Consider the following 72089-nt stretch of genomic DNA (forward strand, 5'->3'; position numbering starts at 1 on the left):
TGTACAGCATAGTTTTTGCAACAAAAAAACCTTGTGGGCCCCCGAGGCCCAATCACTGCATCCATGGGTTAATAAATAGCACCGCAAAGTGGGTGTAACCCCTCAGCCCATGCATGGTGAAAGGAAGCATTGATGATAATTTGTTATTTGAAGCGAAGTTGTATACCGAGTAGGAACTGCAAGTAATGAAATTTTCGTCCATGAACCCATTAACCCATTTCGTGCCCATGAACCTTCCTCTACTCAACCCCAACACACACTGCAAAAATGGATTTAATCGGACAAGTCGTTCTGCTCGAAATTGACGAAAACCAATTTCAAGATGGCTACCGTGGCGGCCATATTGAAAATCGCAGCACGCCCATTTTCGAAAGGCACCTTCCTCTACTCAACCCCAACACCCACTGCAAAAATGGATTTAATTGGACAAGCCGTTCTGCTTGAAATTGACGGAAACCAATTTCAAGATGGCTGCCGTGGCGGCCATATTGAAAATCGCAGCGCGCCCATGAACCTTCCGCTACTCAACCCCAACGCACACTGCAAAAATGGATTTAATCGGACAAGCCGTTCTGCTCGAAATTGACGGAAACCAAAAGTTGACGGACGCCCGCCCGCCCGGACGACGCCCGTGACGACAATACCCCTTAGCCCATTGGGCTGAGGGGTGAAAACGGTAAATTTCCTGTTTGGAATGATGTTCAATTTTGTTTGTCTGCCAGCCAGGCAGACAGAATAAACAATTGTCTCACTCCTCTGTGCATATGTGTGTTGGGACGAATTCAGAGCCAACATACTGCTAAACAGCAGGTTAGTTTTCCTGTTCATGCTCAAACTATAACATTCAATTCAAATAAAGTTGTTCCTCTGTCATAAACTGACATTTGTAGACAGATAGACAAAGTGAACCAATTGCTTAACCTCGCTTTTTCACTTCGCTTGTGACGTAATAATGGTATTTGACAGGCATTTCTTTGTTTTGGCATTTCTTCCATATTCCCGATTTGTTATACCCAAGTGAAATTTCCTTATTTGCCATCTGATCGATTGAGGTTTGTATGAAATAACCGTTTTGATAACATGAATGAAAGAAGGTGATTTTGCTTTTACCTTGACAGGCATTCTGGAACCAGCGGGAGCTCGATCGCGATGGTTGAGAAGGAGAATGAAGCTAACCTGCTAAGAACTGCAAGTTTGATTTGGGACCATCCGCTTGTTACATTTGCAAAGCTTTTTAGAAACTTTCCATTGGGTAATTGAGAGCTTGCACTTAGCACAGCATCGTTAATAGATTTGGGGAGAAATGCCATGCAAGCCTGTAGCAGAACCAGTCACAAGGTGAGACGTAAACTCTTCTTCGCATTCTTTATGGGAAGGTTCACAACCTTGGTCGCAGGGTGGGTGTGGGTGAGGAGGTTAGTGCCAGGTTAAGGAGGTTTGTTAGAGGGTGTAAGTGAGGTGGTTTGGGGTGTGGGTAAGAATGTTTGTTTGGGGAGGTGTATGGGTGATGAGGTTTGGGGTGTCATTGAGGAGTTGAAGGTTGCCCGATTGCTCCCTCTGGCAGGTCAGACGCATGTGAAACTTCCGCTTTCATATACACTATAGGTACTCTGCAGAACCCTCCACTGCTGCATACTTCAGAAGCCTTTGTGGTGACAATCTTGCACCTCTTCCCCAAGCTTCCCACTTTAGTAAGAGAATCAATCTGTGGATGTGTTTCCTCACTGGCCATCATCTCTGCTTGAAAATGCCTTTTCATAGAGAAAATGTATAAGCCTGATGTTGGCTTAACAGGTAAGATAGCTGGCTTAAGATCTTAGGGTCTTGAGTTTGAGCCCCAGTCGTGCCGTTAAATAACGCCAGGGTGGAATGACTAAACCTATCATCCTTCTGAGCGAGGTCGGTAAAATGAATACGAGCTTACTGGAAACAGAGGGTACTGCATCAGCAGCACCGCGTGTAGGTCAAATGGCAGTCTAAACCTGATATGGCATCATTAGATCGTGGGCCAAGGGTAAGTCACGGCTGTTCACCGGGGTAGGGTTACCCTTAGCGATAGCTTTGTGAGCACAGATGTCTTGGTCATCTTTGAATTTCTTATTGTCCTCTTATTACTTGAGAAAATCGAAGATTTTTCAAGTATATTTGTTGGTCTTGTGCATTATTCTGTCTGCCTGTCTGCCTGTCTGTCAGTCGCCTACAGGTCACAATTTTCATCCGATCTTCACCAAACGGTAGAGTTGGTCATAGGGCCGAGAAAAATATATTTCCAGTCTCTGGTCAGCGCGCGCATCGATTTTTACCCTTACAAAAGTTCGTTTAGTTTGTCCAAACTCAACCAGCCGTCCCAAAGATATGAGTAGTGTTGTGTGTCGTGCCGTCATGAATCCAATCGGCTGGATATTGTCATTTATTGAAACGAAGACGTTCCTTGTCGGGTTTGTGTGAAGCAACCAGAAGGCCTAGAGAGCTGCGGGTGGTCTTGTTAGTTAGCACTGGATCATATCTCGTTTGTCATGAAGTTGTAGGTGTCTGTGATAATCTGGTGGACTGTGAGAAGAGATCGTGGGAGACCATCGGCCTGTTAGACCACTTGCGCATGCGCAGTGTTGACGCGATCGACGCATTGGAATGTTTGACGGTACGGCGAGGCGATCTCGAGAACGAAATGGCAGTCTATAATATGCTTGAAGAACTTAATGATTTTCAGAATAAATACATTTTAAAATAACTTAAGCTTGTGTTCATGATTTACAAAAAGGCCTACCTATCCCATTGGACTGGAAGGCCTTTTGAATCTTTACACTGGCTGCCTGTCTCTACTAGTGTGAAATACAAAATTTGCACACTATGTTATAAATCATTGTGTGGAGCGGGACCTCACTATCTCTCCGATTTGCTCACTCTCTATGAACCTCGGCGACGGCTTCGTTCAAGCGACGACTCTATGACCTTAGAGCCGCCGCGCACCAGCACCAAGTCGTTTGGCGAGAAATCCTTTTCTTTTGCTGCACCTCTGCTCTGGAATGACTTGCCTTCCTCTGTTCGACATGTTGACTCTTTTCCTGCCTTTAAAACCTCCCTCAAAACCTATCTGTTTCACAAGTCCTAGTCCTGTTTTCCCTTTGGTTTGAGGTGGGACGGAGATCGAGAGTATGTCTGTGTGCGGGGGAGGGAGGGGGAGGAGGAGGGGAGAGTACATATCTGTGGGTTTTGAATGGGGAGGGAGAGGAATAGGGCAAGAGTGAAGGTGTGTCTGTGTTTGTGTATGTGTGTGCGGTGTGTGTGCGTTCGCATGATAATGTAAAGCGCCACGAGGGTCGTTAACTCTGCTTGATGGGGCTATATAAGACTCCTTTATTATTATTATTATTATTATTGGCTGTCTTTAATTTCTCTCTGGACGGCGCCACGGCACATGAGGAGGACCGCAAGGCATGAGGACACAAAAAACAACACCTTTATATGTGCAATCCATGCTTTTCAAAAAAAAGAAAGAAAAAAAAACCGCATCGCCGCATCAATTCTGGAACTTTGGTCTGACCAGAGACCAGCAATATATTTTTTTCGGCCTAAGCAAGAAGCCTATTGTTTTTTGGGTCAAAAGGTCAACATAGGCCGAATTTATAAAATCCTCAATTTTCATCTGATTGACTTGAAATTTTAAGAGTATTTGTATACCAGGTCACTGAATTCAACCACCAATTATTCTTGAGGTCATCATCAGCCAACAACTTATTTTAGGGATTTCGCAAGTATAGTGCTATGTACGACATATTTCTTGTTTATTTATTTTTTCTTTCTCTGATGTCCTGTTTACAATGCCATGTATATATTTTATTATGTACTAAAGTTATGTCATCATCGTTTTCTTTTTCACAGGGCAACACAAGATGTTTTGCAGGGAAAGATAACATGTTGTGCAGCACACAGCAAATGAGGGTTCATGATGTTCTGGAGGAATCGAAATCTGGCGATTTGGTGGTTGTACAGCTTCAAATCACCAACTCTGCTCGTGGGTGGAAGATGGATATGAGTTTTTGTTACTGATAAATATTATGTATTCCAATTGATTCAAACGTGCAGTGAATTGGAACTTTTGTCTATATGCAAATGGTATTTCAATAGTACTGCTTTTACATTTCTATTTGTGAAAAAATCTTTTGAATTGAATGAGGCGGCCATTCAACATATGCCTTTCTAGAGTCTATTCGATCACTGAATTTCTGTTGTAGCTGCTGCGTCGATCTGTTGGAAGTGTGAGGAGTAGCCGCATCTGGCTAAAACCATTGCACACCCCTGTTGATGTGGTGCTTCCTCGCTAATGCCACCCAGAACTTCTGGATAGCTTTCAAGTACCGTTCAGTGATTATAGTTACCGATTTACCTTCTTCATCTTGAAACCAGAAAGGCCCAATGATGCCAGATTTGCTTCTGGCAGCCTATGTAGTACAATTTTTGCCCATGCAACGGCCTTTCAATAACCTCATCAGGAGAACTAGAACCCCAAAACATGTTTGTTTGTTTTTTTTAGAGTTAATATGACAAATTTAAAGCAAGTGTGCCTCGTCAGAAAACCACACAATGCTCAGAAAACCTGGATCCCTACACATTTTCCCTCAAATAAATCACACAAGGTTGTTTATCATTGTCCGTTAGTTTCTGCTTGAGTTGTATGCGATACGGGTGCTTTTCTTAGTTTGTGCTTCAGTATTATTTGTGTACACGATAAAGATAAGTTCAATGCTTGAGATCGATGGCACAGCGATTTCTTGGGGCCCCTAAAATATGCTTCTTGGACCGCTTCAATGTTTTCTCCTGATCTTGCAGTCCTCTGGCAACCAGACTTTGTGCAATTAGGATTTTGTAATGTTCAGTGGGACTTAAACCTCTGTCATTCGAAAAATAGCCGACTTATCTGGGGCTAATTTGGTCTCAAACGTATTTCTGAATCGTGTTTGAGTCCGTTTAAATGACTTTGTGGTAAAGTAAGACTCCACAATAAAGATCCTTTATTCAATTGTCCATGCGATCTTCGAAATGGACAGGATGACTCTGATGTTTGCAGTTTTTCCTCCAAACGATGCTTCGTACAAACCTGCAATTGAAAAAAAATGTATTAAAAATAAAAATCTCACATAACTTTAATAGGGTTGCGTTTTTATGAAACGCCCTGTATTTGGTCTTCTTCTAAAGCATCATGTCGTTGGTCTTCTGCAAGGCCAGTGGTTCCACAAAGTTGGTCTTCTGCAGCATCCTGCACTTTATTTGTTTTGTAAAAATAATTCTTTCATCCACAGCTGGCTGGAATGCTGCTCCCTCATTTGGGCTGGCACCCCTGCATCACATCCTCACACCTTTAACTTCCTGATGCTGTGGAGTCCAAGGCCCTCAAAATCATTGGAATCACCTTTGATAAAGCTGAATCTCTTCCTGTTGCTTCTACATGGCAGACATAGTTTGTGGTCTCTGCCATCCGTCACTTCCTTTGTGGCCTTGCTCCTTCTGTCCTTGCAGTGCCATTAAGATTTCTGTTCTCTGCCACCCCCTTTCCCCGCTCCCCCTGCTCCCAGGATTATCTGGGGTGCACATGTAGCCCACCTCTGATAAAGCTGCCAAATTCCAGACTCGCTGCTCACATTCATTCGTTCCTCTTCTCTCACCTGTGGAACATACTTGTACAATCTGTTCAAGAGCATTCTTTCCTGTAGGGCTTCAAGATTTCAAGTTCACCACCATCCCCCATCAATACTCATGATCATTTCCTTGTTATTGTCCCTTTCTACTAAGCCCATGTCTTCCTTTCCAGGTTGTTTCCTCCACTCTTTTTCCACCTCCCTTTCCAGGTTGTAAACAAAACTAACATTTCTTTGTCTTTGGCCCATTTTTATTTTGTTGATGTTGCTGTTTCATTATTCTCCATTTGATTGCAGAAATGTCCGATATTTTCATTTTGTAAACATTTTAAGATACTTTTATTTAAAATGTGGGTTTATTACAATTTGCTTTATTTATCTTGATATGAACATGCATGATGTATACATAAATAACATGATAAACATCTTTTTAATTTTCTCCTTTTTTTACCCCCTCCACCTGGTGAGTTTTTATTTATGCCACCATTGACACTTGTGAACCTCCTTATCTTTGTGAACTGTGCTAACTTGTGAACCAGTGATGGTATTTTGACCAAACTTGGTGTAAGTATATATTATGATTAAAAGATGAACTGATTAGATTTTGGCTTCAAAGGTCAGAGGTCATGTCAGGTAAAAAATAAGTATGATACTTGAGAACATCTAAAGAGATTTAAATCAAACTTGGTTCAAGTATGTATAATGATATAGTAATGTGGATGGAGACATATCGGTGAACGTCGCGACTTTGAAGAGTGTTGTTCCATTTTAAATTGTATTCATTTCTTCAACAGTGAGCTTGGTCTCCTCGACGTGTGTGCATGTATAGATGTAGGCCAATGACTTTAGGATATTATGGACAGATTGACAAAGGACAGCAAGTAGTCTCATTATAACTTGCAGATGTAGTCCTTCAACTGGTAGTGGGATTGAAAATTCGTTATGAAGGTCCTTGTCGCGTTGAATGCTCTTGGATGGCATTACGCCTTGGAATGGTACAAGTGAAAACAAAACAAATTCTACATTCCTCCTCGAAATTGACCTGCAGTTGCCGTTTAGCCAAAAGAGTGCTTGATTAATTGGCTCTAATGCAGAATTTAATTGATTTCTCTATGTTCAGAGGAACGCAGCACATTTTGATTGGTTGCTGTGCCAGTATCATGAGCTAAATGCGCTCCCATTGGCATCTCAACATCTTTGAGCATTTAAAAATTTTGAAGCTGAAACTGCACCCTTGAGATGTCTATGCATCCAATCCATAGGCTTAGTTTGACCTCTCTACTTGGGAGGGAGGGGGGGGGGGGGGCGGCAAGGACTTAATATTAATAATGGGTATCTAGGCCTGACGTCCAAAATTACCGTTTGATAGTGTAGTTGGTGTACGTGAAATCACAAATACAGTTTACGTTCATTATTGTAGTAATATTAAGCGTCTTTGGGCTTCCTGAAAAGCGCTATATAAAATAAATGCATTATTATTATTATTATTGTTACTCACGTTTAAATACGGGATGTTTTATCTTGATTGTAAACTACTGAAAAAAACGAAGGTGGGGGCATTCCCCCCACGCCCCCCCTCCCCCAAACTCTGCCTGTGATCCAAACTAGAAACTCGTTCGGGACCGGTGCATCATCCGGCCTTCTCAAATTTGCTTTTTCGTTGGACCGTGGCTTTGGGGAATTTGTTTAATGGCCTGAAAGATTATCTTGTTGGTACCATCATGTATGGTTGATAAATGTACTGCTCGTTTTGATATTTTAATCTGCATTTATATATAGACTTTCTTTTCATTGTCTTTCAGCAAATTCATGTTTGGCTTCTCCCCACAAGGCCACCACAAGGTGAGTTATTGTGACATCTGTTTGAAGTGTAAACTTTGCAATGGCCTTTGGTGACTTGATCTTTTAAAAATCTTTTATTTCTAAGAAGCGTAATTAATGTTTGTATATTTATTTGTTAGGAGAGGTGCGTTCTCACAAAAGTGAAGATTTCATAGCTCTGCAATACGAGACTTTCAAAATGATGTAATGCACCCAGAATGCTTGGTGAGCATGCATAGAAACCCCAGGAAATAGCCGTGTCTGGGGCCTCAAAGTACATTGTGTGTGAAAGATAAGGATTGTTCCCTAAAATGGCTCATAAAGCTTCTGAAAGAAGCCGAAAATACTTGGAAAAGTACCTGAGAGAAAAAGGGCCTTGCCTCTGCACAACAATAGACTTGGGGCACTTTCTCAGCTTGCTGAATGGCCAAGTCCTCGTATTGTAAACACCCGCCCATGTGGGCCAGTGCAAGGCCCGAGTGGACGAGCGTGTGCTACCCAAACCCCCCGACTGATCGCTACCAGTGAATGGACTTTGAACCTTGTGGGAGTGCCTCCTGTGAGCATGGCAGGCTTGGTGATTTATTTAATGAACGTCTGCAATTGGAAATACTAGGGCATGCCCGTACGTGGGTGCAATGCCCGTACGTGGGTACGTGGGTACGTGGGTGCGAGTACGGTGACAATCCCCCCCCCTCTATTTACATGAAATGGTTTGGTCCATTCGCAACGCCAAAGCGAACGGCGAACGGCTTGCGAGTACGGTGACAATCCCCCCCCTCTATTTACATGAAATGGTTTGGTCCATTCGCAACGACCACAGAACCCCCCCCTCTATTTACATGAAATGGTTTGGTCCATTCGCAACGCCAAAGCGAACGGCGAACGGCTAAATCGCCATAGCTCGGTAACTACTTGTCCGATTAATTTCAAACCTTGAAAAGGCACATCCTCGGGTCCCCAGCAATATACCTGGCAAGTTTCAAGTATATCGGACCGGTAGTTGTCGAGAAACAGCGGTCGCATACAAACATACAAACATACACACACACAGAGATTAGTGGAATTATAGATAGATGATGCTGTGCATCATTACCAATTAACAGTGACCACCAACTCTTCGGCAAATGACATCTTCGTGACATGAAAATACACAAATCTTGTGCTACCTTTATTTACATGGAAGCTGGATGCATCAGGTAGACTTCTCTGAGGGAGACACCATATGTGGTTTGGGTGCTTCTGAACACCAATGAGAAGGACCTATCTGGGGCTTGTGTATGTGCAGGGTAAGTTTAAAATGATCATATTGTTGTGTTCAGGCCTGATTAACATCGGCCACTGAACGGATGGACCAAATTGCTTTTACTCCTTTGGGCACGTCAATTGCAGATTTACATGCGTGTGTGCATCACAGGAAGCAAACGAGAACCTTGGCTTCTTTTAAATGAAGCTCTTACAACTTTAAGCTCTTTTACTTTTAGCTCTTACACAAGCCTCGATCTTTTATACAAATACATTTTGGGAAAAAAAAATGCTTTATTTCCCAACAAAACCATGGGAAGATTGACCCAACAGAGGTATGATGGTGGCTGGTGGGTTTAAAGAAGGGAATAAAATGGGTTGCAATGAAGAAATAAATAATTATACAAAGATGTAAAAATCTAATGAAACCTAAGGTGCTTCAGGTCAGACTCGATCACAGACTGGGGAGGGAAAACGAGCAACAAGCCTTAGCTCTGCTGTGGTGATGGGGGTGGTGCTGAAGCAGGGAGATGACAAAACAGGCAATGAAGTAGGTGAGGCAGGATGACAAACAGACAGCAGGCAGACGAAACGGGGAGCAGACGATCGAGCAGGAACACGAACAGGGTGACAAGCAGGCAACAAAAAGAGGGCATTTCTCAGGCGTGGCAAAAACCTTCCTTCTCTCCTTTCCAATCCCTCCTCTCATGAGGCTAAACCCGAGAGCCTCAAGCTCCCCTTGCTTTCCAGACAACACCGCCTTTCGTGAGGCAATCCAAGCCACTTCCCCCCCGCCCACCCTCCAAGGGCGACAAAACTCCTCACTTCACTTTCTAAGGCCAGCCGGTCCCCACCCAGTGACTTGACAGGAGGCTTTACGTATGATTGCCTTAACTTTAAACCCTTTAACTATTTATTACAATGTACCAACTTCTGTATGGTGCACATTTAAACAGACAGTTCTTCAGCTATATTTCCCTTCTTATTACATCGAGATTGGTTAACTACCTGAAAATGGACCATACTACTCTAAACATTTCCAACTGTTCTGAGCTAATCTCTATCCCCTCTACAAACGTAACAATATTTACTATTAATCATGTTGGGACGTGGGAGCTGTGGGAGCTGCGAGGGCTGCTATAAATATAGTTATGTTTATGGGGGTAGGTAAAAGAATAGATTAGGGGAGGTAGAATTGTATAGGAAATAGTATGGACCATGTGACGTGTAGGAGCATTCCGATGTACATAAGCGGGGAAAATGTAGCTTAAGGTTGTTTAAATGTGCATCATATTGGGGGGGTGGGGGGGGGGGGGTGATGCTGTGTTAACCAGTAGTAGGGGTTAAGGTTAGTTTCCCTTTTGTGCGTCAAACCCTCTGTAGTCTTCCCTAACGTTTTTGCAGATATGGCTGGCCAAATTACGCTCCATGAACTGCCAGCTAGGCTAAGCCCACCCCTATGGATATATAGGGAAAAAGGGACCCGCCCAGAAGAGGCAGAGGGACCGTGCTAGGAGGGTGGGGAACAGGACCAGCGGGCCACGCCTCCCGAGTGATGCGATTGGTCCGGTGAGACAGAGCACAGGGGCAGCAAGAAGCTTTGCCATGGGCTCTCAGAGCTGAAAAGGGAGAGCGAGTGGCAGTGAAGCGGGCGGCCATTATTTTGTTTCTGAAGAGAAGCGTTTTTGTTGCTTGGACTGCTGGGCTCTGAGGGTGCTGTTTAGCCGCGCTGACCTTCCCGGGGACGAGAAAGAGAGGAAACGTTGAGAGACAAAAAGAGAGGGCCATCTTCAAGACTCGCCCCAAGGCTCTGGTCGCCTTTGGCGTGGGCCTTTCGTCGGCCGTCACCATCTTGCCAAGTTCCCGCCTGTGTGGCATCGAGCACCAACCTCCTAAAAGGACCCATTGGGGCCAGCTAAGTGCCGAAAGGGAACATTTTAATTTTATTACTTTGTCTCCCCTGTGTTGTATTCAAAACTGTATGGAGGTACCTCAACATAGAATTTAGCTTTACCTCAGCATTTATTTTCGTCCGCACCGTATTCGTCTTTAAATCATAATTGTTGCATTTTATTTGTCGTGTTTGTATGTGTCGTGGTTTCGGAAATAAACCTGTGTGTTTTGTTAAACGCCTCGCATCTCTTCCATCCTGCAAGCGCAAAAATTAACCGCCGTAATCGGGAGGTCACCTCGGGAGTAAGACTAGTTAGACCATCCGTCCTGGCTGATATTAATCGGCAGGTTCGGATTCAGATCCTGCCTATCAGTGGAATACAAAACGTAAACTGTCCAGCCTGACGGAAGTGTGCGTTCTACCAAGTACAGTTCTAGTTTTACTCTGTTTTGCATTAATTAAACTGATTGATTTTCACTTTGGAAGTCTGGTAGTTGTGTTAAGGTTCATCATTTCCTGTTGATGGAGGAACTTGTGTATTGCATAAGGAGATTCTGAACAAATGTATGAAATAACAATGGATTGCCTTCACAAGAGTTTTATTTCATTTCCTAATCCAAGTGTCCATACTCTAATTACATGGGTGGGGGAGGGGGACGGGGTGATGCATGTTGAGTTAAAATTTTCAATTATTTCCACAAGGAAACCCTGGTCGTTGGATTGCATTGATATCGGACGACCTTTGGGCAAAGGCCAGTTTGGCAATGTGTACCTGGCACGAGAGAAGCAAACTCATTTCATCATCGCTCTCAAGGTGCTCTTCAAATCAAAGTTGGAGAAGGCCTGTGCGGAGCATCAGTTGCGTCGTGAAATTGAGATCCAGTCCCATCTCAGGTAACTGCTGACCCGGCATTGTATTAATAATGAGATATTGTTTGAAGCAGTTTTTTGAAGTGCTTTATTTACATATTTTTATATGTTGATTTTCTTTTCAGTAATCAGTAAAAGGTAGAAGCCTTGAAATACGTTTTTAATTCACATTTAGTGAGTAATATAATTAATGTACCAGACTCTTTACCTTGCCTTTAAAACTATTAATATAATTAATGTACCAGACTTTAAAAAAAATACACGTTATCGCTGCAGGAAAAACGCCTTGGGGGAAGTGGGACATTATTAGTATTAATATTGTTTTGTAATAACATTAACAATGTGCAATTATCATTAATTTTGTTATTAAAAGCGTCTTTGGAAAAACGCCATGATAAATCTTCTTCTTTGGAAAAACGCCACGATAAAGCTAACTTAATATGGCTATACACCTCAATACGCAACTGTTACGTGCTCCTCCCCAAACCCCGGTCCCAGTGTACCTCCGAGCCCCGAGAGGAGTCACGGCAGAAAGATGTGTTATTCTGGATGTCAAAGATCAATGGTGAAACCACACCAATTGTTACCAACAAACAAGTATCGTATTAAGATCACACAAGAATAACAGTACAACAATAGTAATCAATTGTACAACCAATATATATTTCCTACGATGGTACCATCAGGTTCGTACAATATAACTCACTGTGCTCCAAGTGAGCGAAAAAGAAGAACATTCCCCAATGTCTCTATTCCGGCATCAAGCCAATGTCGATCCGCTCCAGTGATCGTCAGAACGATGTCCAATCGAGACCAGAATCCCGTTCGGATGACAGTCACAGTCCCGCTGCCAAAGCTGCGCAAAGGTGCCCTCAAGGCGACTGGGAAATCACACCCTCGGGTATGGACATTCCACGGCTCCAAATCGGCGAACCGCAGATTTCCCACTCAAAAGCCACGTTACACACACACACCAGATTAACGTCTGAATGCTGTGGAAATGGTTGAAGCGAAGTGAAAAACCTTGAGCGATGCGCAAAGCATGTGAGGCAAAATGGCCGACGGCCCGTTCTCGAGGCGTAACGGCACTACGATGATTCTCCTCAGAATCAACCGCAAAACCTGACACGCAGGTTGATCTGTCACAGCGATAACAACTCTGTCGCAGGAATCCCTTTCCTGGGAAACCCAAAGTTCACTCGTGACTCTCGTTCGCCAATCGTTCGCTCCAGACCTCGAAGCAGCTCGGCTTCTTGTCCGACTCCCTCGCTCCGCCTTTCCTTCCTCCCCCTCCTCTTCGTCGTCGTCCGGTTCCGGTTTCATTTAAAACATTAACTTTTTTATCTTTTGAAAATAGTAATCTCTATCTCCCTTAAACGACAACAATAATAGTACATGGAATCAAAAATGTTTACAGTGGATGAAAACCACAACAACGGAAGTGACGAATCCGTAACACAACCCATTGACGGCAATGGCAGGGAAAACCCGCTTGGGGGAGAAAACCCCCTTGGGGAGGGGGGGGGGGCAAATTAATGTGCTACAACCTTCATTATGTAACCCTTGGTCATCCTGTCAAGTTTGGTTGAGATTGGATAAGTAAGGACAGAATGTATTGGCGTCAAACATTCATCACACAGACGGACAGACACAAATGGTGTATTTTAGTATGGTGATGTAATGTCATGGCCGGAAAATGTAATTTGTTCAGGCCACCAGTGATAACTCATCAACTCTTCCTGAAGGACACTGAGGGGATCTTTAACATCCACCAATGATCAGTGTTGGCAGATGGGACATCCAGTTTCGTGCACTCATTGATGCCTTGCCCTACCTGTGAAACACCAGGATGGCAGTTTATACCTGGGTTGGGATTTGAACCCAGTATAGACAGCTCAGAGGGAAGTATGCTTACCCCTTGGCTATCATGCCAGCACTTGCTGAGGATAAGATATATGGAATTCGATAACTTTATCATGAATTTCATCACAGATGCAATTTCAGTTACGAGTATTTTGTTTCAAAATAATTGGCTGATTGGTCTTAAGAAAATTAAAAAAAGAAGTTTGATCTTTTGCCCTCTTATTTCGTTATTAAAGATTCCTTATTTTGGTAATTTAATGTAAAATGTAACCAGTTTCCTTTTACTTCAAATAAGGCAATGTGAACCATGTGTTGTCTCCAATAGTAAACTTTTAAATGCTTCATGGAGTAAGAAGTATTGAACCTATGGAGCAAAAGGGAATGAATGTAACTTTGTACTCTCGGAACAGTTGCTTGTAGCAGAGACTTTCATGCAGGTACTCAGTTTTATCTGGTACCTCAAGTACCCCTCTTTATTGTTCCTGATTGCATGATGATAGATTTGCAATCTCCACAACAAAGTGTCTGATCTTTGTTCATATGATAACAAAAAAAAACATAGGGTCAATACCCCTGGTGCTCACCTGGTAGAATAAACAGTATACTGCACCGACTAAAGGTATTTTCAACCAATTTCAATGGTTGCTAGAAGACAGGGCAGCATGTGGAATCATACTAACATAATCATGACTTTAAACAAACAATAAAAATACCTATTTTGAAGGGCAACCCCCTCCCCCAACCCCATATACCTCCGAAGACTCTCCTTCCCCCTATAGACCCTCAAAGGGGCAGATTTTTTTTTAATGCCGTGAACAAACTTTGGTACATCATGGTTGGTGAAGGTTTTGGTCAAGTTTCATCGAAATTGTGTGTCGTTTCAGAAAAGAAAGCAAATACCTATTTTGGGGGGTCAAACCTGGACCCAATTTGAACCCTCCCCCATCGACCCTCTTAGACTGAGATTTTTTTTAAATGTCATGAACAAACTTTAGTCACAGCACACCACATATCATTTGTGCCAAATTTGGTCACAATCCCTTCAGTTGTTTCAGAGAAGAGGTTGCAAGTACTGATGGACGGACTGACTGACTGACGGACTGACGACGCGCCATCGCATAAGCTCCCCTAACTTTGTTCCAGGTGAGCTAACTAGAACAGTACTCGGTAGAGCACATACTTCTGCCAGGCTGAACAGTTTGCATTTTGTATCCCACTGATGGCCCGGATCTGCATCTGGATCTGAACCAAAATCGAATTGGCTTGTTCTTGTCATCTAACCAACTCGTACACCAAGTTTTGTTATCCTTCCAAAACGTTTTGAAATATCATGCTTTCTACAGGTGTCATGCTAAATTATACTTTTTTGTGGTCCGCCGGATCACAAATTTTTTTTTTTTTGTGGCCTGACCATAGATTAGCCCCCGTTAGACTTCGTCCGAAACGAGGGCTTGTGGATTGGGTCTCATCTGTTCGTCTGTCCGTCTGCCCGTAGCCATATATCGGAGATGTATGGACCGATTTTGTTCATACTTGTTACAAAGACAACACATGATGGTGTAGATATGCACATCAATTTGGTTCGCTTTGCGATTAAAGATACCCGACTGGCGGCAATTTTAGTTGTAAAAAAAACAACCTGATGTTGAACACACCCTCAATGGAATGCGAGGCGTTTACCTGAACCTGAACGGAACACACGGGTTTATTCCTAAACCACAAAATAAGCAAACACAACCAATAAAATGCAACAACAACAACAACAACAACATGCATTTTAAGGCCATTTTCCCTGCTAGAGCGGGGGTTAGCCTTGCGGTCCCCATGACAATCTTCTCCATTTTGCCCTATTTTCTGCATCTCCCCTTGTTAACCCCCTTGCCCGCATTTCTTCTTCCACCATCTTTAGCCAAGTCTTTCTCGGTCTTCCCCGTCCTCTACTTCCTTCTATATTCATTTCCATCACTCTTCTCAACCAGTCACTTTCATCCTTCCTCAACACATGACCAAACCATCTCAACCTGTTCCTCTTCACAACATCAATCACAGGCTCTTTTCCCATCATTTTTCGCAATTCATCATTTGTCTTCCTCTCTCTCACCAATACTCCACACATCCACCTTCGTTGCTGCTCTACGTTCATTACCCATGTCTCGCTCCCATAAATCATAACACTTCTCACACATGCAGCATACACCTTTCCCTTCAGCTTCAACGACACTCCCCTCATCATCAGCACGCCACTCAGTTCCCAAAACTTCTTCCATGCACATCTCACTCGAGCAACCGTTGCCGAGTCTGATCCACCTTCTCCATTCAGCATGTCTCCGAGGTAGCAAAATGTTTTCACACCTTCCAGCTTCATGCCGTCTCCAAGATCCAACTTAACATTTCCTCCATCTGCAGCTCCCTCTGTGCACACCTTACATTTGAATGTAGCTGCCACACTGGTTAATGACCCTCTCAGACCACTACATTTTTGATGAACCCACTCAGCGCACATTGTACATTGAATGGAGTTCACTCCGACACCCTTCCTACACACAGCACATGGCCACTTCCCAGTTCTTTCCACCTCACCACATGCTTTCCTTTCCACACTTAACGACTACATCCATTGTTGAATTGTCCCATTAACGACTACATCCATTGTTGAATTTTCCCCTTAACGACTACATCCATTGTTGAATTGTCCCATTAACGACTACATCCATTGTTGAATTGTCCCATTAACGACTACATCCATTGTTGAATTTTCCCCTTAACAACTACATCGTTAAGTTAAATGCAACAATAATGGATATAATAAAAATAAACCAAAGAATGCCCCCCCCCCCGCTCCCCCCACCCCCGTTAGTGAGGGACAGCGTGGCCTCCAGCTCCTCTTTAACGGCCGCAACAGCCTCCTCCTCCTCCAAAGCGCCAAAAGTCCACACAGCACAAGCACAGAAATCACACCGACACCAATAAAAGGCCAGCCTTCCTGCCCGAGACGAGATCGAGAGACAGGCACTCTCTGCTTCACTCACGGCCGCCAATTGGGACGTGGCCTGACGGCTTTCTCCCCACCCCTCCCCCCCACCCCAATTGACACCATCCGGGGGCGTGGCCTTTTTCTTTATTAGGTACATTGGGGGCGGGGCTTAGTCCGATCGGCTCTGCTTGGCTTTTGTCGGCGGTGGTTGTTGTTTAAAGGAGAGTTTTCATGGCCGGCCTTGTCAGTGAAAACGTAAAGGGAAAACTACAGAGGGGGAAATAACGTACGGGGGAAAAATTAGCCTTAATCCCTACACGAATTAGCACTGCTTCACCTCTCGTGTGAAGACGCTTAAACAATCTTAAGCTACAGTCTCCTTACTTAATTACACTGAGATTTCTCCTACGCATCCACGGTCCATGCTATAAATTATATAATCCTACCTTCCCCATGGGATCCTTTTACCTACCACCTATAAACGTAACAATATTTAATAAAGTTATGGGTGAGTTATGACTAAACGTGGTGGATGAGTTGGGTAGGTGACAAGAACAAGCCGATTACATTTTGGTGCAGGTCCCAATCCAGATCCAGCCTATCGGTGGGATACAAAACATGTACTGCTCAGCCTGGCGGAGGTATGCCCTCTACCGAGTGCCGTTCTTGTTATTTTTCTGTAATAGCCCATTTCCTTCATCATGGTACATAAGAACCAACCCTCCTCCCCTGCCAACACAATCATCATCGTTATCAGCTTCATCATCAACATTCATTGTAAAAAGATTTTACACAGTACTACTCTCTCAATTTTGGGGCCAGCCCCACCAAATTTTCTGTGCAGCTTTTGGGGTCCTAAAGTGGGTGGGGGGCACAGTACTACTCTCTCAATTTTGGGGCCAGCCCCACCAAATTTTCTGTGCAGCTTTTGGGGTCCTAAAGTGGGTGGGGGTTTTCATACAATTTTGCAACACGTTTTTTTTCGAGATATGGCCTCCCACTCATGCTTCGCAGGAGTACCTCACTGGTATTGCATAAAACCCAGCTCAGTTGAATGACTACAGTTCCTTGCCATAAATATGTTATGGCATTGATAGGGCTGGGGATCGTTCTCATGTTAAATTATAGATTTAATTTTTGATGTAGCATTTGGCTGTGATACATGCAGTCGAAGGTAGAGTGATTACCTTTCCTCAGGCATCCCAACATCCTGCGGCTATACGGCTATTTTCACGATGAGAAGCGAGTGTTCCTTGTACTCGAGTATGCGGCCAAGGGGGAACTTTACAAGGAGCTGAAAAAGCACGTCTCCTTTGATGATGTTCGCACCACCACGGTATGTAGTGTACATTTCCTTGTAATGATGGTGTTCATTTCTTGAAGTGTTTATTCTAATCTGTAGTATAATCAGTGTGAGTGCGTGCACGAGTTTTTTTTTGTTTTTTTTCCCATTTGAGCTTTTGTCATAAAATTTAGTTGGAGAATATGGAGAACATGGAGAATATGGAGAAGACAAAATAATAATTTGGTCAAAATGTCAAGGTTGCATAAAATCAATATTCATCCAATTGACTTGAAATTTGAGTAGGGTTACCCAGGGAGCAAGAGTGGTCAACCAGACACGGTCTGCTATAAAAGGTTTTCGTATATGGTTGGATTCCTTAGACCCCCAGCAACAACTTCCAGGTGGACAACCTTTCCAACAGGCTACTGTAACTGTGCAATTCAAGATGGCGTCCAAGATGTTCGCCATATTTTTAAATCTCCATATTGTCGTCAATTGTTATCTTATTTTCATGTGTAATACTTTTTCTCTGGTTTTCAAGGTCAGGGAATCTATTTATGATGGTTTCAGAGTGATATGATGTGTTTTATGCCATTTGTCTCATAAAAATCATGTGGGCAGAAATGGCCAAAACTGTGTGATGTGTAGTGGTGTGGCCATTGTGTAGTGTGCATGTAGTCTAGCATATCAGAAATTTGCATGTAGTGTAGCATATCAATAGCTTGCATGTAGGCCTACTCTAGTTGCTAGTATGCATAACATGGTGGTGGTTTTGCTGTTGCAGGTGATTGCATGAGAGGTATGATGATGACCCAGGCAGAGAAACGGGTGGTGGAAGGAAGCTTGTCACTGAAAAAGGAACCCAAGAGGAGACGCCAGGACACTGACATTGACTACACAAAGTGCATAATATGTCAAGGACTTGGTGCAAAGGGACTATATAATATTACAACAACAGACAAACTAGTTTTGGCCATGAAGGCTCGACAAGATCAGACATTTGAGAGACTCAAATATGATTTGGCTACTGGTACATGGCTGACAGACAAAATGCCCAAATGGCACAGTAAATGTAGAAACTGGTACACGAATGAAAAGTTACAAACTTGCTGAAAAGAAGAACATTGGAAGCAGTGATGCTGAAGACTTGAACCAGCCTGGGTGCAGTACCTCTTCCCAGCATTCAAGGTTAACCAAAATTCAAGGTTAATGCCAGTGGTGGAGACGTCGATGTCGTCAACTTTATTGGCAAACACGAGTGCAGTAAAGTACCCCCATATTTATTCAATGAAGATGGAACCATGAGGGCTGCAGGTACAAAGGCTAGTCTAGTGAAAACACTGAAGGAGGAGACTCAAGTGACCAGTGCTGATATTCTGCCACAAGGAGACTGGAAGACGACAGTAGTGGTTGATGCAATGCATGCCATACGCCATTGGTCCTTCAAGAAAAATGAGACATTTGGAAACATTGCTGATCGCTACAAGGAGCAGCTGCTGAAAGATGTGCCTGCTGGCACAGAGATCATACATTTCTGCTGCGACCGATACAGTGAACAAAGCCTCAAATCAGCAGAACAGCAACACAGGTATGGCCAATCCAGGCAAGCAAAGGTGTTTGCGGTCAGTGAGCAGTACAAAGCCCCTGACCCACAGGAATTCTTCTCTGTGTCAGCTAACAAAGCAGCCCTTCTGAGTTTCTTGTGTGAGACATGGAGCAAGAGTGAACAGCTAAATCCAGCACTGGGCTCAACTCGCCTTTACTTAGGTGGAGGCTTCAATGAAGAAACCAAGAGCATGCTGGTCACTGAGGGGTCAGCCACCGACATCACTGCCTTGGAGTCTACACAGCAGGAGGCTGATACCAGAGTAATGCTTCATGCTATTTATAGTGTCCAGAATGAAGGTGTTGATAGGGTGGTCATTCATGGCAATGACACAGATATAATCATCATTTGTATCTACTATGCTGCCAGCATTCTGGAAGATCTTCCTGAACTGTGGGTAAGAACTGCTGCAGAGACATATCTGCCCATACACCAAATGGCTACGAAATGTCGTGCACTTCCCTTCATCCACAGCCTGAGTGGAAGGGATACGACCAGCTACCCATTCTTCACTGGCAAAAAGACCTGGTTGAACCGTAGCTATACCACAGACATAACTGAGCTCGAACACTTTGGTGAGCAAGGTCAGAACCGCAACCAGATCACATCAGACCTCATCAACCAGGCACGCAAACTTGTCATTGCTGTGTACACTAACATATCTGATGACTGAGGACTGCGATCTTGGAAAGCTTAGAGCCTATAAATTCCTGATCAACAGGTCAACCATGCTGAAACTACTCCCACCAACAGAACATACATTCCTTCTACATCTACAGCGTGCAGCTCTTGCAACTATTATAGATAAGACTGCACATGTGGCCAAGCCTCAGCTTCCCCCATTTGTGGATTATGGTTGGGCTCTGGAGGATGGGAAACTAGTTCCAGTCCTGTCAACTCAATCAGCCTGGCCACAGACAAAGGCTGTTGCATGTGGCTGCACCAAAGGCTGCAACAGGAACTGTTCCTGTGCCAGGAAGAACGTGGCCTGTTACATTGTATGTCGTTGCCAGGGATCAGCCACCAAGTGCAGCCGAGTGAAATACATTGCAGCATTTGACAGCAGTGACTCAAACAGTGACAATTAACTGTATACCATCAGCTGTTCACATGGACACTTGTATTGCAGCATTAGATTGAGTGGTAGACCTGTTCATAGGATGCAACATTGGGGCGTGTATCACTGACATGAATTTTACAAATATTTGCCTCAGCCATTTGGCTTGCATTCCAAACTGTGAAGCACATGCAGTCGTTCATTTCTCATGTAATCTGTTCTTGGTAACTAGTACCTTTCTGTACCATTATTGTTCTTACAACAACAGTAAACTACTGTGTATTGTTCTTGTAGATTTTCTGTCATGGTCGCCTTAAAATAATATATTAACATGTAATAAATATTAGGCCTAGTACATGGTATAAAACACATCATATCACTCTGAAACCATCATGAATAGATTCCCTGACCTTGAAAACCAGAGAAACAAAGTATTACACATGAAAATAAGATAACAATTGACGACAATATGGAGATTTACAAATATGGCGACCATCTTGGACGCCATCTTGAATTGCACAGTTACAGTAGCCTGTTGGAAAGGTTGTCCACCTGGAAGTTGTTGCTGGGGGTCTAAGGAATCCAACCATATACAAGAACCTTTTATAGCAGACCGTGTCTGGTTTCACAAAAAATGGGGGGTTTGCCCCCTGGGCAGGTTTGTATATTGGGGGCACTGAAGCCTATTGTACTTGAGGTCGAAAAGTCAAGGTCACCTAGAATCGTCAGTTTATTTTGTATTTTGTTTTTTAGCTGTTTTCTTTGTTTAGCATATGGAAGAAGAAGTCTCCATGAAGCGTACATGGCCGGCCTTACATTTTTCAGATGCTTTCTCGTTTTAATATTGCTTTTTATTTTATCTTCAAAAAATGACAAACCAATCAGGTTCTAAACAACCAGTCTGAAATTGAGGTATTAGTTGATGGTTAATGCCACAGCAGAAAAAGTTCCTGCTCCGAAACTTGTTTTGCTTGGGTCTCACTTTCTTCCTTGTTTACAATATGTCAACCTCTTACCCAACACATTTAACCCAATTATTGTCTACAACTTTCAAACTTGTCTCCCTCCTCCAAAACCTGGTGGCACCTTGTTAAGTCTGTCTCTGGTGTATGCTCCACTTCCATCCCTCCCCTCTCTTCAAATGCACCACAGCCGATTCCGCTCGTGAGAAGGCCGAATGCCTCAATTCTGTGTTTGCTTCCAAATCTTATCTCTAACCCCTCGCACACACTTCCCAGTCATACCCAACTGCTCCTGGACTGTGGCTTTCGCACCTGAAAAAGTGAAGGTTTTGGCAACCCTTGACTGATTTGGCATCAGCTCCTGAGTCTTAAAAAGCTGCTCTGCTGCTCTTGCAATTTGTCTCTCTGCTATTTTCACGCTGTCATTTGCCCTAGGTCCAATTCCATCTGCTTGGAAATCATCCAACATCACAGCATTGTACAAACAAGGTTCAAAAACCGATGCCCTTCACTACAGACCTATTGGCTTACTTCTAATCATCAGCAAGGTCATGGAATCCATCATCGCAGTTTATCTTAAATCCTTTCTTTTCTCCAACAGCCTCATCTCAGATCACCAATTCGGATTTAAATTCGGATCACTCTGCCTTGACCATGCTGCTTCTACTCTCCCAACAATGGATAGAAGCCTTCAATGTCAGGCATGAGACCAGGGCTGTCTTGATACAGTCTGGCATCCTGTTTTACTCTCCAAACTGCCTGCCTATGGAATCCAAGGTCAACTCCACACTGATTACTGACTTCCTCCACTCTCGGAGCCAGCATCTCGCCCCCGTTGGACTTAGTCCGAAACGGAGGCTAATGGATCGGGTCTCGCCCATACATGCGTCTGTCCACAGCCATATCTCAAACAAATATGGACCGATTTTGTTCAAATTTGGCACAACGACGACACATGATGGTATACATATGCACATTTTGTTTCACGATGCGATCAAAGATGGCTGGTGGTTAATTTAGTTGTTAAAAAAAACTACGTTGAACATGTCCTCAACCATTTCTCGGACATGCATTTACCGATCTTGTTCAAACTTGGCACAAGCACAGTACGTGATGGTATACACGTGCACCTCTCTATTTTGTGATCTGATCAAAGATGGTCGACTGAGTCTGGTGACCATTTTAGTTGTTCCTAAAAAAATAAAATAAACCCCCCGGTATTCAATACTCCCTCAACCATTTATTGGACATACATTTACCAATCTTGTTCACACTTTGCAAAGAGATAATGAATGATTGCTTACAAGTGCACATCAATTATTTTTTCGAAATCGGATCCAATATGGCCGACTGGTTTTTTTGTTTTGTAAAAATGTCCCCACAGGGGACCAAAAAACAACAACAACCACGGTCCCCGAAAAAGGCCAACCCCCGCTTGCGGGGGAAAATGGCCTCTAAAGGTGGTTATTATTTATTATATATAAATGTGTCCCCAACCATTTATTTATCGATATGCATGGACCGATTTTGTTCAAACTTAGCACAAGGACGATACATGAGTATATATATATATATATATATATATATATATATATATATATATATATATATATATATACAGTAGATATATATATATGCAGAAGATTTTGTTTTGTAATCGACCAAAGTAATATCGTGTATAATCTTGTAAATATGGGCATTGGGCAAGCTCTAACTCCGTACAGCAAAATTACTAAAACCACGGTGGCGATGCCATTTTATGTCTTTTTCTAGTTTTTTTTTTTTTTTTTGTGGACACAAACGGAGTCAACGGACAAGACAGAGGAACGGTTTTTTTTTTGTTTGTTTTATACAATAAATTCAAAATTTCAGTTTTATAAAAATAAAAAAAATTCAAATTAATTTTTCCTAATTTAAATCGACGATCTCTCTGACTATCTGGAAAATCATCTTTAGTTTTTGCTGATGACTACATTCCTCATCCTTGAGCTTTAACCTTAGTATGTGGGGTTTGTTGGTCTTTTCATAAAAATATAAATTCGATTCAACAATGGATTAGAAGTCATATCACTTGTGATCAAGCATTAGTTGTTTTCACTGAAAAGCACCACAATTATGAACAGCATATTCTGCGTCTCACCAGGGCCATGTTGGGAAAAGGATGTCTACAGCTTGAGACAGACTTTAAATACACTTGTTTAGATTTTAAATACAGACAGACTTAAAATGTTAAATACACCTGTCATGCTATCTCCTCCTAAACGGTGGGGCAGAATGTGCTAGAGAAGTGCCAATTTGGCCCCACTCCTTGGGGCCGAGTCAAAAACTAAACAATGCAATTATGGCCATATTTTAAAACATTTATATTGAAACTTTATACATGCAATCAGCATTGGGGGACGCATGAAACATGTAACGATTTTTTGGATTTGACTTCCGGTTCATTTCCTATGGGGTGGTGACTTGGGCTCATATGGGTCAAAATGGAGTGAAGGGGGAAATAATTAAACTCAAAATTTGATTTTGGCTAATTCATGATGGAACATTTTGCCATCTTTCAAATTTAATTTAGGTGGGTAGTCTGGGAATTTGCGATGTTCTGCCATCGACTTCACTCTAGTTGTATTTAAAGTCTATCTCAAGACGCAGATATCCTTTCCCCACCAGACTTTAAATATACTAACCCTCACCCACCTCCTATTCTCAGTACATAGCAGAGATTGCTGATGCCCTCATGTACTGCCATTCCAAGAAGGTGATTCACCGTGACATAAAGCCAGAAAACCTGCTGCTCGGACTGCAGGGGGAGCTGAAGATGGCGGATTTTGGATGGTCTGTGCACGCACCTTCCTCAAGGTAAGCCCATTGCACATTTGCTTTTTGGAACCCACCACAGTTTTGAGCGTACAGGTCGATACTTCCTCCTTCGCCCCTCCCCCCTCGCACCCACCCATCCCGTGAAAAGCAAAATTGTTGCGTTGATCTTGTCCATTCTAGTGGGTTTCCAGCAAATCCTCCTCGATCTCCTTTGTGGCTAACTTCTTAATCGCAATGTTTTGCAGATATTTGGGAACATTCATTGAAAACAAGTTGAAAGACTAAAAATGGTGGGATGGTTGTTTTCATCCTTGCTGTCTTGTAGCTAATTAAGACTACTACTTCATGAGCAACTGCCAACAGTCTTATTACAGATAGTTAAATACAGGTAGTTCCCAGTTTACAAACAACCAGCTTCCAAACATCTATTTGTACGAAGAATATACTTCATATCCATGTTTCTGTTCGAAACTTTGTCTACAATATGAAAGGAGCTTGGTCTCGGCGTGCGTCTGTCAACAATTGTCCTAATCAAGCAATAACAGTACCCCCCACACAATCGGCAGCATTATCAATCAGATGCTAGGCAATCCGCAAACGGCAGATATCTCCATGGGGTTCCTTACCGGCACAAGCGACAGCAATCTCTCCACGGGGATCCTTACCGGCACGAGAGAGAGAGCATCTCTCCACGGGGATCCTTACCGGCACGAGAGACAGCATCTCTCCACGGGGATCCTTACCAGCACGAGACAGCCATCTCTCCATGGGGTTCCTTACCGGCACGAGAGACAGCAATCTCTCCACGGGGTTCCTTAACGGCACGAGAGACAGCAATCTCTCCATGCGGTTCCTTACCGGCACGAGAGACAGCAATCTCTCCATGCGGTTCCTTACTGGCGCGAGAGACAGCAATGTCTTCACAGGGTTCCTTACCGGCACGAGAGACAGCCATCTCTCCACGGGGTTCCTTAACGGCACGAGAGACAGCAATCTCTCCATGCGGTTCCTTACCGGCACGAGAGACAGCCATCTCTCCATGGGGTTCTTTACCCGCACGAGAGACAGCAATCTCTCCATGCGGTTCCTTACCAGCACAAGAGACAGCCATCTCTCCATGGGGTTCCTTACCGGCACGAGAGACAGCAATCTCTCCATGCGGTTCCTTAACAGCGCGAGAGACAGCAATCTCTCCATGGGGTTCCTTACCGGCACAGAGACAGCAATCTCTCCATGCGGTTCCTTACCGGCGCGAGAGACAGCAATCTCTCCACGGGGTTCCTTACTGGCGAGAGAGACAGCAACCTCTTCACAGGGTTCCTTACCGGCACAAGAGACAGCAATCTCTCCATGCGGTTCCTTAACGGCACGAGAGACAGCAATCTCTCCATGCGGTTCCTTACCGGCACGAGAGACAGCAATCTCTTCACAGGGTTCCTTACCGGCACGAGAGACAGCCATCTCTCCACGGGGTTCCTTAACGGCACGAGAGACAGCAATCTCTCCATGCGGTTCCTTACCGGCACGAGAGACAGCAATCTCTCCATGCGGCTCCTTACTGGCGCGAGAGACAGCAATGTCTTCACAGGGTTCCTTACCGGCACGAGAGACAGCCATCTCTCCACGAGGTTCCTTAATGGCACGAGAGACAGCAATCTCTCCATGCGGTTCCTTACCGGCACGAGAGACAGCATTCTCTCCACGGGGTTCCTTACCGGCACGAGAGACAGCCATCTCTCCACGGGGTTCCTTACCGGCACGAGAGACAGCAATCTCTCCACGGGGTTCCTTACCGGCACGAGAGACAGCCATCTCTCCACGGGGTTCCTTACCGGCACGAGAGACAGCAATCTCTCCACGGGGTTCCTTACCGGCACAAGAGACAGCAATCTTTCCACGGGGTTCCTTACGGGCACGAGAGACAGCAATCTCTCCATGTGGTTCCTTAACGGTGCGAGAGACAGCAATCTATCCATGGGGTTCCTTACTGGCACAAGAGACAGCAATCTCTCCATGCGGTTCCTTACCGGCGCGAGAGACAGCAATCTCTTCACGGGGTTCCTTACCGGCACGAGAGACAGCAATCTCTCCATGCGGTTCCTTACCGGCACGAGAGACAGCAATCTCTCCACGGGGTTCCTTACCGGCACGAGAGACAGCAATCTCTACATGGGGTTCCTTACCGGCACGAGAGACAGCAATCTCTCTCTCCACAGGGTTCCTTACCGGCACGAGAGACAGCCATCTCTCCACGGTGTTCCTTACCGGCACGAGAGACAGCAATCTCTACACGGGGTTCCTTACTGGCAGGAGAGACAGCAATCTCTCCACGGGGTTCCTTACCGGCACGAGAGACGGCCATCTCTCCACGGGGTTCCTTACCGGCACGAGAGACAGCAATCTCTTCACGGGGTTCCTTACCGGCACGAGAGACAGCAATCTCTTCACGGGGTTCCTTACCAGCACGAGAGACAGCAATCTCTCCTTGCGGTTCCTTACCGGCGCGAAAGACAGCAATCTCTTCACGGGGTTCCTTACCGGCACGAGAGAGAGCAATCTTTCCACGGGGTTCCTTACCGTCACGAGAGACAGCAATCTCTCCATGCGGTTCCTTACCGGCACGAGAGACCAATCTCTCCACGGGGTTCCTTACTGGCACGAGAGACAGCAATCTCTCCATGCGGTTCCCTACCGGCGCGAGAGACAGCAATCTCTTCACGGGTTGCCTTACCGGCACGAGCGACAGCAATCTCTCCATGGGGTTTCTTACTGGCACGAGAGACAGCAATCTCTCCATGGGGTTCCTTACCGGCACGAGAGACAGCAATCTCTCCATGGGGTTCCTTACTGGCATGAGAGACAGCAATCTCTCCATGCGGTTCCTTACCGGCGCGAGAGACAGCAATCTCTTCACGGGTTGCCTTACCGGCACGAGCGACAGCAATCTCTCCATGGGGTTCCTTACTGGCACGAGAGACAGCCATCTCTGCATGGGGTTCCTTACCGGCACGAGAGACTGCAATCTCTTCACGGGGTTCCTTACCGGCACGAGAGACGGCAATCTCTCCACGGGGTTCCTTACCAGCACGAGAGACAGCAATCTCTCCATGGGGTTCCTTACTGGCACAAGACAGCAATCTCTCCACGGGGTTCCTTATCGGCACGAGAGACAGCAATCTCTCCACGGGGTTCCTTCCCGGCACGAGAGACAGCAATCTCTCCATGGGGTTCCTTACTGGCACAAGACAGCAATCTCTCCACGGGGTTCCTTATCGGCACGAGAGACAGCAATCTCTCCACGGGGTTCCTTATCGGCACGAGAGACAGCAATCTCTCCACGGGGTTCCTTATCAGCACCAGAGACAGCAATCTCTCCACGGGGTTTCTTACCGGCACGAGACAGCAATCTCTCCACGGGGTTCCTCACCGGCAGTTGAAAACACCTCACTGCACTGGAAAACGTGGGGACAGGAGTATTGTACTGTAAAGGGTGGAGACTTGTGATACCCTCTCCCACCTGGAGCGGCGTGACACGATATACATTTATATAGAGAATTGGCATCCCCCACCCCACTCCCACCTCCCCCAACGCCACCACCATGCACTAATTGGGGTCATGCTTATCCTAACTGTTGCAAGTCTGGGTGTAATCGACCCAGAACTGCAGGAGGAGTAGCGTGACAAACGCACCGGTCCATGAATTATAGTAAGGATTACTTTGTATTTATGGCATCAATTTCTTCATTTTTATTTTAAAAGCACATTTAATAATGTCTTCATGTAAATAAAAGCAACCCAAAACGGTTTAATTCAGGTTTGGGAACCAATAAAGGACTTACATGTTTTTAAAGGGGATTTATTGTTCTGGTTTACGAACATACAGCTTGTGAACTTTATTTTCAAGAACACATTGTGTTCAGAAACTGGGTACTGCCTGCACTACAGAAAAAAACTTGCACAAATCATCTTACAATGAATGTTGATTATGAAGCTGATAACAATGACGATGGTGTTGGTTGGGGAGGAGAGATTGGCTCTTATGTACCATTGTTACATGCTCCTCCCCAGACCCCGGTCATGGTGTACCTCCGAGCCCCAAGAGGAGTCACGGCAGAAAGATGTGTTATTCTGAATGTCAAAGATCAATGGTGAAGCCACACCAATTGTTACCAACAAACAAATATTGTATTAAAATCACACAAGAATAGCAACACAAAAACAATAGTAATCAATTGTACAACCAATATATATTTCCTATGATGGTACCATCAGGTTCGTACAATATAACTCACTGTGCTCCAAATGAGCGAAAAGAAGAAGATTCCCAATGTCTCTATTCCCGGCTTCAAGCCAAAGTTGATTCCGGCTTCAAGCCAAAGTCGATCCGCTCCAGCGATCGTCCGTACGATGTCGTATCGAGACCAGAATCCCGTTGGGTTGCCAGTCAGTCACGTGGCCAAAGCTGCACAAAGGCGCCCTCCAGGCGACTGGGAATTCACACCCTCAGGTATGGACGTTTGACGGCTCCCAATCGGCGAACCGCAGATTTTACACTCAAAAGCCACGTCACACACACACACACACCAGATCCACATCTGAATGCGGTGACTATGATTAAAGTGAGGCGAAAAACCTTGAACGATGCGCAAATCCTGCGCGAGTCAAAATGGCTGACGGCCCGTTCTCGTGGCGTAACGGCACTCTGATGATTCTCTCCGGAATCAACCACAAAACCTGACACGCAGGTTGATCTGTCACAGCGATAACAACTCTGTCGCAGGAATCCCTTTCCTGGGAAACCCAAAGTTCACTCGCGACTCTTGTTCGCCAATCGTTCGCTCCAGACCTTGAAGCAGCTAGACTTATTGTCCGACTCACTCACTTGGCCTTCTTCTACTACTCCTCCTCCTCCTCTTCGTCGTCGTTCGGTTCCGGTTTCATTTAAAACATTAACCTTTTTACTTTTTGAAAATAGTAACCTTTATTTCCCTCAAACGACAACAATAATAGTACATAGAATCAAAAATGCTTACAGTGGATGAAAACCACAACAACGGAAGTGACGAATCCGTAACACTTCCCCCCCTCAAGAAAGAAAGTTTGAACATAGTGAAAACTTTCTTTGCAGGCAAAAACTCTTTTAACAAACAAAAGTAAAACTCACACCCAAATTATCAATTCACGTGAGCAACAATAATTAATATTCCCCAAAATAAAGCCACAAAACTTCCAAACAACCTACAGAAATTTCCAAAGTTAGTTCATTCTGGACAAAGCATCAGCAACGACATTGTCCCTACCCTTTACATGCTCAACCTCCAAGTTGAACTCCTGCAAAGCCAAACACCATCTCATCAACCTCTGGTTTATTTTTTCATTTTTTAAAATGAAGGTTAAGGGGTTGTGATAAGTGAAGACTTTTATAGGAAAGGTAGTAGTTCCTAGATACACCTCATAATGCTGAAGCGCTAGCAGGAGAGCAAGGGTCTTTTTTTCCATGGTGGGATAATTTGCCTGATGTTTGTTAAACTTTTTGGAATAGTAGCACACCGGGTGATCCACTCCACCTCATCATCTTCCTGTAATAGAACTGCCCCAGCCCCCACATCACTTGCATCAATGGCCAACTTGAAAGGTGCTTGAAAATCCGGGGCTGCTAGGACAGGAGAGCTCATTAATATTGCTTTGACGTGGGCAAAGGCAGCCTGACATTTGTCATCCCAAACAAACTTGGTCTCTTTCCTCAGCAAATTCGTTAAAGGGGCTACCACATCAGAAAAATTCCTGCAGAACCGCCGGTACCAACCAGCCATACCCAAGAATCTCATAAGCTCCTTCTTCCCTTTTGGAACTTGGAAGCGATCAATGGCTTCTATCTTGGCTGTCACCGGTTGCACCTGACCTTGACCTACTACATGGCCCAGGAACACCACCTGTGCCTTTACAAGCTCACTCTTAGATAAGTTGATGGTCAACCCTGCCTCGGTCAGTTTCTTGAAAAATGCCTGAATTTGTTTAATATGATCTTCCATGGTCATAGGGTGGATGATGACATCATCCAGATAAGCCTCCACCCCCTCAAGGTCTGCAATAAGCTTATTAATCAGCCGTTGAAATGTAGCAGGCCCGTTTTTCAATCCAAAGGGAGGAACCTTGTACTGATACAACCCATTTGGTGTGACTAAAGCTGAGATTTCCTTGGCTCTATCAGTAAGAGGAATCTGCCAATACCCTTTCAGCAAGTCAAACTTAGTTACAAATTTAGCTGGGCCTATTCTACCAATAGTCATCAATCCTCGGGATGGGATATGAGTCGGTCTTGGTCACTGCATTAACCCGTTTTAAATCCGTACAACAGCGAAAACTGCCATCGGGTTTTGGAACCAACACACATGGTGAGCTCCATTCACTGCTGCTTGGTTCGATGATATCATTCTCCAACATATACTGAACCTCCTTCCGAAGATACTCCATCTTCACAGGGTTCATCCGATAGGGGTGTTGCTTCACAGGAGTGGCTTCCCCCACCTCAATATCATGATATACCAGGTCAGTACGACCAGGTACATCTGTGAACAAATGTGCAAACTCAAAAATTAGGCTGGATAGTTGTCCTTGTTGTTCCCTCGTCAAATGACCTAATTTCTCATCTAAATTACTCAACACTTCCGTGTTCGTCAATCTGGGACAAGCCTGGTCATCAAAGTTATCAAACTTCACACCGGCCTCAACCTCTGGATTCTCGTGCACCCCGACTACAGGCACGACAGGTGAGACAGGAACCATTTCTTCCACAGGCTTCCTCTCATGATATTTCTTCAGTCGGTTGACATGACACAGCTGCTGCTTTTTCCGTCGGTCGGGAGTTGTCACCACGTAATCTGTTTCATTAACCCTCCTTTCGATTGCATAGGGACCAAAATATCTAGCCTGTAGTGGCTGACCTGGAACTGGAAGCAACACTAACACTCGGTCCTCAGGACTGAAATTTATTATCTGAGATTTCTTGTCATGTCTCGCTTTCATTTTATCCTGTGTCACTTTCAAGTTTGTTCTCGCAACTTCACAAGCCTTTGCCAATCTGTGCCTAACCGTTGACACATACTCTACCACTGTTGTCTGTGACTCCTCCTGTAACCACTGTTCTTTCACCAATTTAAATGGTCCTCGCACTGCGTGTCCAAACACAAGTTCAAAAGGACTGAACCCCAATGACTCCTGAACAGATTCCCTCGTAGCAAACAACAATAAGGGCATTCCTTCATCCCAATCGTTGTCACATTCAAAACAGTATGTTCTGATCATATTCTTCAATGTCTGGTGAAACCTTTCCAAGGCCCCTTGGCTCTCGGGATGGTAAGTACTTGATCTTACTTGCTCCACTCCCAACAGGTGTACCACATGCTGAAAAAATGTTGGCATGAAATTGGAACCCTGATCAGACTGGATGACCTTAGGTAGGCCAACCAAAGTGAAAAATTTAATCAAGGCCTTCGCAATAACTGCAGCAGTAATTTTCCTAAGAGGCACTGCCTCTGGGGACCTTGTGGAAGCGCACATAATGGTCAATAAATACTGATGTCCAGCCTTAGTTTTTATTTAGGTAAAGGGCCTACACAGTCAATAATGACATGGCTGAATGGCTCCTCAAAAGCTGGAATGGGTTTTAAAGGTGTGGATGGGACTTTCTGATTAGGTTTTCCCACCAGCTGGCAAGAATGGCAAGATTTGCAGAACTCCGCCACATCACGTCGCAATCCTGGCCAGAAAAAATGTACCAATATTCTGTCACAGGTCTTGTTCACTCTAGAGTACCTACATAAAGAGAGTAGCGACAACTTCCGCATTGACGCCATTTTGTTTCACTCGCCAGCGCGCGCCGCGCGGTGCGAGCGCTTGCCGCACCGCCAGTGAACTAATATCTACATGGTCCAAATCTTGGCTGTATGGCAAAGTCGTCCCCCCCCCCCCCCCTTTATGCAACTCATTATCCTCTCTCTCTCTCTCTCTCTGTGTGCATGTCCCAGTCCGTGCACGCCTTTATCGTCCGTGCACGTCTTTTATCGTCCGTGCACGTCTATCGTCGTGCACGTCTCTGTCCCTGTCGTGCACGTCTTTTATCGTCCATGCACGCCTTGCAGTTGCACAGTTCCTCAGTTGATTTGATGCATTGCAAAGACGGTCTTTGGGACATATTTAACACAAAATACTCGTCGTGTGTGTGTGTGTGTGTGTGTGTGTGTTTGTGTGTGTGTGTGTGTGTGTGTGTGTGTGTGTGTGTGTGTGTGTGTGTGTGTGTGTGTGTGTGTGTGTGTGTGTGTGTGTGTGTGTGTGTGTGTGTGTGTGAGTGTGTGATTGGGACTGGGTGCGTGTGTGTGTGTGTGTGAGATTGGGACTGGGTGCGTGTGATTGGGACTGGGTGCGTGTCATTGGGACTGGGTGCGTGTGATTGGGACTGGGTGCGTGTCATTGGGACTGGGTGCGTGTGACTGGGACTGGGTGCGTGTGACTGGGACTGCGTGCGACTGGGACTGGGACTGGGTACGTGCGACTGGGACTGGGTGTCTGGGACTGGGACTGGGTGTGTGCGACTCGGACTGGGTGTGTGCGACTGGGACTGGGTGTCTGGGACTGGGACTGGGTGTGTGCGACTCGGACTGGGTGTGTGCGACTGGGACTGGGTGCGTGTGACTGGGACTGCGTGCGTGCGACTGGGACTGGGTACGTGCGACTGGGACTGGGTGTCTGGGACTGGGACTGGGTGTGTGCGACTGGGACTGGGTGTGTGTGCGACTGGGACTGGGTGTGTGCGCGACTGGGACTGGGTGTGTGCGCGACTGGGACTGGGTGTGTGCGCGACTGGGACTGGGTGTGTGCGACTGGGACTGGGTACGTGCGACTGGGACTGGGTGTCTGGGACTGGGACTGGGTGTGTGCGACTCGGACTGGGTGTGTGCGACTGGGACTGGGTGTGTGCGACTGGGACTGGGTGTGTGCGACTGGGACTGGGTGTGTGCGACTGGGACTGTGTGTGTGCGACTGGGACTGTGTGTGTGCGACTGGGACTGTGTGTGTGCGACTGGGACTGGGTGTGTGCGACTGGGACTGGGTGTGTGCGACTGGGACTGGGTGTGTGCGACTGGGACTGGGTGTGTGCGACTGGGACTGGGTGTGTGCGACTGGGACTGGGTGTGTGCGACTGGGACTGGGTGTGTGCGACTGGGACTGGGTGTGTGTGCGACTGGGACTGGGTGTGTGTGCGACTGGGACTGGGTGTGTGCGCGACTGGGACTGGGTGTGTGCGACTGGGACTGGGTGTGTGCGACTGGGACTGGGTGTGTGCGACTGGGACTGGGTGCGTGCGACTGGGACTGGGTGTGTGCGACTGGGACATTGACATCCCAAAACATTGGGGTCCATGGTGGTGCTCGGCCACAAACAAGTGGTCCATAAGGTGGTGCCCCAAGTTCGTTTGCTCGAGAAAAGTAAAATTTAGTCGAGGCAATGGTAGATCACATATTGTCATGGCAAAATCATTTTATGACTGAGGGTAATATGATTACAAATAGGGTTTTTGGAAATAATGTACTATTATATCGAGTATGTCTTATTGAGTTTTATAAGCAAAATGAAGAAAAAAAAAGATATTGTCTTCTTGGGAAATAATTAAATAATACAAATACACACATATACACATACACACATATACACACACACATATATACACATACACACACAGACATATATATATATATACACACACACACACACACAGACATATATACACACAGACACACACACAGACATATATACACACACACACACACACACACACACACACACACACACACACACACACACACACACACACACGTACACATATACACACATATACACCCACACACATATACACATACACACACATATACACACACACACACCCCTGGAACTGTATGGAGATTCCGCTCTTGTTCTGCGAGGCTGCGTCATCGCGTTTTTTCATGACGTCATACGATTAATCTCCTCCCTTTTCGTGCGAACCGATACATACGCCAATATTAAGGGACCGATATCACCACTGCTTACCTCGCACAAACACGATGACGAAGTTGGTTTCCATCCCACTCTGCTCACTTTGTTCTCCCATACTTTCCGTCTTTGTGGATTTGCAGGGAACCTATACATCTTGTACCCATTCTCCGATTTATTGCTGCATCCAAAGGCGCAACATCCCGTCATTTTGTCAGATTTTTTGATCACCAAACTTTCAGTACTAATTCGTTTTAAGCTGCGTACGGCGTTGATTGATACGCGATCGCGTGTGAAACAAAATGGCACCTGGAGTCACGTGACCCTAAATTTCTGGTCCCCCTATGTCGCTACTCTCTTTATGTAGGTACTCTAGTTCACTCCAAGGTGCCCGGCCAAAGGTGTCTCATGCGCCAAACTCAATATCTCCTTCCGGTACGGCGGTGGCACCACAATGTGGTAATGAACTTTCCACTCATCATTTGCTGGCACCTCCGGTGGTCTCCATTTTCTCATGAGTATTTCCCCTTTCATGAAGTAACCAACAGGTATCTTCATAGCCTCTTCCTCTGTAACGGCTTTATCAAACTCTGGATCTCCGAATCTCCGTGTTGTTCTTCAACAAGTCTCTTTCGGACCAGCACCGTTTGCTCCACCTCGTTCCCAGATGTCTCCGACAGACACTCCATTTCCTCTTTGGTTCCAGATGCCATCTTTTCCTTAAGTTCCTTGATGTCACTCCCTTTCCTATTACCTCTTTCAGAATTTTCCTTCAATACCTCTAAGGAACCCAAATCCACATCGCCTTCCTTCTCCTTCTCTTCAGAGCACTTCCTACCCATAGCACGAGTCACTGCACAGGATGGAAAGATACCCGGAATCTCCTGCTCTAACTGTGCGGTGTTATTTTCCATACTGGGCTTTTCAACCAACATTGGATTACCAGAAACTCGACCACCGGCCAAATCATTCCCGATAATAAAAGAGATTCCCTCTACACTCTACAGGAAGAGTGGCTTGTAAACCTACGGTGACCGGTCCTGACACCAAATCAGACTCTAAATGGATGACATGAAGTGGAGCTTTAACATATCCACCAACCCCCTGTAAAAGAACACTAACACCAGTTGCCGTCTTCTCTGACAATGGCAAAATGCCTTCAAGCATCAAAGATTGATGTGCTCCTGTGTCCCTCAATACCCTAACAGGTCTCTGCTTAGTCAAGTCCCCCTCCAGCGACACAAACCCCTCTGAAATAAAAGGTTTGTAACCCTTTTGAACAAGGTCGTTTTGTGATGCTGTAACTTTGGCATGGGAACCTTCACAAGGCACTGTCCTCCAAGGGCGATTTTTCGCATTGGCCAATGCATTCGGAGTTGTACTAGTCTGATTCCGCTCCTGATTTTTCCTTTTCAGGGCGTAACATTGGGACATCAAATGTCCATGTTTCTTGCAAAAAGCGCAAGTGGGCCCGGAGGAAAAACTCGTGGTCTGCCTCGGGCCCCCAGGAAGATAAGTCTGTCTTGGAACTGTAATCTTCTGATCCCTAAAAGTCGCGGTATCAGATTTGTCCTCAGTCATCTCTAGGCCACCTCCATGAATATTTGTTCTCCGCCCCTGATTTACCATAACTCCCCTGGCTAACTCTAGGCGGGAAGTTAGGTTTGTGGAACCCCATCCTGTGTGTCAAGGCATAGTCATCTGCCACGGTTGCTGCCTCATACAACTCTGGTACTTTCTTTTCATCCAGATGTACTTTAACGTCCGCGTGGACACACTGTTTGAATTCCTCCACCAAGATCAATTGTCGCAACAGGTTGAAGTTTTTCCCAATCCCCTTCGAGTCACACCACCGATCAAACATGGTTTCCTTCATTCTGGCAAACTCCACATGGGTTTCACTCTCCCTCTTCCTGGCATTCCTGAATTTTTGCCGGTAAGCTTCAGGGACCAATTCATAAGCTTTGAGAATGGTTTTCTTCACTATCTCATAATCTGCACATTGGTTAATCGGTAAAGCCGAATAGATATCTTGAGCTTTACCCACTACAACACTTTGCACTAACATAGTCCAGGACCCCACAGGCCATTTTAGCATTTCAGCCACTTTCTCAAAGTGTAAAAAAAAACTTGGCTACCTCCTTTTCATTGAAGGGTGGAACCAGCCTCACATGCCGACCAACATCCCAAGTGTTCTGACTAGTTGTCGAACTAGCCGGCATGGATACTACTTCTCTCCGTTCTCCCATTAATTCCAGCTCCTTGAGTTCAAGTTCCTTCTGATACTCCATGTCACGTTCCTTTATCTCCCTTTCGGCTCTCCTTTCCTCTGCTCTTCTTTCCTCTGGGTCTCGTTCCTGTTCTGCTCTTTCCTTTGCTGCTTTCCTTTCCTCTGCTTTTAACCTTTCCTGGCTCTGCAGCTCCATCTCCATTTTCCGGAGCTCCACATTTTCATTTCCTCGGGTAACCAATCCAAGGCTACCTCTTTCCATGTTCCTTGTCCCACCAGAGATTCTACCACCAATGTCTGCATCTCTGCTTTCTTCATATTAACTCGGACCTCCAAGTTAAAATATTTGGCCAATATCAAGAGTTCCGATCTTTTTAACGCCTGGAACTGTGCCTCATTAGGGGACGCCACAAACTTTTCTGCGTCAAACACCATAGTGACTATTAGTTAGCACCTGTTAACGTTCACACAAAAATGTTCAAATTTTTTTGAAAAATTTAGGAATGTTAGAAAAATTACAAATTTGGGGAATGTTAGGGAATTCTATCCCGGACGTGTGTTAGGGAATTTAATCCCAGACGAGGATGTTAGGGAATTCTATCAGCAAAGACGAGCCCCCAATTTAAATTTGGGCCAATCCCGGATGAGCCCCCAATTTCTGTTACGTGCTCCTCCCCAGACCCCGGTCACGGTGTACCTCCGAGCCCCAAGAGGAGTCATGGCAGAAAGATATGTTATTCTGTATGTCAAAGATCAATGGTGAAGCCACACCAATTGTTACCAACAAACAAATATTGTATTAAAATCACACAAGAATAACAACACAAAAACAATAGTAATCAATTGTACAACCAATATATATTTCCTATGATGGTACCATCAGGTTCGCACAATATAACCCACTGTGCTCCAAATGAGCAAAAAGAAGAAGATTCCCAATGTCTCTATTCCCGGCTTCAAGTTGATTCCGGCTTCAAGCCAAAGTCGATCCGCTCCAGCGATCGTCCGTATGATGTCGTAGCGAGACCAGAATCCCGTTGGGTTGAAAGTCAGTCACGCGGCCAAAGCTGCGCAAAGGCGCCCTCAAGGCGACTGGGAAATCCAAAGGCGCCCTCCAGGCGACTGGGAAATCACACCCTCGGGTATGGACGTTTCACGGCTCACAATCGTCGAACCGCAGATTTTCCACTCAAAAGCCACGTCACACACACACACACACACACACACACACACACCAGATCCACGTCTGAATGCGGTTACAATGATTAAAGCGAGACGAAAAACCTTGAACGATGCGCAAATCCTGCGCGAGTCAAAATGGCCGACGGCCCCTTCTCGTGGCGTAACGGCACTCTGATGATTCTCCGGAATCAACCACAAAACCTGACACGCAGGTTGATCTGTCACAGCGATAACTCTGTCGCAGGAATCCTTTTCCTGGGAAACCCAAAGTTCACTCGCGACTCTCGTTCGCCAATCGTTCGCTCCAGACCTCGAAGCAGCTAGACTTCTTGTCCGACTCACTCGCTCCGCCTTCTTCTCCTCCTCCTCCTCTCTTCTTCGTCGTCGTCCGGTTCCGGTTTCATTTAAAACTAACGTTTTTACCTTTTGAAAATAGTAACCTCTATTTCCCTCAAACGACAACAATAATAGTACATATAATAATCAAAAATGTTTGCAGTGGATGAAAACCACAACAACGGAAGTGACGAATCCGTAACAACCATGATGAGGGAAATGGGCGATTACAGAAAAATAACAGTCACCTCGACAAACATTTCCACATGAGATAAATGGCGAAACTGCTAATGCTGAACCCGTGAATGACTACAGTGCATTCAGAAAGTATCCAGACCCCTTCACTTTTTTCACATTTTGTTATGTTGCAGCCTTGTGCTGAAATCGTTTAAATTCATTTTTTTCCTCATCAATCTACACTCAATACCCCATAATGACAGAGAAAACAGGATTTTAGAAAGTTTTGCAAATTTATTAAAAAGAAAAAACTGAAATATCACATTGACATAAGTATTCATACCCTTTGCTATGACAATTTAAATTTAGCTCAGGTCCCTCCCATTTCTCTTGATCATCTTTGAGATGTTTCTACACCTTGATTGGAGTCCACCTGTGGTAAACTTAATTGATTGGACATAATTTGGAAAGGCACACACCTGTCTATTTAAGGTCTCACAGCTGACGATGCATATCAGAGCAAAAACCAAGCCATGAGGTCGAAGGAACTGACTGCAGAGCTCAGAGACAGGATTGTGTCGAGGCACAGATCTGGGGAAGCCAACAAAAAAATTCTGCTGCATTGAAGGTTCCCAAGAGCACAGTGGCCTCCATAATTATTAAATGGAAGAAGTTTGGAACAACCTGGACTCTTCCTAGAGCTGGCCGCCCGGCCAAACTGAGCAATCGGGGGGGGGGGGGGGGGGGGGGGGGGAGGGTGGGAAGGGCCTGAAGGGCCTTGGTAAGAGAGGTGACCAAGAACCCGATGGTCACTCTGGCTGAGTTACAGAGATCCTGTGTGGAGATCGGAGAAACTTCCAGAAGGACAACCATCACTGCAACACTCCACCGATCTGGGCTTTATGGCAGCGTGGCCAAACGGAAGCCTCTCCTCAGTGAAAAAGTTTGAGTCTTTTATGCAAAATCCTGTGTCTATGTCTATAAGGTGCAGATTCTGCAGGGACTCAAACCAAATGATGGACCCAAAAGCAAGGCGTTTGCCTTGGAAATGCTCAATCACATAGAGAACGAGAATGGCACTCAGTCGAGAGCATACTTCCGCCTGGTGAACAGTTTACGTTTTGTATCCCACTGATAGGCCGGATTTGGATTCGGACCTGAACCAAAATCTAATCGGCTTCTTCTTGTCACCTAACCAACTCATCCACCAAGTTTATTCATAACTCCTCCATAACGCTTTTTAAATATGTTATATGTCGCTTTCCATCTGATCTCTCAATGGTGAAGAATAATTTTAAAATTAAATAATTATTGTAGCCGAATCCAGATTCAGATCTTCACCAAAATCGAAACGATTAGTCCTTTTCACACACCCAAACCCTCCACCAAGTTTCGTTCAAATCCGTCAATAACTTTGAGATATCCTGCCATATGTTGGTTTTACCCCATCACTCAATGGGAAGAATCACTTTAAAAATGTTAAATAATTCTCATATCCGAATTCATATTCCAATCTTCACCGAAATCGAATGTATTTGTCCTTGTCACACACCCAACATCTCCACCAAGTTTCATTCAAATCTGTCCACAACCTTTTTGAGATATCCTGCTATGTATCGTTTTGGCCCAATCTCCCAATGGTGAAGAATCACTTAAAAATTCTAGTAGCCGGATCCGAATCTTCACCAAAATCTAATAATTTCCTCCTTGTCACATACGCTACATTTCTGCCAAATTGCGTCCGAATCCGTCCACAACTTTTTGAGATATCTTGTTCACAAACGGACAGACAGACAGGGGTGAAAACATAACCTCCATCCACCTTTGGTAGCGGAGGTAATGAAGATTACCTGATAAAGGTCATGTCCACAGACATACTCGGGGAACGAATATACTTGCAAGTCTTAAATATAGCAAGTAATTAAAGTGTTATTCATGTTTTTTTAATGAAACAACGACGTCATGCTTATATCAATAACAGTCTGTTGTGGTCCCCCAATCTCCACAGGCGCAAAACAGTTTGTGGCACACTGGATTACTTGCCACCGGAGATGATAGAACACAAGCTCTACGATGAGAAGGTGGATTTGTGGTGTGTGGGGGTGCTCTGCTATGAGTTACTAAATGGCAAACCGCCCTTTCAGACCCAAAGTCGATCTGAGACCTACAACAATATTTTGAAGGTAAGCTGTGGAGAAAGTTTGAAGGGGAAGATTTGAAAGTAAAAACCAATCTGCAGTCAGGCTTTGAGCATATTTAAAGGGACATACCATATTGTTAATGGAAAGAATGCAGTTTTATACTTTTCGAATGCAGGTGCAGGTACACTACCCTTCAACCATGAGTGAAGGTTCCAAAGATCTCATATCTCGGCTTTTGAAACACAACCCAGTGACTCGCCTTTCTCTAACTGAGGTCCTCGCCCATCCATGGGTGAAGAAAAATGCTAAACCCATAACACCTCCTGGCTGGCTGCGGGCCAACAATCCAGAGCTTTAGCTCATGGGACTTCATTGCCAAACCTCGTCCTTTTTCCATTGTTTTACCGGTTTGTTTTGTCTCATGTCGACCTTAATTTATTGGTTTGGTTGGTCTCTCGTCGACCTTAATTTTTAAATGTGTTAACTCTGTCTGTTGTATTCTTATTTTGAATATGAAATAAAGTTATTCTTTTAAATTTGGTTTGGGAAGTCCAGAATGAGAGTCCTTCCCCCTATCAAGGTATCTATTTAAGATATTTCACCGAGCGTTTACTCCTAATACTAGCGTGACTCGGCGCGCTCCGCGCCGCTCCGCGTGCCTCACCACACGTCGTTTCAGAGGGGTAGGCATCTTTGACCATTTCAGTGTCTTTTGGGTTTCATGGTGTTTTGGGTCTTCAGGGCCATTTGGATCTTCAGGGTCTTTTGGATCCTCTGGGCCTTTAAGGGTATTTTGGGTCTTTGAGGTGTTTTGGGTCTTCAGGGGCTTTTGGGTCTTAAGGTTCTTCTTGGTCTTTAAGGATCTTCGGGGTATTTTTGGTCTTCAGGATCTTTTTGGTCTTTTTGGTCTTCGGGATCTTTTTGGTCTTCGGGATCTTTTGGGTCTTCGGGGTCTTTTTGGTCTTCGGGATCTTTTTGGTCTTCGAGGTCTTTTTGGTCTTCGGGATCTTTTTGGTCTTCGAGGTCTTTTTGGTCTTCGGGGTCTTTTTGGTCTTCGGGGTCTTTTTGGTCTTCGGGGTCTTTTTGGTCTTCGGGGTCTTTTTGGTCTTCGGGGTGTTTTGGGTCTTCGGGGTGTTTTGGGTCTTCGGGGTGTTTTGGGTCTTCGGGGTGTTTTGGGTCTTCAGGCTGTTTTGGGTCTTCGGGTATTCAGGGTCTTTTGGTATTCAGAGTCTTTTTGAGCCTCAGGGCCTTGAAGGGTATTTTGGGTCTTTGGCACCTTTGGGGGTTTTCAGGGTATTTTGGGTCTTCATGGGTCTTGGTGGTCTGAAGGGTCTTGGGGGGAATTATAGGGTCATCAAAGGTCTGAGGGGTCTCAGCAGTCTTTACGCAATTAAGAGGGTTAATTCAGAGTGGTAATTTTATTTGAAGATGAAGAGGTTTAAGTCGCATATAAACATACATACATGGCGACATAACCATATGCGTTTGCTCTATTATAATAAGAGATGTAAAATACCCATGTGTGCAGAAAAGATTTTTTTCGGAAAGCCGGCCACAATTTCCATTCGATCGTGTAACTTTGTTTAAAAATTCTCCATGGGTAGTCGCTCCTATGTTGAAAGTTTTGAATCAACCGCTCAAGCGGTTGTGCAGAAAACGAATTTAAAAGTGGATAAAGGTAAAAAAGTGAGGGTGGAAAAAAAAAAAAAAAAAGGGGGGAGAACCTCAACCAATGTTTCACAACATGGTCAAGGTTTCGGATTGTTGTGGACACCTCTTACAAGTTTATCAATAACAAATACAGCATTACGAGGAAAGGCCATATCGCCCATCATCCCTGTGCCCTTGAATGGCACTTCTGCATACAAAGTCGAGACTTGTGGAAGAGAACACAATGGAAAGCAGGGTAGAGCAACACAACAGAAGACCAGGAGCATGGGGTCGTTTTGCACGAAATGACCATTTGTCTGGCATGATTTGTTTTATTAAAGGTCGCCAGATGCAATAGAAAAGTGCAGTCTTAAAGTGCCGAGTGGTGTGTTAATGTACCAGGCCCATATATGTGTTAATTATCGTGGTCCTGGTTTCATGAAAGCTCAATGTCACAATATATGCTCTCCTGACCATATATATTGTTACGGCTTCCGCCCGACCCTCCTGCCCTTACCAAGGGGAGATTAAGCCCCTTGTTCTTTTTGGGTCGGCGCAACCGAGAGACTTGAATCGCCCCTCCCGGGCAAACGCACGGTAGGGTTCCGGGACGATGTTCACACGTACCGAAGTACCTGCGCCGCCGCGGAAGCAGGGAATCGATCCTCGCACGAGCCACGCGTAATTTGAGTACACCAAGCGGATTGCGTACCACGTGGTCCGTGCAGTTACCTTTGGTATTGGAACCCGATTAGAGCGGTTTTATTCGTACCACGCTTAGTCAATAGATGGAAATGACGGGGACGATCAAATGTAAGGAAGAACACAGGTTTAATAATTATTCACACTATTATGTACAAGGCGAAGAGACAGAGCAGTCTTATACAGTCTTAACTTCTTCCCAGACACGGGCCCGATCACACTCACGGGGGGGAAATGAAGGGAGGATGATGTTCGGGCGCTGATCGCGCCGACTTGGTCGTCCAGGAATGGCTTCGCCCGGCGTGGCTCTCCACGGTCACAGCACGTCCCTCGATGAAGGCAAGCAGGTGGTGGAAGGGATCCTTGCAGCGCGTCTCTCAAACAAAGGGCAGAGCAGGCAGGCGGGGAAATGTACGCGTCTCTCGCCAGGCTTGGCGGTTTCTCGCAGCGCGATTAATTCACGGCGCGCGCTCACTCGCGTAACCCAATAGAGGTTCTGCCTCAAGCTCAACCGAGTGTTTAAGTTGTAAGAGCGCCTTATAACTTGGTTCATGCACGTCTTCTCTCTCTCTCTCTCTCTCTCTCTTTGTACTCGTTCAACAAGCGCCTCTCCCTTCTCATAACTCACAAGCTCACTTCTCCACAGAACTGTGTGGGGGCTTCGCGCAACGGGTTATATTGCCAACCCCCTTAGCTCACTCAAATGTTCTAACCACGCCTTTTGACGCAGTGACGCAGCCACTCCCTTCGAGCCCTGATTGGCGGCTCGCGCTTACCATCGGCTTCTCCTCCGGCTTCCTTCGTTCTTGCCTCGACTTGTCAGGCCTGCCTCGTGTTAATTTGCGCCTAAGGTGGCATAAGCAATGAAATGGACCTAACTCTCATTATTCTACTCAACGCAAAACTAACACAGGAAAAGGACTATGTTTACATTTACTAAGACATAACTGAACTATCGCGAGGCTATGTGTTGTAGTGTGACTAAACTATGAGGGGGAAATTAACTTTTATTGTACAAACTCAAAACCGCAACACTATCATTCAAATCTTACAATATTTGGTGTCAAATTACTGTAGTAGTACCAGCATCCACTTGCAAAACCAAATTGGATTTATAGCTCGTAATTTTGAAACTGTACTGCTTTTCATTTTCTGAAAATTGGGAAAAACGACTTTCACCAAGGTCAGTTCCTTCATCTTTGACTGAGTGACACATACAAGACGCGAGTCTAAACTTAGTATTATTTATTCACAAAAGTGGGCCACGTCCTTACAAACAAAAAGAGTGCTATATGAGGTCCATATCTGCAAAACGAGTGAGTTACAGGCATGGATAGAAAATGGATTCATGGAAATCGGTCAATTTGGGCTAAATGACTTATCACAATAATATCCTCTTGATATGAAGGTTTCACTTTTATTACAATAATATCCTCTTGATATGAAGGTTTCACTTTTATCACAATAATATCCTCTTGATATGAAGGTTTCACTTTTATCACAACAATATCCTCTTGATATGAAGGTTTCACTTTTATCACAATAATATCCTCGTGATTTGAAGGTTTCACTTTTATTACAACAATATCCTCTTTATATGAAGGTTTCACTTTTATCACAATAATATCCTCTTGATATGAAGGTTTCACTTTTAACACAATAATATCCTCTTGATGTGAAAGTTTTGCTTTTATCTTACTATATTTCACCAAATGTCCGTCCGTCCGTTCGAAGGTAACGCAAAAACGGCTCAACCGATTGCAACGATATTTTGGGTGGGTATTCCTGGGACCCCTGGGAGTAAAATAGGCTATATTGTTTTTCCAAGTTTTCCAATTTTCCAAACACGATGGAATAATATTTACCGATATGAACAGTGATGTGGCTTTTGTTGAAATTCTACAAATACTGTTTATTCTACGTACCAGGAGAGAGTAGATCGACTCCTGACGAACTCTTCCTATATAAACGTGCAGCTCCGAAGTAACACGGCAGCGTGTGCAAAGCGACTGAGAAATGGGTGTGGTGGCTGCTTCCGTGTTACAGATTCGGCGCGCACTCTTCACACATAAACGTGCGACTGAGAAAGGCGTGTAGCGGCCGCTTCCGTTTTGCAGAATTCAATCTTTTTTCAAAATGGGCGCCATGTACTGTTTAGATTTTGATGATTTGCATGTGATATGAATCAACAGATGTTTATATGAATCGTTTAAAATTAAAAACACCTTCAATTTCTGATATTTTGCCTTTTCATTTGGGCTTCCCAATTGAAGCCCCGCCCATAGGGTGGGTGCCATTGCTAGTCACAATATCCTCTTGACATGAAGGTTTCACTTTTATCACAATAATATCCTCTTGATATGAAGGTTTCACTTTTATCACAATAATATCCTCTTGATATGAAGGTTTCACTTTTATCACAATAATATCCTCTTGATATGAAGGTTTAGCTTTTATCACAATAATATCCTCTTGATTTGATGGTTTTGCTTTTATCACAATAATATCCTCTTGATTTGAAGGTTTCGCTTTTATCACAATAATATCCTCTTGATTTGATGGTTTCGCTTTTATCACAATAATATCCTCTTGATTTGAAGGTTTCGCTTTTATCATAATAATATCCTCTTGATTTGATGGTTTCACTTTTTCACAAAAATATCCTCTTGATTTGAAGGTTTCACTTTTATCACAATAATATCCTCTTGATTTGAAGGTTTCACTTTTATTACAATAATATCCTCTTGATATGAAAGTTTCACTTTTATCACAATAATATCCTCTTGATTTGAAGGTTTCACTTTCATCACAATAATATCCTCTTGATTTGAAGGTTTCACTTTTATCACAATAATATCCTCTTGATATGAAGGTTTCGCTTTTATCACAATAATATCCTCTTGATTTGATGGTTTCGCTTTTATCACAATAATATCCTCTCGATTTGAAGGTTTCGCTTTTATCACAATAATATCCTCTCGATTTGAAGGTTTCGCTTTTATCACAATAATATCCTCTTGATTTGATGGTTTCGCTTTTATCACAATAATATCCTCTCGATTTGAAGGTTTCGCTTTTATCACAATAATATCCTCTCGATTTGAAGGTTTCGCTTTTATCACAATAATATCCTCTCGATTTGAAGGTTTCACTTTTATAACAATAATATCCTCTTGATTTGAAGGTTTCACTTTTATCACAATAATATCCTCTTGATATGAAAGTTTCACTTTTATCACAATAATATCCTCTTTATATGAAGGTTTCACTTTTATCACAATAATATCCTCTTGATTTGATGGTTTCACTTTTATCACAATAATATCCTCTTGATTTGAAGGTTTCACTTTCATCACAATAATATCCTCTTGATTTGAAGGTTTCACTTTTATCACAATAATATCCTCTTGATATGAAGGTTTCACTTTTATCACAATAATATCCTTGTGATTTGAAGGTTTCACTTTTATCACAATAATATCCTCTTGATTTGAAGGTTTCACCTCTATCACAATAATATCCTCTTGATATGAAGGTTTCACTTTTATCACAATAATATCCTTGTGATTTGAAGGTTTCACTTTTATCACAATAATATCCTCTTGATATGAAGGTTTCACTTTTATCACAATAATATCCTTGTGATTTGAAGGTTTCACTTTTATCACAATAATATCCTCTTGATTTGAAGGTTTCACCTCTATCACAATAATATCCTCTTGATATGAAGGTTTCACTTTTATCACAATAATATCCTCTTGATATGAAGGTTTCACTTTTATCACAATAATATCCTTGTGATTTGAAGGTTTCACTTTTATCACAATAATATCCTTGTGATTTGAAGGTTTCACTTTAATCACAATAATATCCTCTTGATATCAAGGTTTCACTTTTATCACAATAATATCCTCTTGATATGAAAGTTTCACTTTTATCACAATAATATCCTCTTGATTTGAAGGTTTTACTTTTATCACAATAATATCCTCTTGATATGAAAGTTCCACTTTTATCACAATAATATCCTCTTGATTTGAAGGTTTCACTTTTATCACAATAATATCCTCTTGATATGAAGGTTTCACTTTTATCACAATAATATCCTCTTGATGTGAAAGTTTTGCTTTTATCTTACGATAATTCACCAAATGTCCGTCCGTTCGAAGGTAACGCAAAAACGTCTCAACCGATTGCAACGATATTTTGGGTGGGTATTCCTGGGACCCCTGGGAGTAAAATAGGCTATATTGTTTTTCCAAGTTTTCCAATTTTTCCAAACACGATGGAATAATATTTACCGATATGAACAGTGATGTGGCTTTTGTTGAAATTCTACAAATACTGTTTATTCTACGTACCAGGAGAGAGTAGATCGACTCCTGACGAACTCTTCCTATATAAACGTGCAGCTCCGAAGTAACACGGCAGCGTGTGCAAAGCGACTGAGAAACAGGTGTAGCGGCGGCTTCCGTGTTACAGATTCGGCATGCACTCTTCACACATAAACGTGTGACTGAGAAAGACGTGTAGCGGCCGCTTCCGTTTTGCAGAATTCAATCTTTTTTCAAAATGGGCGCCATGTACTGTTTAGATTTTGATGATTTGCATGTGATATGATTCAACGGATGTTTATATGAATCATTTAAAATTAAAAACACCTTCAATTTCTGATATTTTGCCTTTTCATTTGGGCTTCCCAATTGAAGCCCCGCCCATAGGGTGGGTCCCATTGCTAGTCACAATATCCCCTTGACATGAAGGTTTCACTTTTATCACAATAATATCCTCTTGATATGAAGGTTTCACTTTTATCACAATAATATCCTCTTGATATGAAGGTTTCACTTTTATCACAATAATAACCTCTTGATTTGAAGGTTTCACTTTTATCACAATAATATCCTCTTGATATTGTTGCGAATATGGAATTTGGCCTCCATATCCGCTTGTAAATATTCCCCTATTTTCTCCAATACTCCCCAACTTTCCCCAATCCCCCATTCCCTAGTCCCATTGCATGTAAATAACAATCAGTAGAGCCGACCTTCCCCTTATTCCCCCATTAAATGTCGTGCCCAGGTCCACCGCACCACACGTAGACAACTTTCGGACATCTTCCTAGTTATTCTTAATCTATGTCAGTTAAGGCCTCGTCTCCATTAATTATGACTCTTCGTTGCACCAGAATGTGATTATATGGCATCAGTAGTGAGTTTAGGACCTTTCCCATACCTCCTTCCATCTTCCCATACCTCCTTCCATCTTCTTCCCCAACCAACTATGGCTGCAGCAACGGAGGGGATGGGGGCGGCGCGGCGGCGCGGGGGAGGATGCGTCCTCACACCGGCTCGGTTACCCGCCATGACCATGCGCTCCACGGCGTTACCCCGAAGGGGCTGGCTGTCAGCTCCTCGTCAGGGGCGGAGCCAGTAACCCCCCCACGCACCCAATGAGAAGCAACGTGCCGATTCCATCTGGGGCGGAGCTAACGAGCCGAGGGCGTGTCACTCCCCGCCGGATATACGCGGCCCCGCGCCGGATGTGACGTCAGATGCGCCTGAACTACGGAGAGCAGAGGAAGCCACCGCCACCCCCAGCGCGACGATACCTCCCCGCATCTTTGGACCGGACCGTACTGGACCCTGCTTTGAGCCAAGAGTGCACCTTGAGCCATCGATACCCGCTGTCCTTTTCATCAACCCCCGTGTGAGTCAGCCTTGTCCCGTTTGTCTGTCGTCTGTCCGGGGTTAATATAAGAGTGTGTCTAAGTGCCTGTCTTTCTGTGATTATAACTCTAGCCCCTGTAATCTGACCTTTCCGTACGAATATAATCTCCTCCGGAGGTCTTGAGAACTGAACCCTTGGTGTCGTATTGTGTTATTGTAATCCAGCCGGGTGTCTTCTTTTTCTTATTGAGCCAGCATCGCGCGACTAGTCAACGTTCGGGTATAATATCGAGTACAATCTTGTGCAGACGTGGTCATACCAAAACCGCTCGGTAAACTAACATCTAAGCCACGTCTGTAACAATTGGTGTCGAGGAGTGGAATTCGAACCCGGGACTAAATTTATTAGGCCCAAATTGGTAACAAGTAGAATCGATTCGGAGCGCGTTTCCCGCGCGAAATTATAACGGCGAAATTTGAATTTGTTTTACGAAAATAAAAATAAAAACCGAATTTTGAAAGTCGCGCTATGGCGGGTCAAGACGGCTGGGGTCCGGTAAAGGAGAGTGAGGTAGGGTCGATCCAGGACCAAATTGAGGGACAAGAGGAGAGCGAAGCAGTGAGGGCGGCAGGTTCGCAAAATAGCGCCGTCACGCACGAAGTAGCAGACGCGCGAAATGGCGCCTCGCTGGTCACCGCGCCGGCGACCGTGACAGCGCCCCTGGTGGATTTGGACTTGTTTTTTTTGCAAATAAAGGCCCTTATGGCCCAGACTAACGAGCGAATGGAAAAGAATAGTGAGCAATTGGGAGACCAAATTAGAGGTTTGAAAAGCAGTATGGGGGTAATGGGAAACCAGATGGGGGTAATGAGGGACGAAGCGAGGGGTACCGGTGAGGGGTTAGACAATAATTTTAAGGGATTAGACAAGAAATTTGGGAAGTTAGACAATAATTTTGAGGAGTTAGACAAGAAATTTGGGAAGTTAGACAATAATTTTGAGGAGTTAGACAAGAAATTTGGGAAGTTAGACAATAATTTTGAGGGGTTAGACAACGGGATAAAAGAAGTGAAAAATGGGTTAATGGGGGTAGAAAATAGAATGGCTGCCCAGGAGAATCAGATAGAGGGAGTGAAAACTGGGTTAGAGGGGTTAGAAAACAGTATGGAAGGCAAATTGAGGGACATAAGGGACCAAGCGGAAAGGGAAGTTAAACAAATGGAGCAGCAGATAGAGGGGGTCAGAATGGGGGTAGAAACCAAACTGGATGCTCACAGGGAGGAAATGGAGCAGATGAGGGTGGCATCTGGGCAGGAGATGCAAGTGATGGGAGAAGAGATCAGAAGAGGAGTGAGTGAGGAGGTCGGAGGAGTGCGCGAGGAGGTGAGGCACTGTAAGGAGCACATGGAGAAGGAGGTGAGAAAGGGGACTGTAAAGTTACAAGGGGGCATAGAGGACCTGACGCAGGAGGTGGAGCAGCTGACGGTGGGACAGACGGAGTTAGTGGAGCAGGTTCAAAGGAACACTGCGGTATTAGGAGGGTTGAAAGCGACACAAAACGACATAAAAAACGACTTGATAGCGACAAAGAGGGAATGTCAGATGGTACGTGAGGGACTGACAACGAGGTTGGACGAGGTGATAGAGGTAATGGAGACGACGGACCGGCAGGTGAGGACGCACATGGAAACGGTCAAGGTAGCCTTAGAGGATGAGCTTGAGGAGACGTACCGGGGAATAAAAGAGGTGAAGCACAAATTAGAAGAAGTGGAAGAAGGGATGAGCGAAATTAAGAAGCGACGGAGAGGGGATAAGAAAGAGATAAAAGAGGAGATAAAAGAATTGGTCCAAAGTCTGTGTTTGGATCGTGATGATGTGCTCATTAACCGGATGAGGGATTCGCAGGTGATGGAGGAGAAGCGAAGAGAAAGAGGACCCGGTGTAAGTGGTGACCAATATGGTCGTGCGTATGATGCGCCAGGGGATTTAAGAAGCTTGGGGGTCGAGATAGACCCGGGTGTTCGTGAGAGGCCGTTGGTGAAGTGTGCGACAGGTCTGGTGTGCGAAAATGGAGGTGTGCAAGAAAGTCCGACTCTGGGGTGTGTGAGGAAAAAGTGCGTGCCAAGGAGTGAGTGTGCTGGCGGGAGTGAGTCGGTCGTAGCGCGTGTGCGAGGGAGCACATGGAAGCGTGGTGTGGTGAGTGTTACAGAGGGTGTGACCGGAGAGTGTGCGCAAGAGTGTGCGCGAGAAAGGTGTGTGACGGCCAGGTGCATGAGGAAAGAGTGCGCTGTCAGAAGTAAGGAAGAGTGTCCACCTGTGGTGAGTGTTACAGAGGGTGTAACGGGAGAGTGTGCGCGAGAAAGGTGTGTGACGGACAGGTGCATGAGGAAAGAGTGCGCTGTCAGAAGTAAGGAAGAGTGTCCACCTGTGGTGAGTGTTACAGAGGGTGTAACGGGAGAGTGTGCGCGAGAAAGGTGTGTGACGGACAGGTGCATGAGGAAAGAGTGCGCTGTCAGAAGTAAGGAAGAGTGTCCACCTGTGGTGAGTGTTACAGAGGGTGTAACGGGAGAGTGTGCGCGAGAAAGGTGTGTGACGGACAGGTGCATGAGGAAAGAGTGCGCTGTCAGAAGTAAGGAAGAGTGTCCACCTGTGGTGAGTGTTACAGAGGGTGTAACGGGAGAGTGTGCGCGAGAAAGGTGTGTGACGGACAGGTGCATGAGGAAAGAGTGTGCTGTCAAGAGTAAGGGTGAGTGCGTTGTCACGAGTGGAGGTGAAAGTAGTGAGAGTGACATGGAGCGTGAGTTAGTTGTGACAGGTGAGCGAGGATGTACACCTGGGATGGAAGGATGCACACCTGGAATGGTAGAGCGTGAGTGGGAATGCACGCTGGAGTTGGTGGTGAGGCACGTGGTTGGGTGTGCGAATGAGGGCACACCTGTGATTGTCACAGAGGAGGTGACAGAGGAGGGGGCGCGAAGAGGTGTTTTGGTGAGGTGTGCGACCAACGAATGTGTGCCAAAGTGTTCGGTGGTCAGGTGTGTGACCAAGGCTGTGAGTGGAATGAGGGTACCTGGATGTGTAAGGAAAGGTACGAGGAGCATGGGGACGGCTGGATGTGTGAGCAAGGAACGGGCTGCGGGGTGTAAGCATGCAGGTGAAGCATCGACGTTACACGGGTTAGAGGTTAGGTCGACTTTTAGCCGAATCGGGCCCTCGGTGCGTGCCGGGCCTCGCTTTGAACGGCCGCGTCCGTGCTCCACTAGGCGGAGCGGGCGGCTGGATAGGAAGGGTCGTCATGGCGACCACGTTTTGTTGAGACGCGCCGGCAGGTCGAGATCGGGACATTGGATGGCTCCACGCCGAGGTGGTGCGTGGGATCTCGGCCCGGGTAAGCCCCCGTCCCTGCCCCGAATGCCGGACGCATCCAGCCGCCGGCACAGAACAACCCGCATTCATGGCTTGGCTTTACGAAGCCTGGCTTTGGACAGGAATTGGCGCACCGAGAGGCATTAGTGAGTAGACTGGGTGATGAGGTTAGTGTTTTGGACCCAAAATTGGAGAAAAACAAAATTTGATGATTGGCAAGGGATTGGCAGTAGTGATTGGCAGATGATGGGTAGTGATTGGCAAATTTTTAATTTGTTGAAATTTGATGTGCAAAATTGGTAGTGAGAGACCCCCGATGTGGTGGGATGGCATCCCTGCCACCCTTCCCATGAGGGGGGCAAAGGAGCAATAGTTTATGGGGTGTATGGCAGTGAAAACTAGCCCGGGTGGGTTAGGTTATATTGATAGGGATCTAGAGAAGATGACCTTAGGTGACGTTAAGTTTAGTTAGTGACTGATACCTGTAGTAGGGACGCAGGTAGATTAGTGTGGATGATAATGACGAGGGAGCGCAATAGTTTAAAGGGACGACTGGGAAGCGCAAGTTTCAGAAGGGAGTAGTTAGCTGAGATGATGCCGTGTTTGTGAGAATTGAACAGGTGTGATTGCACAGGTGTGCAACTGGACAGGTGTGTGGAGCAGTGTATGAGTAGTGAGTGTGTGGATCAGCGCGAATGCGCTTGGGGAGAGAAGGGTGCAGGTGGCACCAGGTGTGAGAGCACAGGTGTGCAGGTACAGGTGTGTGGAGAGAGTTGGAGTAAGTGGTACGGAGTGGTGTGCATGGTGCGAAGGAGTGAATGGGGGAAGAGTGGACCCCTTTCACGAGTACCCGGGGCGGGTAGTGTAAGTGTTAGGTAGAGGGTATAGGTAAATTGTGGTTAGATATTGGCATCTGTGGTGCGGTTGCAGAATGGTGTTGTGGATGGGTGCATTAGTGTTGTGGAAATGGCTGGGCGTGTAGCCTGTTAGTGTGTGTAGTTGGTTGGGCACTCCACCACTGTGAGGATGTCGGCCAGGTGAGGCCGCAGGTGGGCTCTGGGAGCCGGTAGAGTTGTGGATGGGGCCCGAGGATCCGGAGGACGGACCCGGGTAGCCCAGTGCCAGAGAGGGCACCGAGTGGGGAGAGTGCGAGAGGGCCTTCCCCAGGTAGTTAGGTTAGGGTAAGGAGCAGGTAAGCTCGGAGGCAACTGCAGTGGTGGAGGTGTGCAGGTGGGTAGACCCACTGGGAGAGGTACACGCCGCAGCCCAGAAATTGTGCGAGGGCACCGGGAGATGAATCGGGGGAGTGAGACCCCAAATTGAAAAGCACCACAGGTTGGCCAATGGGAATTGGTTTTTAGAACCCATAGAGTAAGAGGGCCAATGGTTTGGCCGGAGAAAGACCCCGGGTAGTGTAAAGTTGTTAAAGTCATTTAGGAAATAGTTAGGATTGAAGAACCTGTCGCACCATACGCAGCCACTTACCTGTGGTGATGATGATGACTCCACACCTGTGTTTTCTTTGTTTGTGTTGCAGAAATGAGAATTGCTGTTGGATTTGTGAGACGCATCACGACGTGGATGAGACATTGGGGTGATTCCATCTCTCCCTCCCTAGGAGGGACTGATGATGAATTGGTGATGGCAAATTTTGATGTTGAGTTGGAGATGGCAAATTTTGATGAGAGTTGAAAATGGCAAATTTGATTGGTTAGGAGGGAGAGAAGACGAATTTGGTATATGGGAGGAACGGGGAAGACAGTAGGGATGTTTGTTGATTTGTAAAGTAGATGTTTATGGGTAGTGTTGTGTTGTGTGGATACAGTAAGGGGTAAGGGAGGGGCCATGTAGGTTACCTGGTGGGGGGGGGGGGGGGGGCGTACGATAGGAACGTACCTGTCTCACCTGGTTCCCATGTGCCCCCAGTGTGCATCACCTTACATTGCGTGCACTTTTGCGCCCTTACCACCTTACTCACTTGTTTCTTCTTTTGTCTCCCACCTCCGAGGATCTGGCTTTGGGGTAGAGAGAGAGGAGAGAGAGGTGCTGGCTGCGCAGTTGTGGGCCTGCACTTTCGCTGTTTGCTGCCGGGATCGATACACCATATGGACCGCAATGTTTGTGGCCACCCACAATGGACCGCAGTTCGTTTGCGGCCAAGCACCACCCGGGGATGGACCTATGGGTCAACGTGGCACCTATGCCATACAGGTGAACCACTTATAGTTAACACCACCAAGTGCACCACAAGAAGAGCAAGAGACACCTGCAGGGTTAGGGGTTGTCGAATTTATTTTTATTCCAATGAACAATGGTGACTGCACCGATTGGTGGTGGGGTGGTGCTTTTGATGCTCGGGAAGGGTGCTCTGCACGTTATTAAAGGCCGTCGGCCACAGAGCACTCGTGGGTTGGTGTATCGATGTTGGCAAGCGCGCTCTCTCTATGCATAACATCTGCATGTGTTCCTCCAAAAAAACAGGTCCTGGATCGTAGTGTAAATAGCAGCGTAGTCTTGTAAATAATGCTCCCTACCGGCTGTATGTTTAGTTTGAGGATTCTTTCCGGATTCGGTTATCCTGTGGGTGTGTTTCTGTGAGGAGAAGGGTGCAACGTCGCAGGGGGACATATTTACTCATTTGTGAATATCTGTAAAACTGTCGCACTCAGGGTAGAGTTAATAGTAGAGGGAACTACATTGCGTGCCACACTAAAGTAGGTAAAAATTTATCGGGTCGGGACGCCCCGAGGGTAGAGAAGGGTGCAATGTTGCGAATATGGAATTTGGCCTCCATATCCGCTTGTAAATATTCCCCTATTTTCTCCAATACTCCCCAACTTTCCCCAATCCCCCATTCCCTAGTCCCATTGCATGTAAATAACAATCAGTAGAGCCGACCTTCCCCTTATTCCCCCATTAAATGTCGTGCCCAGGTCCACCGCACCACACGTAGACAACTTTCGGACATCTTCCTAGTTATTCTTAATCTATGTCAGTTAAGGCCTCGTCTCCATTAATTATGACTTCGTTGCACCAGAATGTGATTATATGGCATCAGTAGTGAGTTTAGGACCTTTCCCATACCTCCTTCCATCTTCCCATACCTCCTTCCATCTTCTTCCCCAACCAACTATGGCTGCAGCAACGGAGGGGATGGGGGCGGCGCGGCGGCGCGGGGGAGGATGCGTCCTCACACCGGCTCGGTTACCCGCCATGACCATGCGCTCCACGGCGTTACCCCGAAGGGGCTGGCTGTCAGCTCCTCGTCAGGGGCGGAGCCAGTAACCCCCCCACGCACCCAATGAGAAGCAACGTGCCGATTCCATCTGGGGCGGAGCTAACGAGCCGAGGGCGTGTCACTCCCCGCCGGATATACGCGGCCCCGCGCCGGATGTGACGTCAGATGCGCCTGAACTACGGAGAGCAGAGGAAGCCACCGCCACCCCCAGCGCGACGATACCTCCCCGCATCTTTGGACCGGACCGTACTGGACCCTGCTTTGAGCCAAGAGTGCACCTTGAGCCATCGATACCCGCTGTCCTTTTCATCAACCCCCGTGTGAGTCAGCCTTGTCCCGTTTGTCTGTCGTCTGTCCGGGGTTAATATAAGAGTGTGTCTAAGTGCCTGTCTTTCTGTGATTATAACTCTAGCCCCTGTAATCTGACCTTTCCGTACGAATATAATCTCCTCCGGAGGTCTTGAGAACTGAACCCTTGGTGTCGTATTGTGTTATTGTAATCCAGCCGGGTGTCTTCTTTTTCTTATTGAGCCAGCATCGCGCGACTAGTCAACGTTCGGGCACAATCGGGTAACTTGTGCAGACGTGGTCATACCATAAAACCGCTCGGTAAATAACATCCAAGCCACGTCTGTAACAATATGAAAGTTTCACTTTTATCACAATAATATCCTCTTGATTTGAAGGTTTCACTTTCATCACAATAATATCCTCTTGATATGAAGGTTTCACTTTTATCACAATAATATCCTCTTGTTATGAAGGTTTCACTTTTATCATAATAATATCCTCTTGTTATGAAGGTTTCACTTTTATCACAATAATATCCTCTTGAAATGAAGGTTTGACTTTTATCACAATAATATCCTCTTGATTTGAAGGTTTCACTTTAATCACAATAATATCCTCTTGATATGAAGGTTTCATATGCAGTTAATAATAATTTATATCAATGCAATGCAGTTTGTAAACATATCAGTAATGGAAGTCAGGTACATGATATTTGCTGCAAATACACATACAGTCACGTGAAAAAGTAAGTACACCCCATGTAAAGTTTTGACCTTTTCAACATATATCAACATACAGCTATTTGATCTTCATTTCAACAATATTGATAGATAAAGGTGATATAATATAACAAATATCATGAAACATTTACATTTTGTAGTCCATTGTATAATTTAAATAAACATAAATGCAAATTTTGCATGTGGAAAAAGTAAGTACACCCTTGGCTTTAATAGGTGGTATTGCCCCCTTTGGCAGAAACAACCTCAAGTAGGCGTTTCTTATAACTGTCTACCAGTCTCTGACATCGACTGGTAGAAATTTTTTCCCACTCCTCCATGCAGAATTCTTTCAGCTGTGCAATGTTTGAGGGGTTTCTTGCATGCACAGCTCGTTTCAAATCCCCCCACATCTCGATGGGATTTAGATCCAGGCTTTGACTTTGCCATTCCAGAACCCTCCATTTCTTTCTTTTCAGCCATTCCTTGGTGGATTTTACTGGTATGTTTAGGGTCATTGTCATGTTGCAAGGTCCACCTTCGGTTGAGCTTCAACTTTCCGACAGATGGCCTCACATTATCCTCAAGCACCCTCTGGTACAATGAAGAATTCATAGTGGATTCTATGATGGTGAGCTGCCCAGGCCCTGATGCAGCAAAGCTGCCCCAAACCATAATATTTCCACCACCATGCTTTACAGTTGGTATCAGGTTCTTGTGGTCAAATGCTGTCTTTGGTTTTTGCCAAACATGTCTTCTGGTACTGTGGCCAAATAGCTCTACCTTTGACTCATCTGTCCAGAGCACATTGTTCCAGAAATGCTGGTCTTTGCCTCGGTGTTCATTGGCAAACTTTAGTCTTGCCCTGATGTTCTTTCTGGACAGCAAAGGTTTCCTCCTGGCATACCTCCCATGTTGATCAAATTTGTGCAGCCTCTTTCTAATGGTAGACTCGTGCACTTTGACATCAACAGTGGCACGAGCTACCCGTAGGTCCCGTGATGACATTCTGGGGTTCTTAGAGACTTCTTTCAGCATCTTGCGGTCTGCTCTCGGTGTGAACTTGCTGCGGCAGCCTGGCCTGAACAAGTTGGCAGTTGTTTGGAATCTTCTCCACTTGCAGATGATCTTCCGGACAGTCGAATGATTGATTTCAAATTGTTTGGAGATCTTTTTAAATCCCTTCCCAGACTCATAGGCATCTATAACCTTCTTTCTGAAGGCCTCAGAGAGCTCTTTTGATCTAGGCATGGTGATGCCGCACACTTAAACAACAAAGAGCAAACCAAACCAAATGGCTGAGGTTTAAATAAGAGAGGTTCCTCCAAGATCTTCTCTAATGATGTTCTAATCGTTTGCACCTGAGCTGGTGCACCTGATTCTAATTTTAGGTATTTGAAGTAGTGATAAATGTCGGGGTGTACTTACTTTTTCCACATGCGAAATTTGCATTTATGTTTATTTAAATTATACAATGGACTACAAAATGTAAATGTTTCATGATATTTGTTATATTATATTACCGTTATCTATCAATATTGTTGAAATGAAGATCAAATAGCTGTATGTTGAAATATGTTGAAAAAGTTAAAACTTTACATGGGATGTACTTACTTTTTCACGTGACTGTATTTAGTCAATAATGCTCTTGCTACACCACAACTTAAAAATGAAATTATTACATTCACATTGAACATGTACATACAGTACATATACACAAAGAATTAAGTTAAGCACCCCTACACAACGAATTAAGGTAAGCACCCCCTAATATATATTCTTTGTGTATATGTATACATTGGCATATATTCTAAGGTATGTGAGATCAAATAATGATTGGTATGACATTAGCAATTATCCATTGATGAAATTGAGTGATCAAAGTGAAAAAAAGTGATTGGTTGAGTCAGTGATCCGATCACGTGGGTCCTACACACGTTATTGACGCAAAGATCGCTAGAGGTCTTCTCAGAACAATGACTGTACGTTAGAAAACATAAACGACATCCACACTGTCCGTGATGGACCTATAGCTCCATACTTAAATTGAGGTGAAAATATGCCTAAAATTCCCAAAAAATTTCACCTTAAATTATTCAGAATAAAATATTGAAAACGGCATGATTGTTATGTTTTTATGTGACCATAATATCACTTCTCCAGAAAATATAGCAATATCATGGGTATATTACACTGTTTTGACGACAACAAACTTGTAATGTGCGAGGTTGTAAAAAAACGGGGGGGGTGCTTAACTTAATTCTTTGTGTATATTTATATAAACCATATCATCATAACACTCATCCACATCACTGTTGTCCGTATCAACCATTCATCATCTATCTCATCTGAGTCATAACTTGAACCGAGGTCAAAACCGTCATTCTCAACCAAATTCTTCAGGTTATCTGGTATTTGTGGCCCATCAAACCATTTAATACGTACATTGACATTATCATACATATTCCAGCCATGTTGCGTTGGATCCCCTGTGATTGGAGTTGGTATATGGGCATGTCTCCACAGGTATGGCACATAGTTTGAACGCAGCACCTTCTGATAAACCTCACATTCACAAGGTGGTAGGTGGCCTGGATTCGCTGCCTTGAGTTTATGAAATGGGTGACTTTGCAGATCCAGAGACATGATTTTATTCAACAAGAAGAAACGAGACTCATTCACACGGCTGCATTTGGGTGTTCTTGGCCAATCGGCTGCACTCACACCAAAGATGAATCGTGTGGACTGTGGCGGTCCATCAAATCAAATGGGTATGCTTTACCCTTCTGACTGAAAGCTGCTCGGAAGTCACCACCGGTGAAGCCATGGTATGATGACAAGGCGGTACACAAGTCTGGGCCAAAGATGTCTGCTAGCCTGGCTACATTGACGAGCTGCCGATTGTTCTTTCCGTGGAGCCCATATACAGAAAGACAGTCACCTGGTCAGTAAGAATATTCTGCCTGTGGAACAGAAGCAACACCAGGACATTTGTATCATCAGTTGTTTTTTTAGGTTTCCTGCTCCTGATGAAGAACATGCAGTCCACAAAAGCCACTTGAGCTGACATCAGCTGGTATATGGATGAGTTTCTTCTCTAGCTTCTTGCTGAGAACTGTTCTGTTTGTTGAGCACATAGCTCCATTAATGTGCGCCACAGAGGTGCTGGTGTCAGGGGATATGACAATATGGCCTCCACAATGATGCACTGCTGTATTGCTAATTACACATGCCGGCCAAAGAGACCTCACGTAAAGCATAATTCCAACACGTTGAGATCTCTGGTGGTTAATTTCACAGTGATCCCATTACTTGCAAAATTCTTGACCTTGTGTCTTCTGATAGGTTATTTGAGACACTTATTTCTTTGAGTTATTTGATTTGGTTACTTGAGACATTCAAGTCTGGCTTCACACTCGGTGATGAATTGATTCTTCAACTTCTTCCCAATTTTATACAGATTGGTGAGATCTTCAGCAACTTCAAAGGAAGCAGCACGCTCAGCCGACAGGCAGAACAGTTTGTCATCTCTGTGTATGTCACTGAAAGGGTGTAGGTTTCCTTTATCTGCTTTGCAAGTGCTTCGTTATCTGCATTGTCATGTTCTACACGATATGGTTGAAGCTCCTTGAATATTTCTTCCTCAGATAATAGTCCAGCCATCTCAAGAAGGCATGCGACAACAGCGCTTTTTTGCTGATCGTGTCCCTGACCACCTCTTCTTCCGTGCCTGAACACATTGGGTGAATGCGGCAGACTTCCCAGTTTGTCGAGAAGCAGCATCACAGTTGATGGTTTGCTCAAATGTAATGTCTGCGGCAGTGCTCACAAATGTTTTGGATGTTCTTCACACTGATAGTGCACAATCTTCAAAGTAGGCTTTTATCCCTGGATGTGTCTTCTCCATATTTAGAAGATTGAGAAAGTATTTTACCATTCATCACTTGTAGTTAAGTCTGTCTGCAGCCCACAAGACTGGTAAGATATTCTTCAGTGCATACACATACAGGTCAACGTCATTAGTACGCGATGCACGTTTGAGTACCATATAGTGGTGGAGCATATCCATGTAATTGATCCAGTATTTGGTTGTCTTTCCACGATTCCCCTCTCGTATGTTATCCTTGTACTTGTCCAACTGTGTGAAGGCCAGTTTAAGGCCTGGATCAGCGAGTAATGCTGTGAGACTCGGGTGAAGGTTTCTCGCTGAAGACTTTTAGTGCTGACAGCACACCGTCTGGAAGATCCCCATTTTCCTTGATGAACTGGTTGAGAAGCAGCTTTTCCGGGGCACTCATAATAACTGGGTGCAGACGGACACAGCGATTGTATTGCTTTCCATTCATGAAGCTGTGCAGTGATCCAAAGCCAAGCAAATCTGCATCACATAGCATTCCAGATGAGTCCATTATATATTCCAGTCCAGTGAAATATGAGAATTCCATATGAAAAGACCCAAAGCAGAAGAAAAGGTTGTCAAACTTAGGTGACTTGTTCTTGAATACGTATAGCCATTTTAGCTATTGCTAGATCATAATGGACTGCCATGTACACCTCACCACACTCATCTGCCACTTCTGAGCATTTCGTCGAGTTTGTTGAACTACACATAGCCTGGTAGGGGTAACTCAATATTTTCCATATACCCAATTTCTTGTAAAGGGAGTGCATCCTGTGTGCAGAGAGAATTCCACCCTCTCCACATGGGAGTTCTTGAATGGATGGAACATAAGACACCACAAAGTCTTTCGTTATTGATAGTACAAGATTATCTGGCTCAACTGCAGTGTACAAGGCATACTTGCATTTTCCTGCCCGAGGTTTGCGTCGGTATGGCTCCACCACTCTTTCTGAAGGAAAATATGAGCGACGTCGGCTCTTCACTGGGACGAGCACAGCACCTTGTGGTGGGACTTCATGTTCCATATTGGCTAGCACAGCACCTTCCACTGAGACATCCTATTGGCTAGCACAGCACCTTCCGCTGAGACGTCCTCAGGTTCCATATTGGCTAGCACAGCACCTTCCAGTGGGACTTCCTCAGGTTCCATATTGGCTAGCACAGCACCTTCTGCTGGGACATCCTCAGGTTCCATATTGGCTAGCACAGCACCTTCCACTGCGACGTCCTCAGTTTCCATATTGGCTAGCACAGCACCTTTTGCTGAGACGTCCTCAGGTTCCATATTGGCTAGCACAGCACCTTCCGCTGGGACGTCCTCAGGTCCATATTGGCTAGCACAGCACCTTTTGCTGGGACGTCCTCAGGTTCCATATTGGCTAGCACAGCACCTTCCGCTGGGACGTCCTCAGGTTCCATATTGGCTAGCACAGCACCTTTTGCTGGGATGTCCTCAGATTCCATATTGGCTAGCACAGCACCTTCCGCTGGGACGTCCTCAGGTTCCATATTGGCTGCACAGCACCTTCCCGTGGGACTTCGTCAGGTTCCATATTGGCTAGTACAGCACCTTCCACTGGGACCTCCTCAGGTTCCATATTGGCTAGCACAGCACCTTTTGTTGTGACTTCCTTAGGTTCCATATTGGCTAGCACAGCACCTTCCACTGAGACAACCTCAGGTTCCATATTGGCTAGCACCGCACCTTCTGGTGGACAGTTTGCCGGTGTTTTATTTTGGAATGTAATCCCGACCGACGTGCAAGGTGTCCTTACCTTTCTTACTCGGCACTTTGTCACAATGGTAAAGCATGACCATTTGATTTGATGGACTGGCACAGACCACATGCTTCATCTTTGGCTGGCTGTTCTTGGCAAATTATCTGCACTCACACCAGACATTTATTAGCATCGAGAAGTATGTATGTACTATGGGGAACCCAAATGCAGCCATCCATGTGAATGATGCTCATTTGAAAACGAACGCAACATGGCTGGAATATGGATGATAATGGCAATGTACATATTAAATGGTTTGATGTCAGATAACTTACACCTGAACAACTTGGTCGAGGATAATGGTTTTGACCTCAGTTCAAGTTATGACTCAGATGAGATTGATGATGAATGGTCGGATAAGGACACAACAGTGATGTGGATGAGTGTTCGGATGTTTAAGTCACAATGATATGGTTTATATAAATATGTACTGTACATACATGTTCAATGTGAATATAATAATTTAATTTCTATGTTGTCTTGTCAAGTGAATCGTTGACTTAATACGTGTGTTTGTGGCAAATATCATACCTGACTGCCATTACTCATTGTTTACATAATGCATTGCATTGATAGAAATTATTAACTGTATATGAAACCTTCATATCAAAAGGATATTGTTGTGATAAAAACCTATTTTGCCCAATTTGACCGATTTCTATGGATATCTCCACTTCAGGGTAAGTGTTTACTTGTGGGCCAGTAACTCAATACATTTTGCAGATATGGACCTCATACACCATTCATTTTGTTCATGAGGACATGGCACAGTTTTCTGAATGAATAATACTATTTAAATAAATACAACAACAACAACATGCATTTTAAGGCCATTTTCCCTGCTCGAGCAGGGGTTAGCCTTGTGGTCCCCATGACAATCTTCTCCATTTTGCCCTATTTTCTGCATTTCCCCTTGTTAACCCCCTTGCCCGCATTTCTTCTTCCACCATCTTTAGCCAAGTCTTTCTCGGTCTTCCCCGTCCTCTACTTCCTTCTACATTAATTTCCATCACTCTTCTCAGCCAGTCACTTTCATCCTTCCTCAACACATGGCCAAACCATCTCAACCTGTTCCTCTTCACAGCATCAATCACAGGCTCTATTCCCATCATCTTTCGCAATTCATCATTTGTCTTCCTCTCTCTCAACGATACTCTGCACATCCACCGAACCATTCGCATTTCCACCCTTTCCAGCCTTCGTTGCTGCTCTACGTACATTACCCATGTCTCGGTCCCATAAATAATACTTCTCACACATGCAGCATACACCTTTCCCTTCAGCTTCAACGACACTCCCCTCCTCATCCATCAGCACGCCTCAGTTCCTGAAACTTCTTCCATGCACATCTCGCTCTAGCAACCGTTGCCGAGTCTGATCCACCTTCTCCATTCAGCATGTCTCCGAGGTAGCAAAATGTTTTCACAGCTTCACGCCGTCTCCAAGATCCAACAACATTTCCTCCATCTGCAGCTCCCTCTGTGCACACCTTACATTTGAATGTAGATGCCACACTGGTTAATGACCCTTTCAGACCACTACATTTTTGATGAACCCACTCAGTGCACATTGTACATTGAATGGAGTTCACTCCGACACCCTTCCTGCACACAGCACATGGCCACTTCCCAGTTCTTTACCACTTGCCATCACCTTCGTCTTTCCGATATTCACCTTCAGACCTTTCGTCTCCATAACATTCCTTCCACTTGTTCATCTTTTCCTTCAGTCCATCCATGCTTTCCGCAATCAACACCAGATCATCTGCATACAACAACTCCCATGGTAAACCCTCCGTGGTAAACTATTTAAATAAATGAACAGGATTATAACTAATTAATTGACATGTGTGGGAAAAGCACATGCCCAGCCAAGGAATCAAACCCAGGCTGCACTTCCCAGAGGTCAATGTGCATAAATCTTGGAAATGTTGACAATCCTTTTATTGAGTGTTTACCATATGAGTAATAGTTCATCATTGATCATGTTCTGGAATGGAGGCCCTCACTTTTTCACCCTTATTAGCTTTTTAATTCATTTGCCCTGAAACCACTTGAGTGGTTAACAGGAAACTCAACAAAGGAGCAACTATGTCACTCAAAAGGTCTACCAATGGAGAATTGGATTTGGAGTGGTCGTGTGTGAGAATAACAGTGGAAAATGTGTGGTTGTGTGAGAGAATAACAATGGAGAAGTTAACAAAGTTCCAATGCATAGAATGCAAACTTGTGTGAGGGAAGGTGAGCACCATCAACTGACAAAACTACTCAACTGGAACACGTTACATGTCAAAGGGCCCCTGGTGATGAGGCTGTTATGTATCAATAATAAGGGAGATTGAAAATATTCAAAATTGACACCACAACACTTCCATTACCACAAACTACCCAGTCTTCTCCTTCAGTCCTTCCTTCGGAAGGGAACGCAAGATTTTGTGTCTTGTATCTTCCCGGATATCTTTTCCCGCGCGTCTTGCACTTTGTCCGAAAACTTTTCCCGCGTGTCTTGTACCCTGTCCGAAAACTTTTCCCGCGTGTCTTGTACCCTGTCCGAAAACTTTTCCCGCGTGTCTTGCATTCGCTCCGAGATCTTTTCCCGCGTCTCATCCATCTTTTCCTGGAGGAACTCCTTTACGTTTGGGGATGGAGGGGTCTTCATGTAACCGTAATGGCGAAGAGCTTTCACGGACAGGGACGTCCCTCCCAGCGTCACGACGTATCTTGCTGGCGTCAAGATCTGCCTCGGCCACAGGTAGAGGGAAGATTGTTGGGATCAATGAACGATATACATTTTTAACACCATTATATGTGCAAAAGCCCCTAATCATTGCCTTTTAACAAACATTAGCCAATGTACAAGTAATAGGATGGCATGTTCACATTGCCTTAAACAAAAGACGGTCACATGACGTGTTTCACAACCAATCTGCTTCCACCATAATTATTGGAAAATTCACAAAAGTAGCATTCTGTGTCGATTTCTCTTTATACGAGCTAATGGTTAGATGATGCAACACTTTGCCCAACCACAAACTAATTAAAAAGGTCTCTCATTTACACTTTTTAAATTAAATTGCTGTATTTTAATGTGCAATTCTGGAAATTGTACCACCAGTAACAAGATACCCAAAGCCGAGAGAAATTGTACCTTGTACATGACGTAGGCGCTGACCACGTTTCCACCCTGCGACTCACGCAGGTAGTCTACCACCGAGGTGGGCATTCTCACCTCTTCCAAGATGGGGACTATACTCACCCCCCTAAAGAACACCAGAACATGCAGTGCGTCACACACAGAGGTCCGAAATCAACAAGGTCGATAAATAAAATTGATCTGAAAAAGTTGAGAATTAAAGATCATGCACAATTTCTCTTTACTCTCGCCATGCTCCCCATTTGAAAAAGGTCATTATTAAAACTTTAACCTGTAATCAGAGCACTTTATGATGTCGCGACGTCTACCGATATGCCTCTGCCCACATTATTACATCATTATACATACATGTACTGATTTTGACCTAAATTCATTCAGCTGTTCTCATGTATCACATTTTTAACCGGACATGACCTCTGACCTTTGATGCTGAAGTTCATCTTGTTAATCTTTGCATCATAATGTATACTTGTACCAAATTTGTTCAAACTCCCATCACTGGTTCACAAATTAGTGCAGTAGCAGTATTTCTACCAAATGGGACCTCTGACCTTTGACCTCTTGACCCCATAATCGAATCCATTCATCTTTATATCATTCTACATACTTGTACCAATTTTGACTTGCATCCCTTCAGACGTTCTGAAGTTTTCACGGTAACGAAAACTTATCAAGGACGGACGGACAGAAAACCTGCAAACAATGCCGACGGCGACTTTGTCGGCAGAGACATAAAAAAAAACTAATTGATCAAAGTGTGCAAGTCCTGGATTTTGATTATCTGGAGTTTTATTTTTTAATATATACACCCAAGGCTCTTATTGGACCTTGTAGATAAATCGCATGCACAACAAAAACAACAATGCACTTTAATGAGAGTTTGACAGGATAGTGCACAGGTAGTGCACTCACCTTTGACCTGCTGTGTCTGCGTTTGATTCTCGACCTAAACTGACAAACTAGAAGAAACAGGGTTTCCTTGAACAATTGGCACTATGTACAGTGTACAATGGGCTGGCACTTCGGCATCACATCCGGCTCTCCTGGATTATGTGCAATTTAAACTCAAAATTATTGGAATCTCCCATGATTAGGCCAAAGCACAAGGTCTGTTGCTCTCATCATAGACACGTCAGTGGTCTCTTTATTTTAACCAGCTTTCCTATGGTTTAGCTCCCTCTACTCTTAAACACCATCTGACCCACCTCGGTTCCAAAACACATGGGTCTTTCTTCCAATAACTTTCTGGTTCAACTTCCGCAATCCAGGGTGATCACACACGATCACTCTTTCCTCTCGTTTGTGGAACCACAAAGAGTTTCGGACTGTTCAACTTCTCTCTTCACTCCAACGTTTCAAGCAAGAGATGTGCTGCCATCTTATGTTATCCACTATCTGAAGATCTCGCGAGATCTTGGAGACGGCGGCAGGGATTTTCGAAGCTCCACACGGTCTCCACGTTTTTCGAAGTTAAGTCTGTTCACAATTGTATTTTGTCGAAACTGTATTTATCTTTCGGTGTGTGAAGTTATTGTGTGCAACTTTGGTTGTTTCTCGGTGTTTATCTTTCATAAATTGACCGTCTGTTTGCCGTGTCGCGAGCAAGGCCTTTGCCGCGTCGCGAACGATTTGAAATCGAAGTTAAGTGATTGTTCCCATTTGTATTTTCGTTAAAACTGTATTTATTTATGGTGTTGTACGTATATTGTGTCCCGACGAAGATTTTTTGGTGCAAATCTTTCATACCTGTATTGAAAATCGTGTTAATTCGTGTCGTGTCTTGAGGCCTTGTACAGTGTGCACTGTACAACCTTGAGGCTTTGTTTTTCTCAGCGGTCCGTCGTTTGTGATCCAATAACTTTCGTTCTCTGTATTCCCAGTCTTTTCACCCATAGCCTACCTACTTCCTTGTGTAAATCTCAACTCAAAAAAAAGAAAAAAAAAAAAAAAGAAAAAATTTTCCTTCTGTTCTCATTCGTTTATTCATTCTTATTCGTTCGTTCGTTCTTCGACCACGTGTTTCTCCCCCATTTCCCCAGATAGTTTTCACTCATCAACCTTCAATGTTTACACTTTCCCCTCAAGTTATGTATTCCGTCATATTTTATAACACCTTTTTCTTCTTCTTTAAAAGGCTGCTTTCGACTTGCTCACCAAATCAATTCATCCCAAAAAAAATATCCATCTCCTATAGTGCCTTTTTTCTACATTCCCTAAACTCTCCTGCACTCCATCCTCCATCCAGCGTCCTTAAACGTATTTTTAACTCGAAGGTCACAAGAAACTCATTTTGCAATAAATGTTCGTTTCCCATAAATCGTACACTTTCAAAAATCCAATCTCACCCCTCCCCTCCAAATCTTCCCCATAACCCCTCCCCTCCAAATCTTCCCCATCACCCCTCCCCTCCAAATCTTCCCCATCACCCATCCCTTTCAAATCCCTCCCCTTGTCCCTTCCCTCCCAAACTCCCCCCTCATCCCTCCCCTTCAAATCTCCCCACCCTCATTGCTTCTCAATTTCCCCCCTCTCACTCCCCCTCCTCAAAGCGTCCTCCCCGCTTCTTCCCCCTTCAAACTCTCACCTCCATCTCCCCCAACCGTCTGCCTCGCTCTTCCCCCTCCTCAAATAACACCTCATTGTGGCTCACCCAATCACCATCAAACCTTTTGTCCGCCCCATCCTTCCCTTTCTCCGAGCTATTCTGAAATCTCTGACACACCTTCAACAGCTCTCCCTACCTCTTCCACCTCTTCCACATCTTACCCTACCCCTCCTCCCCCCTGTTCTGTATCTGATGCTCCCCCTTCCTCTTCATTAACGGTATGGACCTCAAACATCCGGGGCCTTCGTTCAAACTTAACTGATCTCTCCATACAGGTTGCTTCTGTCAAACCAGACGTGATCTGCTTAACAGAAACTTTCCTCCTTTATGATGTCTCTGATTCCATAGTATCTCTCCCGGGCTACTCCCTCCTCCGGTATGATAGACCTGAGCCTCGTCCTGGAGGCGGGGTTGCTATCTTTATCAAAAACTCTTCCTCACTCGCCCTGCACTGCACTCTCTCCACCTCACCCCCAGGAATACCTCTGGCTACGGCTTCCCCTTCGCTCCCACCTCTTGTTCATATGTGTGTTGTACCGTCCACCAAACAGTGATGACTCCATCTACATCTTGCTGTCTGATGATATGGACCAACTTCTATCGACTCATCCCAACTCTCTCTTCCTCATATGTGGTGATTTCAACTGTCATCATGCCAGTTGGCTGGGTGTGGGTACCTCTCTCACCAGCCATGGCTCCTCAGCAAAGGACTTCTGCGACTCACTGGGACTGACACAATCTGTCAATTTCCCGACCCGGATCTCAGTCAACGGAACATCTTCTCTTCTGGACTTGGTTATGACTAACTTCCCTGAAAATGTCTGCTGCTCTTCTTCTGCTCCGATCGGATCATCTGATCATGTCCTTGTTAAAGTGGACATCTCTCTGACCATCCTCAGGGAGCCTGCTCAGCGTCGACGAGTCTGGCATTTCACTCAGGCCAACTGGCATGGTCTTCAAGCAGCCATCAATCATCTGGACTGGTCTCCCATCTCTACCACCTCTGACATCAACTCATCCTGGGAATTCTTCCAAAGTAAATTACTCTCTCTCATGCACAGATTTATCCCATCTCGTCTTCAGTTGTCATACCCTTCCTCCCGTCCATGGTACACGGAATCTTGTGGTGAGGCTGTTGCCCAGAAACAACTTGCCTTCGTCTCCTGGAAAGCAAATCCAACGGAAGGAAATCTCATTTCCTTTCACAAAGCCCAAAACAAGTGTGTGTCCACCCTCAGGAGAGCCAGGAAACAATATCTCTCTGTTCTCAAGACCGAACTCTCTTATCTGTCTCCCTCTTCCAAATCCTGGTGGCGTCTGGTCAAATCCGTTTCTGGTGTTTGTTCCCCCTCCATCCCCTCCCTTACCTCAAACGGCTACACAGCTGACTCCGCACGTGAAAAAGCTGAATGCCTCAACTCTGTGTTTGCCTCTAAATCTTGTGTCCCAAACCCATCCCTCTCTGTACCCACCATACCCAGTCGTACCCTGCTGCTCCTGGACTCCGTGTCCTTTCCTCCTGACAAGGTGGAAAAGTTTCTGTCAACCCTCGACTCTGATTCTGCAACTGGACCCGACGGCATCAGCCCACGGGTCCTAAAATCCTGCTCTGCTGCTCTATCTCACCCTCTCTCTGTTCTCTTCACCCTCTCTTTTGCTCAAGGTCAACTGCCATCTGCTTGGAAATCAGCCAACATCACCGCTTTGCACAAAAAAGGTGCAAAAACAGATCCTAGCAACTACAGACCAATCAGCATTCTCCCAATTATCAGCAAAGTCATGGAATCCATCATTGCTTCGGATATGAAATCTTTCCTCTTCTCCAATGGCTTGATCTCTGATCATCAATTTGGTTTCAGACCAGGTCACTCTACTCTGGACATGCTGCTTCTGCTGTCTCAACAATGGATGGAGGTCCTCAATGCCAAACAGGAAATTAGAGCTGTCTCCCTCGACATATCACGTGCCTTCGACACGGTCTGGCACCCCGCTCTGCTCACCAAACTCTCCTCCTTTGGTATCCATGGAAATCTCCACGCATGGCTGGCGGACTTCCTCTCTAGTCGTCGTCAACGTGTGGCCCTGAATGGGTTTCTCTCATCTCCTCTTCCTGTTCAGGCTGGAGTTCCCCAAGGCAGTGTTCTGGGCCCCGTGCTTTTTCTGGTCTTCATCAATGATCTCTCTGACTCTCTCGAAAATCCTCTCTATCTCTTTGCTGATGACTCCACTCTCTGCCGCTCCATTCCTCTTCCCTCAGATCGGCAGTCTGCTGCCTCCTCACTCTCTGAAGACCTGGACAAAATCAGACTGGTCAAACAAGTGGAACATGTCTTTCAATCCTGACAAATCTCACACTCTTACTATGTCTCTCCGAAAAGATCGACTGGACAACCCTCCCATCTACTTTCTCAACAATCCTCTCCAAGAAGTTCTGTTGCTCAAGATTTTGGGTCTCACTATCTGCCATGATCTTTCTTGGGAAAACCACATTTCCAAGCTGGCCTCCAAAGCCAGTCGCCGACTGGGCATCCTCCGTCGTGCGAAGTCCTTCCTCGGCACACCTGAGCTCCTCACCACATTCAAGGCTTTCATCCGCAGCTCAATGGAATACTGTTCTCCCCTATGGGCCGGTGCTCCTGCCTCACACCTAGCTCGGCTTCACGCTGTTGAAACCAAAGCTTTCAGAATTATTGGAATCTCCCGCGATGAAGCTATCACTGAGGGCCTTTCACTCACTCACCGCAGGCAGGTAGGTGGTCTTTCTGTCTTCTACCGACTCCTCTCCGGCCTTGCACCCCCAGCTCTCTCTGTGCTCTGTCCCCCAAATATTCCTACAGGTCGCACAAGATCTGCCAGCAACCCTCTGATGGTTAAACTGCCGAAATCTCGGCTCTCTGCTCACCTTCACTCTTTCATTCCTCTTTTCTCCCGCCTCTGGAACAAACTCCCTCACTCCCTTCAATCCCACTCCTCCCTCCAGGTCTTTAAAACAGCTGTTCACCACCATCTCTTATCTTCCCCCATCCAAAACCTTGATCTTTTCTACCCCCGCTAATTCACCCCAGATCCACCTTGTTTGAAATTCCAACTTCTTTCCTGGAAGTCCTGGCAGTGTCCATATGTTTTATACCTCTCCCACCGCCCCCTTCCCACGCCCCCCCCCCCCAAAGCCCTCGCCCTCTCTCAGATCTCTCGATGTCTCCATGTCTCTCGGTCCCTGCTCTCAAATGTTGTGTTTGTGTCCTTCCCCCTCTCTCCCCATCTTGTCTACAGCTCCCTATGTTATATGTTTTATGTGTCGGTTTGTCTTTCTGTGTGATTAATGTTCGCTCTTTCACGAGCCTCGATCTTGTATACAAAAAAAACAAACAAAAAAACAAACGAACAAAAAAAACAAAACAAAAACAAACAAAACAAATCTATACCCTGATAACCCTGCCTAACCACCCTCTTGGATGTTAATGTTTCCTTCCCTCCTCTCCCATCCTCATTCCCTTGCTTGTGTGTAAATGTGGCCCCACCCTCAGTTTGCAACACCTTTTTACCCTCAATCACCTCGTTTTTCCAAGAGTCAAGCTTTCTGTGCTTTTCAGGCAAGGTGTTGCATCAGCAAGTGTACCATCTGTTGGAGGGGTTAGCCTGCGGTGTTCTATCTGCTCGGATTAGCTGAGGGATGTTAAGAAGCCCACGGTGTCTTTCAAAAAATGTCGGTGAGTCATCACCGTCATCCGGAAACGGCTCTTCCTAAACTGTGGGTAGCAAGTTGTCTGATTTTTGTACATCGCACCTTTCCTATGCCATCCAGGCATTGCAAATCGTCATTGCTGGGCACCGAAGGGGGCTCGGCAGTGACGCACGCTGAAAGGGAGTACTCAGTTTTCACTCTGGTTGTTTATTTGTTGTACACTGCACCTTTCCTATGCCATCTCCAGGCATTGCAAATCGTCATTGCTGGGCACCGAAGGGGGCTCGGCAGTGATGCACGCTGAAAGGGAGTACTCAGTTTTCACCGTTTGTTTTCTTTCTTGTTTTCTTGTTTGTTTGTCCGGACGATATCTCAGCCATCGTTTGAGCTAGGAAGCTGAAATTTTGGCACAGTAGTGAGCAAGTCCTTTGTCAAAAACGGTATTTTTTGTTTTTTGAATGAATGAATGAATGATCGTTTTAAGGCCATTTTCCCCGCTAGAGCGGGGGTTAGCCTTGCGGGCCCCATGACAATCATGGTTCCCTGTTTGAGGCAATGTTTTTATGGCCGGATGCCCTTCCTGACGCCAACCCTTGGTCACACTCTTACGATGCGCAGGGATACGGTGTACCTATTCTAAATTTGGAATAATCAATTAATTGAGGAGTTATTTAATTATTAGCGATTAATTAAGTACTTATTTAATTAATCAAATTTCCTTTCTCTTCTGACCATTAACTCAGGCACCTTTTGAGTTAGGAAGCTGATATTTGGACATGCCAATGACCAGGTGATTTGGCTGCAAAGGCTATTTTTGATTTATTAATTAATCGATTAATTATTCGATTAATGACTACATTTTTTTTTTTAAAGTTAGATTCTGATGAAATGGTGGTGGTTTATGTGTTCTCTGACCGAATTGATTAATAATTTAATTTTTTTATGATATTTATTTATTTTCATTATTAATCATTTATTTTCTCTCATTTGGCCAATATCTCAGGCACCTTTTGAGCTTGGAAGCTAATATTTGGACATGAGTGACCAAGTGATGTGGCTATCAAGGATATTTTTGATTTATTGATTAATCAATTAATCAATTAATCGATTAATTACTAATTTTTTTTTTTTTCCAGTTAGATTCTGATGAAATGGTGGTGGTTTGTGTTTTGTGACCGAATTGATTAATAATTTAATTTTTTAGTG

General features: G+C 44.9%; 2 protein-coding genes across 2 annotated transcripts in view; one reads left to right on the forward strand and one right to left on the reverse strand.

Moving 5' to 3' along the window:
- Window positions 1–3888: 3888 nt before the first annotated feature.
- Window positions 3889–40521, forward strand: LOC137433630 (aurora kinase C-like). The gene is made up of 7 exons (XM_068125925.1): window positions 3889–4015; window positions 7439–7478; window positions 11299–11490; window positions 17501–17639; window positions 23921–24069; window positions 39993–40167; window positions 40301–40521. Exons 1-7 carry the CDS (start codon window positions 3916–3918, stop codon window positions 40481–40483), a joined length of 978 nt encoding a protein of 325 aa, XP_067982026.1. The 5' UTR covers window positions 3889–3915; the 3' UTR covers window positions 40484–40521.
- Window positions 40522–63366: 22845 nt separating this feature from the next.
- MIMS1 (mitochondrial inner membrane scaffold 1) overlaps window positions 63367–72089 on the reverse strand; it is a 15027-nt gene continuing 6304 nt past the window's right edge. Inside the window, exons 3-4 of the mRNA XM_068127000.2 lie at window positions 64588–64699; window positions 63367–64176 (exon numbers count right to left, since the gene is read on the reverse strand). Of these exons, the coding sequence (XP_067983101.2) occupies window positions 63841–64176; window positions 64588–64699 (448 nt within the window). The 3' untranslated portion in view covers window positions 63367–63840. The remainder of the gene's footprint in view (window positions 64177–64587; window positions 64700–72089) is intronic.

The sequence above is a fragment of the Myxine glutinosa genome, chromosome 10 (genome assembly GCF_964187855.1).
Source record: "Myxine glutinosa chromosome 10, kmMyxGlut1.1, whole genome shotgun sequence".
Taxonomy (NCBI): domain Eukaryota; kingdom Metazoa; phylum Chordata; class Myxini; order Myxiniformes; family Myxinidae; genus Myxine; species Myxine glutinosa.

What these genes read in the sequence shown, in the direction of transcription:
- LOC137433630 (XM_068125925.1), top strand. Translation starts at nt 3,916, where the DNA reads ATGTTGTGCAGCACACAGCAAATGAGGGTTCATGATGTTCTGGAGGAA. An exon ending in TCAAATCACCAACTCTGCTC is followed by an intron (nt 4,016 to 7,438) that starts GTGGGTGGAAGA and finishes ATTGTCTTTCAG; the next exon opens with CAAATTCATGTTTGGCTTCT. An exon ending in GTGCACGCACCTTCCTCAAG is followed by an intron (nt 24,070 to 39,992) that starts GTAAGCCCATTG and finishes CAATCTCCACAG; the next exon opens with GCGCAAAACAGTTTGTGGCA.